This window comes from Crocodylus siamensis, chromosome 1 (genome assembly GCF_052110815.1).
Source record: "Crocodylus siamensis isolate JL-2025a chromosome 1, ASM5211081v1, whole genome shotgun sequence".
In the NCBI taxonomy this organism is placed as follows: domain Eukaryota; kingdom Metazoa; phylum Chordata; order Crocodylia; family Crocodylidae; genus Crocodylus; species Crocodylus siamensis.
This window is the reverse complement of record NC_143395.1, coordinates 308717398-308789486: the sequence shown is the minus strand read 5'-3', so window position 1 is coordinate 308789486 and position 72089 is coordinate 308717398. Positions and strand designations below refer to the sequence as shown.

The following is a 72089-nucleotide window of genomic DNA, read 5'->3' as shown; positions in this document are numbered from 1 at the left end:
GGAAGCAGCATGGAGTGAGGTTGCCAGTGAGGGGTTTTCATTCCCCCCTCCCTCCTGTCCCACTGGCACAGACCTGAGCTGCGGCCCATGTGGCACTCCCCCCTCGCTGCTGCATTGGCAGGCCCAGGTCTGGCCAAATGCTGGCTGGCATGGCCCCTGAAGCAGAGGGAACAGGAAGGAGGGTTTTTTCCCCACTCTGGCCCCTCTGTCCCTGGAGGACTGCTGCCAGGGTCTGCCAGCCCTGACTATTGCCTTTGCTGATTGCTTTCTGTGTGGTGCGAGCAGCAGGATAAGCTTCTTCCCTGCCCCCTCCACCAGATGCTGGAGGAAGTGGGGAAATAACCCCCTCCCTTTCCCCTTGCCTAAGGTGGTTGTTCCAGCCAGCCTCTGGCTGCACCTCCACCCCTGCCACTGGAGCAGTGAGAAGTGAGGGACCATGATGGGGGTGGCAGCTGCTGTCACGGTTTCCCAGGGAGTGCAAGCCTCTTCCCGCTGGGGAGCCATGCTGCAAGCAGGAGTGGGGCGGTCAGAGCTGCCACAGACTGAGTGGGGTGAGTGGTGACACCGGAGCCATAACCCCCCAACCTTCCCCCAGTGCCACCACCACTTCCCCTGCACAGTCTGTGGCACCTCTAACCACCCCACCCCACTCTGCTTCTGCCTGCAGTGCAGTCCTCCACTGAGAAGAGGCTTGTGCTCTCCGGGAAACCATGATAGCGGCTGCCACACCCATCAGGGTCCCTCCTCCCTCACCGTTCCAGGGGCAAGAGTGGGGCTGCAGCCAGAGGCCGGCCAACATTGCCCCCTTATGCAAGGGTGCAGGGAGGGGGTTATTTCCCCCACCCTCTGGCATCTGGCAGAAGGCACGTGGAAGGAGCTTATCCCCACACTTGCACTGTACAGAGAGCAGAGGCAGTGGTCAGGGCTGGCAGACCTCGGCTGCAGTCCCTGGGGCAGAGGGGGGGAATAACCCTCCTCCCTGCCCCCTCTGCCTCAGAGACCATGCCCGCTGGCCTCTGGCTACCCCCCACTGGTGCAACAGCAAGTGGGGAGTGCCCAGTGGACCCTGGCTAAGGTCCATGTTGATGGGACAAGGAGGGGAGAATTAAACCCCACCCCTGGCTGGTTCAATTGAAGCTACTGCCAGGGCTGGCTATGCCACTGGGACAGCAAGTAGAGAAATGCCTGGCAGGTCCACGCTGGTGGAACAAGGGAGGGAGCAGGGAATAAACCTCTTCCCTGCCTCCTTCGCCTTAGAGGGGCCAGGGGCTGCCCACGCCCCTGCCTCTGCTTTGGCTAAGTATCGGAGGGGCGAGGCCAGCCCTGCTCCATTGCAGCAGAGAGTGCAGCCCTGCCCAGGGCTGCAGAGCATGCTGGGATGCTGGAGGACTCTGGTTTAACTTAAACGAGGAAGGGGTCTAGGACACAAGTTCCATAAACCAGGATTGAGCTCAATCAGTTAAGTCTGATACTACATTCAACGAGGTTTATCTCAAACTGGTTTTGGCCATTTTTAAACTGGTTTATGTGCACTGAACTTACATTCTGTTACAGGTTTAAACCAGTTTCTGATCACTTAAACTGGTTTATGTGTAACTTCTGTCCCTAGCCTTTATGATCACAGGCAGAAACAAAAGGCTAGGTGAGACCTTAAAGTCTAGCTGGTTCAGAGAGACATAAACTTTCATAGGCAACAGCTTCCTTCCCCAGGTGCTACCTGTTGAAAGCTCATGCCACTAAGGCATGAGCCCTAGTTTCTGTATGACTTACCACCTCTCTTTTTATAATAGCACAATCCTGAGATGACAGTTTCCACTACAGCTGGGCTCCAGCATAAGTTAGGTGTTCTCCAAGGCATTCTAGGGCTCATGGGGCATCCCACATGGACCTTTTTTCTTCAGCACTTCCATCTGGGATCAGAAAAGAGGAAGCACAGGAACAACTTCAGAAGAATCACAAAACCTGGGGATTCCTCTAGGCAGGGGATTCCTCTTCTGGCCAGATGCACCAGCTTTCAGACTGTTACAGGCTGCCAGAGTAAACAAAACAGTCCCTGTGTATGGGAGATTGGGGGCAAAGTAGCAGATGAGAAGGTTTTTTTGGTTTTGTTCTTTTAAAACACAGGACCTGAAAGCAGCAGCAGCTGCTTTGGATGTAAACACAGTCCTTTTGAGCATGGAAACCACTTATTCAAATTGTTTGTTTGATTTGGCTGGTCCTAAGCAATGGAAAGAATATGTTTATATGAATTCTACACTTCATCTGAGCTAACAGTTCAGCAATCTCTTAATCCAAATGACACCAGGTCTGATCCTGCATGTTTATCATATGAAGGGTTTCTATTGAAATTCATTCAGAATCAGGGCAATTGTCTGTTTTTGCACTTCCTAAAATGGTAGTGCCCAATAGCAATTACCCAAAGCAAATGCATATATTTCTTCACCTGGCAGAGCTGGTTCTTAGGCATTAAAATAGATGTTAGGACCATGCAGTTTCATCCTGTCTCCTTGATGCATCATTCAGCTACATGCTGCAGACGCAAGAGACATGGATCTGAATCTGCTAATCATGCAGCAGCATGTGCATGTGCCTTGGCAATGTGCAGTTTGGAAAGTAGGTGTCACTTGCTCCTGCAAAGTAGGTATCACTTCCACATCAGAAGCTAGAAGAGCCCAAAACATGAAGTGGAAAATTTAGCACTATCTGATATGACTCTCCTGGCAATGGAAAATCAGGGTGACTCTTGGAACGAACATGTAAGATATTCTTTCTGATCTGTTTCGGTCAAATCTTTCAGAACTGCTTCAGTCAGAGGAAGTGGAGGGGACAACAAAACCAAATCTCTTTTCCTGTCATTTCTAACTTGCATTTAGGAGCTGAACAAAATACATTTAGTATTTTCTGGAATTTTTTTCATTTTGGGTTCAGGTTTTTAACTGAAACATGCTTTCTCTCTCTTTGTTAAAAGGAAGCAAAATATTCCTAAAATTTAAAAAAAATGTTGGTGCACTTCTCACCTGGTTTTCTCCTTTCTTCCTCACTTTTTTATATTAGAAGAAGGAAGGAAAAAGGTAAATAAAACTGTTTTATTTTAATTTTAAAATATTTTCCAATGTAATTTGGATGCACAGTTGCAAAATTTGGAATGAAGTGAAATACCTGTGTTGTTTGAAATGCTATTAAAAGTCCTATCAATTAAAATGTTAACCACCTTTCCCTAAGTCCCATTTCCTTATAGGCTGTAGAGATGAATGTGAATATTAAAGTGTATTCATATTTCTTGGTTACTCTGGTCAGTGGGAGTATTCATGGACTTAAAGGTAATCATGTGCTTAAGTACTCTGCTTACCAAGGCCACTGAGAGCTTGGTGGCTGTATGCATTGTAGTGGTGATTTTAAATCTGGAGGCAGGAAGTCGATTACATACAAAAGACAGAATTATATTGGCTACTTGAAAAAGCATAAGAGCAGGGTTTTTCCTTGAATTCTAAAGACATAGATTAGTGGCCATCTGCACAAGAAAAGAAAGAGCAAGAAAAATGATGGGGAAAAGTGAACATCATAAGTAGATGCCTTTCTTCCTACAAGTTATACTGAAACGCTTACAAAAAATTGCCTTTGCACCAAGGAGAAGTCCTGAATGATTTCCAAAAAGGGGTAGGATTGCAAATGTAAAACAGTAAAGGCGATATTTTCAAACGCAAAATTGTAATATCATTCTATGAGTGTTTGTGAGGGGAAAGAGCACAGCTTGAGAGAGGCTGGGGAATGGAGAGGAGAAAAAACTAGAGAGGAAGGTCTTTAGATTAATGGAGATGCTTTTCAAAAAATAAAAGCATACCTATTTCTTTAAGAGGAACACCTAGAGTCTCCCAGTGTTTCACAACCTTGGACAACAATGACATGGTCTGTAGGTGAATCTTTATTTTTGTCTTGCTGCTGCTGCTATTTTACATATCTAGAATGCCTCTAGGCTAATACAATACTGCAAAACCAATCCCATTCTCTTGTTGTACATGCCATCTACAGCTATGTATGCAAAATTCAGATTTATGGTAAACCGTGTAATACATCTCCAGTGAACATATTCCCCCCTGACACCTGTCATCTTGTGCTGAAATGTCTCTATGTCTGTTAAACAGGTTATTTGTTACTGTACCCTGCTCCCTACTTCCATTCCATCTCTCTGGTTTGTCCACTTGTTAGGTTAGGTCCTGTCTGACACCTAAAGTATGAGCTTTCTGGGATGTCTTCTTTGTTACTTGCCTGAGTCATCATTGAATCCATAAAGTCTCTGGTAACTTTGTCAAATACAGGACTGTTAGTTTGTGTGTGGAGAGAGCTGATCTTTCTTATGTGATGGATTGTGCAATGTTTGAAAGATTTCCCTTTTTGTGCAGAGCTACACATATTTCACTTAGAACTAGTCTTCTAAGTCCTTGCCTCATATACAGTTACCTCATTCATGGAAGTATTGTGCAAGCAGCCATCTAAAAGCTTGAAGGGAAAAATACGTTTATCACAGCTTAAATGTTACCTTTGCAAACAAATCTAGTTTATGCGTGTAGTAGTATTCCAGGATATGGCAATATTACTGCAGGCACAGGAACTCTCACTTATATAAGAACTTCTTAGTTCTCTACCACCTCCAGCAGATGTAGATAAAAGAATCATAGCCAGGTCATTTCTATGTCATAGGACCATCCAAACAGAGCACAAATTTGAGTGACCATAGCGTTGTTATGATTTCTGAACAGGGTCAGCTCAGGCCTCAGCCTTCTTAGCACAGTGGAGGGACAAGGTAATCCCTTCCACACTCTTCCTCCATGCAGTAGGTGGACCACTAGTGGTGGAATGAATTCTCCACTCACTGCTTATAAAAGCAGTCAGTAACTTCTGCAAAGACCTGTTGCTTCCTTATGCTAATACAGTCCTAGAAAAAAGATGTCAGGACAGGTGGTAAAATTAATAATAATGGAATCTAGCAAAGCATCTGCATGAAACTGTTGCACTAGCAGCATATGTCTTGGAAATAATGTACCCCAGGTACTTCTAGGACAAAAGAGCATGAAGGAACTTCCTGAATGTGGAGGCGAGAGACACTGAGTTTTTATGTCTCTCTGCAGTAGCCCAGAGATACAAAGATGGATTCAAAGAACTCATTCCTTGCTGTGGGCTACAGCTCTCTTGGAATTGTTTTCTCCAAAATGCCTTGTCACATAACATTGATCAGTCAGTAGTGACAAACTCATCTGGCTCTCCTGAGCTAGATCCAGACCACAGTGCTTCTCACAGGGTAGATCCAGACATAGGAGCTGCAGTGGGACAAGCAGTAGTGGTGGCTGCAGTGGTTGCTGCAGTTGTCACTCACTCCATACTGCCAACACATGTCTCCAGTAGGACCCTATGCCCTAGATTTTAGTAGTGAGCCTTGCTGCTGCTTGTCCCACTCCTGAATTCCCATACCCTCTACAAAGTCCATGGGCCAGTTAACATGGCTGTATGGACCATGGAAGCAAATTTGTTATTCCCAGGTAAGTTCTCAGTGATCTTTAATAAGAAAAACAAACATTTCCTAGGACCAGAAAGCAGCAGATCAGCTGCTTTTTCTACAGGAATCCATGCACAGTATACAGGAAAAGAAAATGAGGAACTAGGCTAAGATACTTAAAAGGTTGTTTTGACTGATTGTATCTTTGTTCACTAAAATATGGCTTGTTAATACCGCATATGGTTGTGGCATGTTAATACCACATAATGTTGCATGTGATACCTATTCACTTTAATATCAAGAGCTTGTTCCAGATCTTTGTGCTTTGATAGTCTCTGGGTCTTATTAGTACAAACTGTGACTACAGTAGGTAATAAGTACTCCTAATATAAATTTTCATTGCGCTCTCCCCACCCCCACACGCACTTTTTTTTCCTCTCTGTTCCACTGGTTGATGCCACCATGGTGTGTTAAATGCTGAACTCTTAATTAAGCATATGAGGGCATTACTGTTTTCAGAATTCAGCCCAGGGAAAGGATTTTTAATGCGGTGGGCAATTCTAAGCAGGGTGTTCTCTTGCAGCCCACCAGTACCCCACCACAATAGTTAGTACGATAGACAGACTTCTCAATTAACTGGAAACCACAAGAATGCATTAATATTAATAGACAAGAAGAAGAATTATATACAACATTATATACAATGGTGAGCATGAATGATGCATGCCCCCAGCGGCTGAGGGGGCATGGTGAGCTCCTGCAGGTAGCAGCAGTGCTGTCAGTGGCTGGAGCATGGCAGAGGCAAGTGGGGAATTGCTGCAGGCAGCTGCAGCATTGTCAGCGGTGGGGGGAGGTGGCAAGTGCTGACCAGTAGTCGGTGACCACCTGCAGATACCACTGGCAGTGTCAGCGGCAGCCAGCAATGATCGTGGACCACCCACAGATGTGTCAGTGGTGGGGTGGGGTGGGGTGGCAAGTGATGACAGCCCACAGTGCCAGCAGCGACTTTTCAGGGGGGGTGCACTGCCATGCTCAGGGGGTGCACGTGCACCCACATGCACCCCCTACGCATCACTAATAATGGTGAGCAAGAAAACAAGGAGAGAGATAGAGAATGGGGCTGTGCAAAATGGCACTGTTCCATTTTGCCTTGAATTTCAACACTTCGAATTTCATTTCTAGTTGAAACAGCTGTTCCGTTTCGTTCCATTGAAACAGAAAGGCTGTTTCGCCACTGTTTCGAGTTTTGCTAGGAATGGGAAGTCAGACCAGCTGGGCTGACTTCCCATCCCCAGTGCTAGATAGCCCAGCTGGGCTGGTTTCCCAGTCCCCGTGTTTCACTATGCCAGGGTAAGACAGCCCAGCGGGGCTGCTTCCCCAACCCCATGCTTGATTGTACCAGAGGTGGGAGGCAGCCCAGGAGGGCTGCTTCCCTGACTCCTGCACTTCATTGCGTTGGGGCCAGGGTACATTCCAGCTGGGCTGCTTCCTGGTGCCTGGCACTAGATCACACTGGGGGCGGGAGGCAACCCAGCAGGTCTGCTTCCCCAACCCCCATGCTTCATCACACCGGAGGCAGGAGGCAACCCAGTGGGGCTGCTTCCCCAACCCCCACACTTCATCGTGCTGGGGGTGGGAGGCAGCCCAGTAATGAAGCATGGGGGTTGGGGAAGCAGTCCAGCCAGGCTGCTCCCATCCCCAATGCAATCTAGTGTGGGGCACCAGGAAACAGCCCCACTAAGCTGCCTTCCACCCCCTGCCAGATCTTGCGTTGAGGATGGGAAGTCAGGCTAGCCGGACTGACTTCCCATCCCCAGCCTATGGTCAAAATGTTTTGACTTTCAAAATGTTTCAATCAGTCTCATTTTGTTTTGAAGCTATTTCAATGGCCTTTGTTTCTTTCCAATGTTGCTGTTTTGACCTCAAAATTGGTCAAAACAGTGTTGGAATGAAACAGCCAGATAAATTTTGCAGAGCCCTAATAGAGAACAGAATGCAGACCCCCAGTCTGAGTACTGGAAACAATGTTCCAACTTTACTTTAACACAGACAGCTTAGCTGCCAGGTACTGCAATTTCAGTGAGAACTGTATGAATTCCCCACCTTTCTCGGATATTTTCCCCTTTCCAAGGTACTCTTTTTCCTTTAATCAAGGGAATGGGTGATATGGCCCTCTGGCACCTGTCCTGGTTTGTGGCCTAATCCCAAAGTGATCACTGGGAAGCCTTGCTTTCCCCAGGTTACACACACAATTCAAATTCTTCCTCAGACACTAGACACTCACAAAACACCCTAAATCTCAATGTCTCAAATTAACTAGACCCCTTCTCGAGTCACAAACACCAAATAAATCTTCATGAACTCACACAAAACCCACTCAAACTCAATCTCACATGTATATACCAGAGTGGAGCTCAGGCCTTTTTAAACCTCAAAATCACCCCACATTCACAGTCTAATCATATATCTAGGGCACATGTCACTCAACAACCACTCATTCAACTGGTGCATTTGTCAATCGTCACATTGAAACAAACATCACTTTTCACTCCTTGGACCAATTGTTGTCCACTTTGCCTCAGGAGATAGTGGTCACTTTTTTGGCACCAAAATCCCTGTTACCAGGTCTTCACTGTGCATGCTTAATGCATGCAACTAGATGAGCCGCTTCTTAGAAGTAGAGAGTTTGCTGTTTCTCAAACCTTCCAAACCTTGACCTACTGCTCATGAGCAGGACTCAAACTTCTTATCATTACATCACTTGCAGGTAGGCCAGGGGTTGTAGTAGCACCGTGTACTCTACATCTACCTCAGGTAGTCCAGTCCTGGGTGTATACATATGTACACTTTTTGGGGTGTGACTTTTTTCCATCTTATATCAACTGTTTTTTACACTCCCGTGCTCTAAGCAAGCAACATTCACAATACTACATAAGGCCATGCCCGGAAATAAAAACTGGGACTGCTGTCTCTAGTACTTTACCTCACCCTAGAGAAAACATGACATGACCAAGAAAGAAGGAAAGGTACTACAGGAAAAGTAGCTGGTGTTATAGATACTAAAAGCAAGACTTTAAGATACAGATCCCAAGGCTAAATTCAATGGCATTTTTAGGTGACAAAGTAGGATCTCTAAGACTTGGGACTAAATTCTATTTCCCTTTATATACCCAAATGGCAGGTACACAGCCATCTAACTACAGTTTGACATTCTGTCTTGGGGATGGAAGTGACCATGGAGCATGCTCACTAGAGCTGTACTCTGTCTAGGTAGTTGAGTGATGAAAGAGAATTATTCTGGTATGCAGATAAGGCTGGGTGAATCCCAAAATTGTAGTCACAGAAAAGCCATGACTAGCATGTGTTAGAAGCCAGAAAAGGCTCTCCTGTCTTTCAGAACAATAATATAAGGGTTAGGGCACTCACACAAGGAATGGCAGACTTTGGTAATGCATCCTTCCTCTGTAAGACAAGGTTTGAACGTGCTTCTTTCAATATCACAAAATCATCATCCTTCTGATGTTCCTAGAGTTCCCTGGCTCCCTCTTCTCTGTAGATTCCATAGTGTCTATTTTAAAGTCTGCCTTTGACTTCCTTTCCACCTCTACCAGCTTGGCTGTGCTCTGAATGCCCCACATAGCAAATGTTTACTGTAGAAAACATGTTGTTTTTATTTGGCCTTTTCCCTCCTGAAGAAGTTTGCTTAATATTCCTGATCAGTTCATTTTCCCCTCTCCAGTAATTAGCAAATCATCTCCATCTTTTATCCTCTTTACACCCTCTATGTCCATGCACTTACCAATTCTTCAAAGGCAAAAGAAGCGACTAATACACATCTGTTAATCCTCTCCTCTTTTTCTCTCCCTCATACAAACTTCATCCCCATTCAGCAGCCCCTTTCTATTCACCCTGGTCTCAGATTCTGCAGTTTCTTCCCAACTATGCTTTCCTAATGAGTCAAATTGACTCTCTCCCAAATCTTAACCTTTCTCTTACTCTCTTACCCTCTCACCGTTTTTGTCTGTTATCTTCAGGTATTTTGTCTTACCTGGCTCATTTCCTTAGCTCACAACACTCTTATCTTTAAAATACAGCTTTCACCAGAAACAGTTCCTTTACAGTTGAGAAATCTGGGTCTCATCAAGTAATCCAGGTAATTTCTACTCAATTTGGTGGTAAAAATAAATATTTCACTATTTTGTACGGCTGGGAATAACCAATCCCACTAAAGGAGAATGACCACTATCCCTTTCTGAGCTCTGCTTCATAACACTGACTTTTAAAACTAAATTTTAATAGCAGAATCTTTATTACTAAAGATAAAACATGAGCCAAGAAGAAAACAACTTGCATTCCAGGTCCCCGTTGAATAACAGGGGCAATATTTTAAATAAAGCTTACAGGACTTGTCCAAAGTCCCACTTCCAAAAATGGAACTTACATAGAATACCATGAAATTTAAACTCCAAAGGATCTAAAACAGTTTTGAAGATGGGACTTGTGCTCCAAAGTCACTTCAATGCTTTTAAAAATTAGCCTTGATTCTTCAGTGTCAGTGCTTCCTGCAACACACTGAATGGCCTATTTCCACTGACTTTTAGTAGTTTGTATATTTTGAAGGGGAAAATATAATACTGGGATTTTGTTTTCTGGTAAATAGCTTATTTCCTGAAAAAATGCAGTTCAGATTGACCTCAAATTGTTTCTGCCATTTAGGATTGAATGCAGTGGATATGTTTAGTCAAATAAAGAATGAGGGGAAAAAAATTGAAATGCCAACATTTAGATTTTAAATGGCTGGATTCACAAGGACACAAAAGCACCATTCACAAAACAGCAACAAGGCAGTGATGATGCCTGGTTATACCCAAAAATCTAGTCTAGGATACTCTTCTAAGAGAGAAGTGAGCTCAGTTCATGGTCTCAATCTCTATCCAGCAGTCAGGAAGATGTTTCCAATATCTCAGATGAGCACCAATACCATTTGTCTGTGTAATATGGATTTCCTTTTACCCATTGGTTTTGGAGTGGATCCTATGTCCCCTTACAAATCTAGCCATTTCTTATATAAAATAGCAAGAAAGTAAATTAACTAATACATTTCAAGTCACACAAAACAATTCATATGACCCAATATCAATGTTTTTCACTTCATGGAAACTCAGAAAATATCATGTTTGGATCAACCCAAAATGTTTTCCCCCCTTCAACTGGGTCACTGAACTTAGCAGGGGAGATGGGGAATTATTAACCCGGCCCTAGTTCAGCTGTATGACACTGTTTCTTTGGCACCTGGCCTCTAGTTTAGTAAATTCCAACCAATCAGCATGAAGTTGCTTTTTTCTGAAGTTACATATTTCACTTAAACCATACTAAGGACACTTAAAATGCAATCGTCTGCAGGTTAAAGCTCATTAACTCGTGCTAAGTGCCCTCAGAGCATCTCAAAGTTACGTCACTTCAGACAAAGGTTAAATTTACCATGACACCTAACTTGTGTTAGAGTAACTTCAGTCTGCTCCATGGAGATAAAATGAGCCATTTGCAATCCTTCAGTATCCCAGGATGCACTATTCCCAAGCCATTCTCCCCCACTAGGCTTAGAGCCCAGGTGTTCTGGCTTCTGGCCACGCCTGTGCTTGCCAGCCGTCTAGTGGCAAGTCAGAGCTGTACAGACAAGAAACAGCAGTAATCCTTAACATGCAACTGTTCATAATGGACACCTATACCATGCTGCACATCTGCTCTGCTGCATGCTAATTAGCATGCGTTGGAGCAGACTTGATTAATTAGTATGCTCCAGCAGCCTCCGCATCATGTGTATTCAGCATCCCCATGCTTCAAAATGGAGGCAGGGGTGCTTTAACTAAAGCTTATTTAGTTAAAGAACCCTTGCCACCTTTTTGAAATGTGGGGCACTGAATACACATGACACTGCAGGCACTTTAATTAGAACATCTCTCAGAGCTGCTCTAATTAAAGCCCCCCCTCCCACTCCAGAGCATTTGTAAAGATGCCCAATATGTTCTAACTTTAACATTGCCTGTAAAGTTAAAGTTAAAGTTACAGTGGGGAGAATTATTTTGGGTGCATGACAGGCAGCCAGGGGCAGATAAATATTAATTTTCTTAATTTTGCGGAGGGCCCACAGGCTGGATAGAATGGCCTGGTAGGCCACATCCGGCCCCTGGGCCGCATTTTGCCCACCCCTGCTTTACAGTCTACAGATTGAGTATAGTCTAGGTGTAACATGTAACTTCGCCCTTATATTTAAACTTAAAGCACAGGTAACAATCACAGCAATGGACCAAAGTTTCTGCTAAGGTAAATTTAATAGATCCAGAGTCTGTTATTCTGAATGAAAGGAATGTGCTCTTAAAGAAAAATAAATTGATGAACAAAGTGATCTCACAAATGAGACACTTCCTCAGTCAATCTACCTTCACACCCACTGACTCCAAGGTAAATGCAGATTTTTGACAGAGGCTTGTCAGCACTTGTGCAGCTGACACTTTCAAGATTTGGATTGTAATGGTTGTAGCTGTGTTAATACTTCTTCACTGCTCCGTCCCATAGCAGCTACGAGAAAGACCGCCAATATTAAGCGTTCTTATCTCTGACTCTATGCTTAGTATAATCAGGAAGGATTTCCCAGGCAGACCAAACAAACTTGTATAGCTGTCGTGTGTGAAAGGGGAGTGAAAATCCCTTTATTAGCCTGGTGGAGTTATGTCAGTTTGGCTGACAGCTCACTTCTCAAGGCACGTGCAATGTACATGGGTTGTGTTTTCTCATCTTCACCCTGGCACATCTGCCACAAGCTTTTCTCCATATAAAATAACCTTTTTGATGCTCTGAGGGGATGGGGTGACTATTACTAGCAACAGATTTTTCAAGTTGAGTACCTGAAGGAGCACAGCTTGTTTTAATCGTTGCTAGGGTTACTCCAGAACTCTATAGCTTCCTTTCCTTTGCTTCATGTATCCTTTTCTTGGTACGTAAGTGTCAGCAGTTGTAAGCCAGGCAAAGAGGCATCTGGCAGTCATTGCTATCACAAAGGAGCGGGTTCTTGTTGAAGAAATTCTGCCAGCAGTATTATAGCCTCCCCTTCTAAATTCACATGCTCTTGGCACTTAAACCCTTGTCTGACTGACTTTTAAATGGGCATAGAATCAAGCCAACAGATGGGCATGATGGCAGACAACCAAGACACTGTGAATGTGCATTGTCTGGGTGTGTGAGAGCCAAATTGCCAGTTAGGAATATCCAAACGGCTGCTCACCAGAAAGTCACGTGACTACAGTACAAAGATATGCCATTACTTGTCTATTTTCACATAAGATAAAATGGTTAGGAAGAACAGCATTCACAGGCTAGAAGCCAGTTAAGATGGCACTAATGTTGACAGTACATATGAGTAAGTGAGGGTGAAAACCTAGGAAGGCTGAAGGAAAATAGATGGAAACTAGAATAAAGATGATGGGTGAAAATAGATAAAAGAATATATTCTATAACTACAAAGCTGTCACTGATCCCACCATAATTTCTTTTAAAGTTGATTAAAAAAGAGTTTTTTCCAGACTGAATTGGACAGGGACAACATCGGTAGTGGAAAATACTAGAACCTTTATTTTCAAAAGAAGCAGGTTTTAATAGTTAACCATTGGCAATCAGATAGACGGTATACATTTTCATTTACATTTATACATTTGCAGAATGTGCCTTCTTTGTGTGCAAAGGTATGGTAGATATTTGTGACAGATGAATGTAAATGGACTGTTCAGTTTGAGCAGGTTGGAAGATGCTAAAGTTGATTGTGTATTTTCAACCTGAAATCCATTTTGGACTCCTTAATTTGGTAAACAGGAATTGGATTAGGAAAGACCAGGGTATGTCACAAAATAAGGGTTTGCCATTAAAAAGGAAGCAAAAGTAGACATGATAATTAGACAGCCTCTCTTCAAGGAAGTCACACATTTAATATGTTTCTTTCTTGCATAAGAAGTTCTGAATAGGTACATTAGAAATCAGAGTACTGTATTAGGAGAGGGGGAAGGAACCTGATCACAAGGACTTGGTTCTTCACTGTGCACTATGCTTAAATATGTTTCTTCCTTCACTTATTCTGAAATCCATTTCCCATTCTGATTTTGAAAGAATTTGCAAAAATAAAGCAACTTCTTCCCAAGGTGACAGTCTGTAGAACAACTTAAGCCCTGGGATGTAGGGATGGAATCCCATGTGCTGCGCCTCTTCCTGTATATGAAGCTATTCTTCTTAAATGATCAAATGAAAGCTGCAGTAAGCCTCCACAATATACTGGCCATCTGGCCTCATAGATCCCTACCAATGTGAGTGACTCACCAAAAAGAGGGAGCTACAGGTTGCTTTTGAGTAGAGTGCACACTGCATAAGCTACTACTCCCTGCTCCAAAACAAACTAAATACTCACTGAAGGCAGATTCAGTTCTTATGATATTCATGCTTTAAATCTCATCTGGGAATCTACAGACTAATCACAGAGCAATTTAACCCCAGGGGTTGGGGTGGGGGGAGTATATTTGTGTGCATGCGCATGCATGTACATATGCATGTAGAAAAAGACAGAGACTCCTTTTATTTTTTTAATTCCCATCTCATCATTAACAAATGTGTCAGTTTTGTGTTCTACAGGGGGAAAATGTAAAATGGCAGGGGACAATGCTGCAAACTGCTCTACAATATCTCCCTTGTTTATTTGATTAGCCTTTGAGGCCTTATCTATGCCAACAGAAATCAGACCTGCAATTCTCCAATAGAGCAGCTTCACTGGTTATAGAGAAAGCATAAGTATGAGAATAAACAGCGTTTTCTACCACTAAGTCCAAAGCTGCCTGGGTTATCTTATTATCATGACCCTACGAAGAGTCCAGCCTAAGCTACTGGCTGGCCCTTTTGAAGGTTCACCATTACTGGCAGTTTCCAAATACCAGATACTAATTTGCCCGTGTAAACAAGGCTAGGAGAAAGCTTGAGAGAACAGTTTAATATAGTGGGTTTAATACTGTCCTCAGTTACAACCATGCAACTCTGTTAACTTCAGCGAGGTTGCATAAAAATAACTATGAGCAACATTTGGTCGACTGACTCCTAAAACCACAACCAGCATGTTGCAAACAATCACAAAGCCACCAGTATATTAGCAGTAAAAGCAGCACCTCCCCAGTGTATTAGGAAAGCAAAATTACTTACACGGGGTAAACAATGCACAAATAAAGTAGAAAAACAGGAAAAACAGATTAATGAAGCTTCTTTGAAGAGGTAAACAAAAACATTGGCTTCTTGCCAAGGAGGTATAAATTGAAATCAAGAGGGGATCCTAGAAAGCACAGCAAAGCAATTGATAAAGCCTCTTTAGGGCTGTAAATGAGGCAGACACAATCTGAATGATTGCTGCGTGACACATTATCAGCAAGTGAGCTGCCTTGGAGCCACACACAGCAGGGGAAGCTATATATGCAGCCTTGCCTTTTCTCTCTGTGAGAGGAGAACTGTAAGTGGCTGGTTTACTTTCCCAGTTTCCTTTGAGGAATGCAGTGAAATACCTCAAGGATTCCTTTCTTGCCCTTTCAATAGGTAGTGCACAATGGCAGAAAGAATCAGCCTAGGTTGAGTTTGATGTTTTGTGACAAACCCTACTACCACAGTTCATTTGAGAGCAAGCAGCTTGAACTGAAACAAACAGATGATGCATCCCATTAGCTCTGAGTCGCAGTGGCTGGACGGCCCAGGGCTTGTTTATATTGTGCTGCTCTAGCCACCAAAGTAAAGGCTACGGGGGTTTCTTGTATAGTGACGCATGCCCTTCTCTTTGGAGCTGGTTTTTATTCCACAAATGAAAGCTTTATGAAAAATGAGAAATATGAAGGGAGACGTAGAAAAGTTGCCCTTTTCTTCCCTCAAACTGCACAGATGACAGAACTACCCTGCAAATTAATGTAGTAAGACAGGAGTTCAAAAGGAGCTTTACAGAATGGTCTCAACCACATGCAATACAAAGCCCTAGTCAAATGAACTGAATATAGTTGGGCCAATAAAAGATATCACCGTAAGAAATCCTTGCCTCTTGCTTAATACACTGATGACCAGGGATCCTGGTTGTCTCTGATAAAAAAAATCCCCAATTTTCAGATTTAAAGAAATAACCCAGAAATCCATATTTTTCCATGATTAAAATGAAACACCACTACAGGAAACCCTCACATTCACGGTTTCCAACATTCACGGTGCAACGTGATGACACTTTGTTAAAGCGCCGGCGGCATCTCTGGGAGCTCTGTGCTTGCTGCCGCTGCTGGGATCCCACCACCGCACTCCCACCGCCACCAGTACAGCTGTGCCCCCCGCAAGCCACTGGGGCCACGCGCAAATGCAGACGATGTTCATGAATGCAGTACAGTATTCGCGGATTTCCCCGTTCACAAGGATCTCTAGAATGTATCCCCCATGAATGGCAAGGGTCTCCTGTGTATATATTGTGGTGTTTCATTTTAATCATGGAAAAGTATGGATTTGGGGTAATCTTTTATACCTGAAAATTGGAGATTTCTTTTAAATCAGAGAAAACCAGGATCCCTGCTGATGACCATATGCATGAATATACTGACAGAAGTGCAGCAATAAGCCATTCAGATTCTGAGGGATGATCCAAAATCTCTCATCATTGCCAAAACTTAAGGGTCTGTTTTACACCATTGTGTTCCTTCAAGTACACAGCATGGCTTTTTAGCCCTGAGAAACTTTTGTGTCAGGGAGGGAAAACCAATATATTAATTATGACATGACTGGTGAAGATTAGCATCCAAAATACATGACAATCTATACACTGACACCTGCCCAAATGGACCTGCCTTGACTTACTTGGATTTCAGGTGTGAGATCAAGTGTAATGAGGCACTTTGCAGAATATTCAGAAACAAAGAGTTTCTGTAACTGTGGAGAAGACAGGAACTGGCTAGTTTAACTGAATTTTCTTAACAGTGGAGAGATCTTCAACAACAGCCTTGTATTGGCAAGGCGCTGTTCTGTCAAGCTTTCTCTTAAGCCTTGTTTATGCTGAAGAAAAATAAATCACCATCCTCAAATGATAGAAGTACCAAGGCTAGTAGTCACTATTAGTGTTAATTGTTCTTTGGTGGAGGAGAGTTGAAGGCAAATTCAACAATAGATGCAATTTCTGTGGTTCCTGAACATTACCACTGATCTCCAGTCCTGTGGGATGGGTCATGAGGAATGAAGGCTGTGGGATGCTCTTTGCATAGTTCACAACAAAGATATTCATTCCACAATAAAAAATGCCTGAACATTTTCCCAAGTGAAAATGCCAATACCTTGTATTCCTTTGAAGTACAGCTGTTCTCAACTGCACCCGATTTCAACTGCCCAATTACAACATTTCTTGCGAGAGCAACTGAATTCCCACTTGTTCTTACATGTTTAAAATAGACAATGTGTGGGTTTGTTTGCCTTTCAAGATAAATGAAGTATAGATATTGTCCAGCTACTTCCTGAACCACATTAGAACAATGACCAGTAAATATTGATAGTTGAAGATGACCCAAGTATGGGATGTTTATGTTGGCTAATTAATCCAATCAGGCAGAGATAAATGGAGATTATTCCATATTTTTATTCTGAAATTCAAGGAAAGGTAGACTAGTTTCAGGATTTCCACTTTAGATAACTTAGATGAAATTTGAACCACTACATATTTAAGTTCCTTGGGGAACATTCACCCATCCGTGACTGAACTTAATAGCAGATTACTTTACTGATTCATTAGCTAAAAGTACTACTGCAGCTTTACCCAGCTTTACGTAGCGATTCCTCTACTGTTGCACAGACACATTGAACAGAACAGTTTGCTTCTTTCACTATACCAAAATAACATCTAAGAACAGTACAGCTTTGGGGGCTATGGGCAGCCTTGGCCCCTTAATGCGAAAGGTTCTCAGTGGGTGAGTTTAATATGAGATATTTTCTGTGGAGTAGACTAATTAGCTGCACAGATCTAAACATGCCAGGTTATTAGGCTGGAGTAAACTAATAAAATCTGCAGCAGAGGTTTTTACTCTACAGCACCACATATGCAGATGCTGATGCACCTGGCTGGGGCATGATGGTGCTTCAGTGCAGGGGCTGCCTGCCAGCTAGCCCCACGCTGGAACACCCTTGTGCCCCAGCCAGCCCCTCCACAGCATGTTGAGCCTGGCCAGAGCAGCCCCAGGCTGACAAGCTGACTCCCTGGGCCCCCTGCCAGCCAGGGTGCACAGACAGGCTGTGGTCCCAGGCGCTCAGTCATACAGTGCGCCCAGGAGCAATAAACTCCAATGCAATACACACTGTAGTTTATTGCTTTGAATTAATTGCACGTGTAGATGCAACCACTATACCTCATTTAGAAGGATGTTTCTACTAAGTGAAAGAATAGTTTTTCACAGTAAGTCACTGGCTGAAGTTAATTTTCTCTACTACTGCACAAAGATAATGTAGTACCCATTTACAAGCCTTTTAAACACCTAAGGATTAAAAAAAACAATACTTCATTTAGGTCAAAACCTTATTCATAGTAAATCAGCAAGAATCCCAGGGGCCCTCAGAAAAGCTAGGCTGATTTTCACCAGCTGACATGCTGGCCCTGTAGAATGATCATTTGGCAGCAGTGAATGATATTTCAAGTTTTTCTGATTTGCTGTCTGTTGATTTACAGCTGTTCGCTGTGAACGACTGTCAGAGATCAGTGACAAAAGAATGGCAAGAACCATAGCATTACAGGCTAAACTAACAAGAACTGGGCAGTATATTTGCCAACCACTAGTTCCTGCCTGTTTTCAGGATAGCAGTACTTGTATCTTGGAAGTTTGCTTTGTCCAACAAAATGATGAAACATCTGGAGAATTCAGTGAGAGAGGGCTTTCTCAAGCTTTTGTAAAATTCCTCCACTAAGACCAGTGGAAACTAGGGACAAGCTATCAGAAATCCCCACCGTGAATTTCGGTGTCGTCCATGCTATTCTTCTCCTGTGAACTGAAATTTCAGTTTTTTTCTGTTATTTGCTTATGCACTCTGTTGGGATTTTGTGATAGGAGTTGATGTTATATATAAACCTGATAAAAGGTTATTAAGAGTTTGCTTCATTTTGTTTTTTGTTATATTTGCTGCTGCTGAATTAAAAGTATAGTCATGTCACCCTTATTTGGCTAACAGTTTCTTGCTTATATAATCAAATGCTTCCAAGCGTTGTTGAACACAGAACTGTGCTTTACTTGGATGTAAGCAAGCTAACTGAATTTCATTCTCTTCAGTATCAACTTCTAAGCCAGGTTAATAGTCAGTTAGAGATTAATATGATAGAGACTTTAATTTCTTTTCAAATATTAGCTGCTCTGTCAAATAGGATTTTTTAGATCTTGTAGTGTGTTACATTACCATACCTTTAATGTATGCCTTAAAGGCATCCCAGATAACGTCTAGGAGTCTTTTCCATCATCATTCAATTCAAATATTGTCAAGAGAGCCAGTATAGCACTAGGGGGGAAATTATTTTAAAAAAGGAATTAGAAGGATTAGGAGAAAGTTTAACATAAAACTCTGATTTAATGTCAAACTCCATAAGTAAAAATATTCTCAATTTGGAGTGTATCAAATGTTATCCCTTGATGTGCATTCTTTTAAAACTGATATTGCTCTTAGGGATGGTTTTAATTACACTCTTTTATGAAAAACTAGATAACCAGATTGCCCGAATAAGGAGTGCAGGATGCCATCCAATGACAAGCTTGGCAAAGCAAGAACTGTAGGACTGGATGTTTGCTTCAGCAGCTGAATTGCCTAAGTTAACGGATGCACAAGGAAGTGGTAGTTCTAGTGGCTTTGAAGGCTTGGTTTAGATTTTGAAACAGGATTTTTATCTAATGTTTAAGATCATTTATTTTAAGTGAGGCAACTGGAGTCTCTGGAGTGAGGCTTCCAGTGGAATCACATAGTACCCTAGCAGGTGGGTTTCATTTCTCCAGTTTATCTGTAGTCCATATGGTTCACACTTGCACCAAAAGTGAGACTTATGCTACTAAGATAATTTTCCTTTGTCCAGAGTTCTTGATATTTGTATTATGGATTTTTTTTTAAAGGTGTGTGTTTCTTTACTTTACTCTTGCAATTACACCTACTCGTTGCTTTGAACACTTCAAACCTTTTAAAATGCATCTTTAAACTCAGTATGTTTCTATATTAAGATTAAAAATGCATTTTAAAATTTTTCAAACATTCAAAGCAATGAGTAGGTGTAATTATAGCAAAACAAACAAAGCAAAACAAACAAAGAAACAGGGATCCACATTTCAGAAATGACTAGTGATTTTGTTGACCTCCATTGTCCAGATAGTCCTGGATGCCTATGCTGATAATATCAGTCTGATTTTTTGAAAGCTAACTGCCATGAAGCATTGTTCACTCACCTGTAGCCTGAAGAAAGGAATGGGTATGGCCTTTGACAGCTCTGATACCTCCTCACTGAGCATTCCCAGAGAATGAAGTAGTTCATTTACTTTTTCTTTTCAAGGATGCAGCTTAGATGAGTTTTACATTCCACAGATACCTGACACTGTTAGAAAGATTATCAAGTAGGATCAGCTGTGAGTCTTATCATCTGGTACCCTGTGTCTCACCTGACTCTACCAGGGTAGCTAAATGGATGGTCCAGTATTTTCTGGTTTTCAAAGCACTGTTGAGCACTAGCTGGGCCAAAGCTGCATGCATTGAAAACTGAAGGTGATTCAGTTAGTAAGGAGGAAACAAAATTGAAGTTTTCACAGAATATCTTTTGGAGATTTTTGCCTGCTATTTCTGATCCGTATCCAAAATATAGGCTACACTGGCTGTGTCTACATGTGCCCTTACTTATGGTGCCGTTGTTACTGCACCATCATTTAGTACTTCCTTTAGGTTTATATACAGCATCAGGTCAGGTTTATATACATCAATTATTTTAGGAAGTACTAAATGATGGCATGGTAACAACCATTACTGTGCTGTTCCAGCCGTGCATGGTTATTTTTAGCTGCTATGTTGCCGTAGCAACATACTATAATGAGGGAGCATATCACTATGGCGACATAGCTGTGTCATCACAGTCTGTGCTTGCCAATGCTATGTCACCATATTGCATTGCTACAGAGACATAGCGTCATGTGTAGATGCACCCAATTAAATTCAAATTGCTGCTACATAGCCAGCAGTAGTGTCCAGGAATACTTTTTCCACTTGTGCTTTGATAAGACAGCATGACCATTTTTAACTGATCTTGCTACCATGATCCATGTCTTCCTCATCTCAAGACTGGGTTGCTGTAATATGCTATATGAAAAGCTATATTTTAAGCCAACTGCAAAACTTAAGAGGTGGGTCTTCTAGTGAGTGGTTGATCTCATCAAGAAGACGTGACACAAATACTCCAAAATCTACCCTGGCAGTCTACTGGTTTCCATGTAGAGCTTAAAGTCCTTTTCTTAATACCTACAAAATGCTAACTGTCTTGTGATTGCTTACTTGAAAAAAGCGTCTCTCTCCTCAAGGCCACAGTTGCAATAAGCAGAGAAGCTCAAGCTGGAGTCTCTTCTAAGAGTGAGAGTTATCAGTAGCATTCTATGTTCAGATTTTGGAAACAACCTTCACTTGTAATATGACATAGCCTACACTTGATAACTTTTAGGGCATACTCAAAGGTCCACTTATTTGTTAAGGACTAAAGCTTATGTTACATTTGCATGCCAAACTGGTACTTGCGTTAGGGCAATTTTTGGCACTTGCACACAGTTTGGAATCTATTTCTACCTGGGGCAGAACAGGATGACCCTGCATGCATACTTGCCAGAAATAAGATGGAGAAAAGGCCCCCTATCTTTTAGCTCAATTACCTAGATAATGATACAGTGCCCCACCCCTAAAGGGCATTATAAATTGACATTTCCCTCTTCCCAGGAAAAAGTAATCTAACCACCAGACCTGGAGATAAGCATTGCCAAGACCCCTCTGAAACCCTCTATTTGGAGCTAATCCACCAAAACTTGCATTTAATAATCAGTGCATAAATAACCTTTTGGGAGCGTGGCTCCTGGACACAATCCATGGCAGTATCCATCTCACTAAGCCACACGCTCTCTGGCTTTTTCAACCTCCTCCTGGCCTGTGCATCTACTCCTCTTGGCTGCCTAGCCTCAAAGATCCTTCTCCACCAAGGCTTTCCTGTGACTTGCAGGGTGTTATGCGATTCTCTTCCCCTCTGGCACCTATGCAGGCATAATGCAATCTATTGAACATGCTCAAAAGGGAAATACAGGGCTTGCACCAGTAAGTGGAATCCAAAACTTGTGTAACTAACTGCCAAAACCTGCAATTACTCAGCTGTGTAAGTACCACTTGGGCCAGTAAAAGTGAAATACGATTTAGCCCACAGGCTTTGAGAAATCAAAGGTTTCTAGGAATTGATGTCAAGAAAACTTTTGTTTTCTTGGGTAAAAGCTAGAGTGCTACTCTTGCTTTTAAAGCAGATAGCTTGATCTATTATTTTTGTAGTCTAGGCAAAGGCTCTCAGAAATTGGTGCTTATGTGGCTGGGAGTTTTGGGTCCCTGTCTGTCTCACAGATGTTTGCAGAGCATCTCACAAATTAAGGCCCTGATCTTGGTTGGTGCACTGTTGTACACAAGATGACTGAGAACACCTTACCACAAATCCTGGTTGTTTATGGGTCAAACAGCATCTTGCACAGGTTCAAGTCTTCCTGAACACTCACATACTCATAAAATGTGCCATTTGCAGTTTCACTTCTTGCCCTGGGACAAAGCAGGGACACCACTCCCTTCTGATCAACCTGCATAGCATAAAAGGAATTAAATTCCCTTAAAATGTGCCTGCATATCTCTGAAGAAGACAATGGAAGGTGAGCCAGCACTAACTGGAGTGCTCCTGAGGCATTTCTGTACTCCCAAGCCACTGAACACATGCCAGAAAATACAGACTAGCTCTGGATGTTTTACAGGCAATTTGGATGGCTATAGATCACGGGTTGGCAACTTTTACCACTGCGTACTGCTGGTTGTCACCCAGCTCTCGCTGTCGGCAGCAATCCTGAATCCCCTAGCAGTCAACAGATGCTGTGAAGGGAATCAATTGAAAGCAATCCTGGGGGTGCCTTCTCTGCTGCAGCAGAGAGAAAACACTGAACATGGCAGGCATGGAGGAAATTTGATAGTGTACACTGATTTCCCAAGCTGCTTCCGACTGGATCAAGCCTCTTCATGGGCCATTTCCGGCTCACAGCCCACAAATTATTGACCCCTGCTGTAGAGGACTACAAAAATGTAAAGTAGGTGATACCAGGCCCTATATCTGTTCTTAAAAAGATGTTCAGGAGCTCACATGCTCTACCACCTCCCAGGTGGCTCAGGCTCTTTGAGTATATGTAGACTGCTCAGGTACTCTAAAGTTAAAAGCTAAGGTCCAACTTATGCCTCTTATACCCCCGCCATAGGCCAAAGATGCCCCACTGAAGTATTAAAAAGTTGAAAGGAAAGTTGTATAATTCAAAAAATTGTGCCAAAGGTTAGTTACTAGAGATTTCGTTATCGTTGTGTGCATCTACATGTCACAATATGGCAACATTGATATGGTGCTGTGCTTAAGTATTTCCTTTTAGAAGTACAAAATCTTGACTCAGTAATTGCCCATACTGCACCATGCACCTGGCGCATGGTTGGATTATGCTGCTACATCACTGTAGTGGTGTGCTAAAAATAGGGGTATAAGCCACTGCGGTGATGTAGCTGCCAATCATGTATAGACCCACATGCTCACTACCTTGCCGTACCAGGCCATATAGCATAATGTGTAGACATGCCCATCATTATGCCATTAAATACACAGGAAGGGAATGACTGCACAAAAAGATTAATTCATAGGAACCGTGTTTCATGTTAAAGGAGCAAGAATAAAAGCAAGTTCATTTCACTAACGAACCAACCTTCCCTCCCTCCCTCCCAAAAAATCCTACAGAAAGCAGGCCTTTAAGACTTTATTCCTTTCATAAATAATGTATTTTATTGCATATGGCTATTAAGGAGAGCATCCATGATCAATACAGACTAAATACAATACACTACTCTAGTTCCATTTATTCTCGTCTCCAGCAGCATCACATTTATCCTTATATACAGCGTGTACATTGGAAGACACAGCAAGATAAGTTAAGTCTCTTGTCATATCACAATAGCAGGAAATATATTTAACATCTTGATATCCAGAAACAATACGTACCCAAAAAGAAAACACTGCTTAATAACTGTTAAGATTATATAGCAAAAAATATTTTAAATTTAAGGTAAGTCAGGCAAAATGTACAAAGACCCAATATACATTGTGAAGTTTTAGCAAACATAACATTTATACATTTTGGTTCCATTCTGTAAACTAAATTAAGAATGTAAATATTGCATATGCCTTTTGTGAAATATACAGAATAGAGGAAAATTGAGTACATTATCAAGTTTCTTTGTTTTGAAGTTGCTATGTGACTATAAACCATTTTTATAGTGGCATGATTTACACTTGGTAAAGAGAGGGCTACTTCAAAATAGAAGTTAAAATATTGTATTCAGCAGGTACCATGTTCAGTGCTATAGTTAGGTGCGGGGTTCGGACAGGAAATGTCAACAACCACTTTGTTTTCGTACCAAAATTGAAACAGTCATATCTTAGAACATTTTACAGTTTGGAATTATTTTAAGGTGAGAAGTTAGACATTTAAATTGATTTTAGACTAAATATTGTGCAGTTTGTATACTGCTGTGTTGTGAGACCCCAGAAAATTATACAGAAAGGAAATGTTACAGGGTGTGGAAGGAATTTGTTTACATTCATCTTTGTCTTGTAATACAATCCTCTGTTTTAAGAGTTCAGCACGTAAGCAGGAAGACTTTGCATTGCCATTAGTTATAGTTGTAAGACATTGATTCTAGTCTTCCTCAAAAATACGTATATAATGCATTGTGTTTATAGTGATGTATAAATTCTCCATCTCACACAAAGAATTTTCATAAAATCTCACACAACTCAAATAACTTAGTATAATACTTACATGACTATCAGAGCAGGCACTGGGGAGGTACCTTTAAAATTTTATATAGTATTCAATAAATTCATCAAAGGAGCAACAAGGTGACATAACATTCTGCTAGTCTGGTGCAACAGTTGTATGTGATAGCTGTGACACTGTCACATCATCACTGGTATTTTCAGAATACTGAAAATGTAAAAATGGGTACTCTTGTAAAGAACTCTGGATAAATGACAAACTCTTTTTCCCTACAATGACACCTTCAGTTGCAATGCCACTTTTCAAGTCAAATATTAGGACTTCCCAACAGCATGATAATATGGTTTTTAAATTAACATTTCAATCTGCCCAATACCCATTATCATCCTTGCATTCCTAGCATGCCTATGTCAATTTTTGGTTATGAGAAATGCAGCTAAGAACAAGGTTAGCTGACAAACATGAGCTTATAAATAGGAGAAAAGGCTTTTGCAATTCAAAGTACCTACATAAACACCTACATAGAGAGGATTAAACAAGTGTGTTAAAGATAAAGAGAGATACCCCCAATACAGTTAGATGATTTTAACTTATGTTGCTTCAGTTACACATTTTATAACTATTCTGAATCCTTCAAAGTCCAATCCACAAAGTTTTCTCTCATTTTAGACTTTTCAGTGCCCACATAGAGCTTTGTCTGCTAAGTAAACACTGCAGCTAGTGATGAGAACCAACCAGCAGCTGTATACTTTAAAAGTTCAATAAGGCTGATGACTGTTCTTGAGAGATACTCAGCATAGAGATAAAGGAGGTCCTGGTGTACACCAACAATACAAATCCGGCTTTACTTTGAACTGAGGTAGTACTGCGGTAGGCTTGAAATTATGCCAGTAAATACCAGATTTTACTGTTTTAGCAGGTGTTACAGAATCCCCTAGCATGCTGAAGAATAAATACAGTTCGTCTTTGCAGAAAAAGGAAATGAAGGCATTGGCCATGAGTTAAACAGGCCGGCAGAAAAGTTCCGAATTTTAAAGAACATCTTCAATGTCTGTCAAAACAGCAGCACAATGTAGATGCCAATGACAAGAAATGTGAGGCAGGTTGCTTTCCCTTCCTTGCAGATTTGTTGTCCAGAATAGTCCATAGCAGTTTGAAAGTTAAGTAACCACCCGGACCAACAAAAAAAATAAAACAAAAGTAAACCTTAAGCAGCTTCATATTTTAGAAAACAGGCCGAGCAGCTTCTTTGAATGTTGTATTCTGATTTTTTTTTTTGAGGTGATAAAAGTAACTCCTTCACTCTGAAAAGAAAAAATAAAAGAAAGTCAATGAACATGGCCACCAAAAATCAAATTGCTGTTTTTAATAAAGAGATTAATTTCGCCTTCAGATCGAGCTTTAATGAAAACAAAGTATAATTATTTTATAAGTAATTATGTTAACGACAATCACACATTATTACATAAAGAAAGAGAAAACAAAAGGAGCATTTTCCAACCAAATACTATATTATTTTCATGCAGTTGTCCAACTACAGGTATTTAAACCATTAAGCAGGTGAATTAGAGCTGGTCAGAACATGAGGAAAGAAACAATGCAAATGCCTCCTAACTTTTCTGACAAAAATATTTAAGTTTTCTGATCCTCACCAGTTTATACTATTAGCAAGGTGTTAGTCCTTGAATGAAAAAAGTACAGACAACAGCTTCCAAATAAACTCAAGATCTCCAATGCAAGCTATTTCCAGCTATTACACAGCTAGAATTTCTAGTGACTATCTTGTACAAAGGATAAGTCTCAAAAGAAACAAATGCATAATGGATAACTATCTGACTTGTTTCAGTTGCTAAGAAATCTACCATTCCCAAGGCATAAAATTTGGGAGAGAAAGATGGCAAAAAAATACCATATTCCGTCGTTTCTCTTATGCAGAATGAATGCCTGTTTGAGGCAACAGCTGCCCAAAAAGACCGAGCCAATGTCTACCTTCAAATACAGGATTTTAGTATGAAGCGAGGCATCTTAAAGAACCCAGCTTACCTATCTGATGTTTTCTTCTCTATAAAGAATTAATGGCAGTTGTGTACCACTGACATAAAAGGACACAGTCATATTGATTAACTCACAACTTTGAGATGGTTTGTTATTGTGGTCATTAAAAACCACATTTAGTTGGCATGTTGCTTTTTATACAGATATTTTTCAGCTTTCAATAAATTAATTATCTAGTACTATAGTATACACAGTAATAATCAGAAATCTGAGACCTTTTAAGTTCTACTTTTCAAATAAAACAAGGTACATACGGGTAAAAAGGTAGAATGAGGGTAAAACTGTGGTCAAGTACCTCTATGCTACCTATTTAGTTTTTGGTTTTTCTTTTTGTTGCTGCAAATATGAATTAAAACTCATAGGAATCTGAAGTTTAAAATGAGACAATTTTTTTAAAAGGAAAAATAAAGTTACTTGTTACATTCCAGAAGAAACAAAGGATAAAGGACATGGGCAACAGTGTCCTTTTTTTTTTTTTTTTTTTTGGTAGCATTTTGCTTACAGTTGGGATGTAACATGAATTTAAAGTCTATATACAAAGAAGATAACCAACAAGTTATAAATCCTGCATAGCAAAAATGTGATCATGGCATTAATAACTGATTTTTAGTTAGTTATATAGATGCATAACGATCCAAACACAAACATTTTTTCCCTCAGAACTCTACAGAAAAATTTTTTTTTTAAAAAAATGGAAGGTGGACGTGGTTGCCTCTGCGTTATCAAATTCCTCTGAAAACATATCACTATTAACGTTTATCCAAGGAAAGTTTAAGCCAATGGGAGTTGCAAGGTGCCCTGGTACTTTTCAAAGTCAGCCTACTTATTTAGGTGCATAAATAAGGACTTAAGAGCTAGATCCAATCAAGGACTTAAGGTATGGGCATGTGAGCAAGTTACCATTAGGTAAGGTAGGGAGGGATCTTACGGTGTATCAGCTACTCTGTGCTAAGTGCCTGAAAGCACAATCTTTCTTCATAGTAAAAGCAAGGTAGCTCACCCCACTTTCACTGCAGATTAAGCTGTCACTATACCACAGGATCATAACATGCATACAGATGGTTACCATGAAACAGCTGATCCATTAAGTTTGTACCTTACCTTATGACAGCAGGTTCATGTGCCCATACCCTTAAGCATCTAAGTCCCCAGCATGAATTCGATGGTAAGTGCACAGGGAAAGTTAAGTACAACAAAACAGTATCTAAACCAGCCAGCACACCGAGTATGAAATAGCTCAAAGTCAATACACACAGGGTGGAAACTATGTACCAGCCAGGCAGGTACACGACTATGTACGTGCATACCTAGGCGTAAATGTCAAGGGGAAGCCTTACTAAAATATGGGGATGTGAAAGACCCAGAGAAGACCCTACACCTCATCCATGTTTGGACTTGCTTCTCTCCAACTTCCTGGCACAAGGCTCTAACCACCACGCAACGCATCAGGCATTATCCAGTTTCCTCTCCTGCACTATTTATCTATACGTGGATCAAATGAAACATCATGCTGAAAGTAAACTTAGAACCACATTCACATCAAAATACACTATCTGATGCAGGTTTTGGTGCTTTTGTTTAAAAAGTTTACTTCAAACAGTGATACGACTCATTATGAATGACCTCCTTAATTACAGATCACAATTTCTAAAACTACAAAAGGAAAAACTCTTCTAGTTTTACTACTGGGCCTCAGAGTGTACAAGGCAATAAATACTTCCAATACTGGGAATGTGCAACAGGATCACCCACTGGCTGGGAGCAGGGCTCTGGGGGTCCCAGGCAATGCTGAGCCACTAGCTTGGGGGTCTCTGCAGGCCAGGGTGCGGGTTTAAACCCCTCTCTAGTCACATTCAGCCTGCTGGGGCCTGGCCAGACCCCCCCTCAGTTCAGCTTCCCTCCAGCCTGAAGGGAAAGGAAGGCTTGCAGTAGCACACCCTGGCTTCTAACCTGAGGTACTGCAGGCATGTGCCTGCATTTCCAGAATCAAAAGTGAATGTCTATTCACTTGCAAATCAATTCAAGCTATGCAGGTTAGACTAAACTACAAAAGTTACAATCTAGATTTCTTTATTCTTTACCCCTGCTTCACCTGCTATAAAAACCTTTATCTAACAAAAATAATGCTACAAAAATTGGTCGGATGTCAAAACAGGAATTTTTAAACGCATCTTATTTTCATGATTCTCAAATGGTAGAGAAAATACTGGTTTAATGTAGATTTGAGGTTCACATGCGACTGTTAAAGGGAAAGGAGTTGAGGCATATTTTTTATATTAACAACATAAATATCCATCTGCATGTTATACCTGAAAAATAATTGATATTCAATTTGTAAACACAGGCAACAAGCTGGTGAGTAGTTTAGAAATGCAATATCAATCTTTGAAATCTCCTTCTTTATGAACACTTCGTAAAATTGGTGTTCAAATGCCATTTTTTAATCCAAAAAGTACTTACAAAAAAATAGACCTGTTTGTTACTTGCACATTTCACTTTCTCTCTCAGGCAAAGAACGTAAGTTGTACTGAATGACTCAAAATTACTCCAGCTCCACTGCATGCATCCTGAATTCTCTTATCAAATAGCTTCCTGGAGAGGCAAGGTGAAACAGCCTACTATATTCATTAGCTCTGCTAGATCACATAGATGCTAACCTTTCACAAAGGTAGTTAAGGAATGCAAATATAAACTGCCAAGCTACATACCTTAAGGAGCAATGACTATACCCAAGTCAACTGATGAATCAGTTTAGATCAGGGGTGTTCAATCCCTGGCCTACACAGCCATGTAATCCATTCTATGGGCCTTCCCCTGGTTCTGGAAATTTGGCAGTGGATGAGTGGTGGCTATTAACACTGGCAGCACTACACCGCTGCCAAATTTCTGAGCCCCATGTGGCTGGATCAGCCCCATGCAAAAGGCCTGTGCCCTGCAGAAACAGCCCAGCCATGCCACAGACCAGATCTGACCTGTGGATGGACCAAGCACGTCTCATCTGATCCTGAAAAGTTTGGTCACCAATGGTTTAGAGACAACAGCTCATTATCTACACTAGTTTTCAGCTGTGAGATGTACAGGTTAAAACCAGTGAAGTGCCTTGGAAGGAAAAAAAAAGCATGTTGTTTAAATACTACGTTACTGTGCTCTCAAGGTACAGTATACTCTCAAATTGATGCTCACAAACCTTCAAAGTGATTTAAAGAAAGGTGAAATTTATTTTACAAACTACAGAACCTAATATCATGTTCCACAATGCAAATCCCACATCATCATGCACTATTTAAATTATGGGACTGTCATTATGTGCTTATCTAAAGAATAACTAGGGATCTCCTCAAATTGCAATTTCACAAATTTTGCAGAAACCGCAAAAAACAGCAGTTTCCGTGAATTTGGGCAGAACCACTAGAAAAAGAAAAACCAAACTTAAGAAAAATAAAATGCTGGCTCCCTAGTGAGAGCCAGCGAACGTTGCAGTCCAGCCTCATAGCCCGTTGGCATACAGGGGAGCACTCCCTCTGCTGCCAATTGGCTGAGTACTGCTTTTCATGCAGCCCTGCCCCTCTCCACCAATCAGCCATGAGGGGCAGGGCTGCACAAAGGGTAGCCCTCTCAGCCAACCAGCAGTGAGGGGTGGGACCACCAGAGCCCATCAGCTAATCAGCAGCAGGGGGAAGCCAGCTGTGAAAAGACCACAAAAATGGTGGCCAGCATCATGATCAGTCCATAAAATCACCTATCTGCTGCCTCAATTTAGGTCGGATCTCAAGAATAACCACACACAGTATTTATGGGTCATGTACTGAACTCTCTCAGCAGTTCCTCTCTATAGCTAAGGGCCTTCTAGTGTTCCCTTCCCCTTGTTCTCACACAAAAATCTAGCTACTGTGATTTGCTGATGAGTGAAGTATTTTCAGAAGATAGCAAGGTTCAGCTCCTTTTAAAAGATGCACTGAAGTCTGACCCTACACTTTGACAAAATGCTCTATTTAACAAGTCTGCCTATAAGGTTACATTACTAGGACCTTCTTCCTCCAACATTATTTTGTTACTGGGAGAGTATCCATGAATGGACAAACAAAAATAATCTTTCTGGTTTAAGGCTTAGTCTCCAACCCCACAAGTGCTCAGCACACACCAAAATACTTCAAACCTCAGCATGAGATGAAGTATTGAGCACTTACAAGCAAGCACTCATTTTCTCCTCCTCATGACATCCCATCTAGTCAGAGCTTTTGGGTCATCACATTGTTCTTGGGATATCAAAACCAAGGAGTACAATAAATACTAAAGTAATAGATAGCAGATACAGTCTTATAAAAGACATGATACTGTTTAGTAAATCTTAGCAATAGTGTTAAACCACAAAAAAGGAGAATAAAAACCACAAAAATATATACCAGGAGACAGTGCAAAATACAAGTGTTTCTCAGAGGTACCCCTCTACCGTGCCAGGTGCCACAAGGCCCTTTCCAAGTTCTAAGAGCATGGCATCTTTGCATGCTTCATGTATTGTGACTGACCAGGAATGATATTGAAGAAGGTGCAGGCAACAGTGCAGGCAGCTGCACAACCAGAAAATACACAAATCCATTTTAATTTCACATTTGCTGAACAAGCACAATACCACATAAACTAACTAGGGGAAGTACAGTCCAGGATAGGCAGAAGTACTTTGTTATCTTCAGCTGATGCAAATATGCTACAAACCCATTTCAAGTCCTTTAGCTTAAAACAGGCAGTGTCAGCAACTAATCTTTATTATAAATGGTGTAACTGAGCAAAGTACATCATATTTACATGTAAACTGATTGTGTTCCCCAAAACCAAACAAAACCAAACCCATATGTATATATATTATTGGGAATATACTGGGTAAGGTGAACTAATGGATAGTAGTCACTTTTGCTACGAATTCACAGATCAGAACTCATTTAATGCCAAAAGAATTAATTGGCTTCATTCAATTTGGAAATGCACAACTGTTTCCCTGGAAGAAAGTCTATATTAGGCTTCCGTATGGTTTTAATGTTACAGTACTTGGTTATACAGAAATCTAGATCAGAAGGAAATTTGTGTCCATCAGCCACAAATGTGTGCACAACAGAAGACATAATAGGAAAAAAATGTGGCTAACTATCACACTGGTGATGGTCTCACCTTGTTTGTGGGTAATCTTACCCTTCCTCTTACTGCTTTTCATGACACTGAAATCTCAGCGGCCCAATCAACCCCTTAAGATGCCCATTCACAAAAAGAGGAACAAAATGAAACAGAGGGTGGTACAAAAATTATAAGTTCACCACTGAATGTCTCTGAATGACTTAACCAAACAAGTCAGCCATAAAAAAACCCAAAGCAAAACATCAGTTTAAACTGTTGGCAACAGACTACAGAAACACCTTCCAACATTAACTGAATACAACTGAATACAAACCTGAATGAATTCTCAAGCATGAAAAGCTTCTCCCTCCAGTTCATATGCAATATAAAACACATAAATTGGCTGAAATAACAGGCATTTCCTGTATCAAAATTCTGTCCACAGACCACTGAGAACATACTAAAAGCTAGTTGGTCACTCATATTATAAGCTTTCCTTATTTTCAGTTAATAAATGTAATTAAAGCACTTAGAAACAGTGTCAGGAAAGTAAGCGATTGCCAGACATCCTGGTTGTCTCCAATTCAAAAATTGTTTTGTTTTGTTTTTTTTAATTAGAAAAGTAACCCCAAATCCACATTTTTCTGCGATTAAAATGACACATCACTATATATTTTTTTTGGATTTTAAGATTCTATATATAAAAATAAGAGAGAATTTTGGGTTACTTTTTCAAATCCAAAAATTGGTTTGGTTTGGGTTTTTTTGCCATAGTTCCACAGGGATGTTATATGGTTAAAAACAGGACACGAAGTGGCCTTAATCTTCACGCATATAAGGAGAAATGGCCCAGATTCTATTAGCATATGGTCCATACTATGAGAAAAACAAAAAACAAAAAAACCTGAAAATCCTACCAGACCTCAATTAAAAGTATTTAAATTAAAGGACAAGGAAAGTAAGTATAGTAAGAAAGACCTCACAGTCCATATAGGGGACTTTCTTCCAATATTAGGGAAGAAAGGCTCTGTTGGCTGCTGTCTCCATTGTACCCAACCTAAGGAAGAAGCAGAATTCCAGAAGTATAAACCAGAAAACTGAAGAGCAAAGCCTAGTTATACTAAATTCCGACCTAATTTACATGCCACAATTACCAAATTCTATGGATTAAATAAGGAAAAAAATTGACCAAATATTTTGTTTTATTGAATTACCTGATCATTATTTAGCATAATTCAATACGGCCATTTTCTTCTTAACAAAAGAAAGTAATTGTTGTATTTTATTTCCCATTTCCAAATAAGAATTAATTTTGCTTGCACAGTGTGGATTCCTGTTCATTTTATTTTCTGAAACTACTATACATTTTAAATTAAAGAAGCAAAAAACCACAAAAAATAATCTAAACAGATAAACCTAAGAATGAGAATAACTTGGGAAAGGATATTAATAAAATAATAACTGGGGGTAGGTTTCACCATCACCACAGTACAGACAGCTCAGTTCCCCACCACTATGCATGTAGCACCTGATACAACACTATAAGTCATTACTAGGGATCCTGGCTTTCTCTGGCAAAAAAAAAAAAAAAGCCCCAATTTTCAAATTAAAAAAACAACAACCCCAAATCCACATTTTTCCATGGTTAAAATGAAATGCCACTATATTAAAATAAAAAGCTACTTTCACAGGCATTTAATTTGATATTAAAACAAAACAGTGAAATAACAAGTTTTGTTGTTACAAGCAAATACAAAGAAATACCATCCTAAAGCTCATCTGTGCGTCCTTGAAAAGCTATTTTAATGCTGTTTGTAAGAGTAACTACTCTAATAGTGACACAGTGGACACATCTACATGAGATGTTAAATGTGCAGTAGACTAACTCTACTGCGCGTTAGGGCGTCATGGCAAAAGCTATGCTATTGCACTAATGCACAGCAGAATTAGTCTACTGTGTGTTAGCGTAATTAAAAAGGTGTCCGTCGGCACTACTGCACAGTAGCACCAGTTTACTGTTCATTCAGTAAGTACCTGTTATTACAGGTACTGAACTTAATGTGCAATACCTATGGCTTATGTGCCCAGTAAATGTGCAAGTACATCCCTAAAGACCATATTTCCCTTGATGCAGTACACTTAAGGTTCGTTCCCTGTATTTTGTCATATTTCTCTAGACCATGTCATCTCACATACATACAGTTAAGCTATGTGTTTATAATACATGACTTCTGTGACAAAACCTGAAATCAGTAATGCTACCTTCAGTTTTTAAGCATCTCCTACATACCTTGCTGGAACAGACCTTTATATTTAATAGTAAAACAAAAACAAAACAAAACAAGCCACTAGCATCCAAAAACTTTAAAGCTTTTCCCTCCACTAAAACCTCATATCCTTTGTAAGTCTACCCTACTCACTGGAGGCACACTCCTTTCCAAGTTCTAAGAAGTCTGACTCAAGCTTCAAACATTATATTTAAATATTAAAAATTAATAGTTTAAAAATGTTTTAAAACAGCCCAAATGATTTCATCATAAAATTTTTTAAAAATTCTCACGTATAACTTTGTTATTAAGCAGATCATGATGAATTTTCTGTCAACTCAAATGACAAAGCCATGAGCTTACTTTCTCACCTTTTCAAATAGCCATTATCATTATAGTTAATATTTAATCTGTATATATCCATTATATAGCAATTTTAAATTTGATCAGAAACATTTGTGCAAGACTGAAACTTGACGTGAAAGGTGTGGGTCTCTCTCTTTAATAAAACAAGTTATTTTAAAACCTGTATATTGTAAAAATAGATAAGACACAAAACAACTACTTTTCTCAGGTATTACTATATCTGTTTGGGTTCTCTCTCCCCAGCAAGAAAGCCTCCCTCTGACATCAGAGAAAATGTTGTTTATATAAAGAAAACCAAGTTTGGATCCACAGTTTAAAGTAAAAAGAACAAAACCACTACTTTTCTTTCACTGATAAAATCTTGTCCAAGAACACCAACAAAAAAGCTCACCTATCTCTTTCTTACCTAACATAAGAGGTGTTCATCCATTTCAATTATCTACCCTGAAATGTGGGCCAGCAAAAGGTCCATCAGGCAGAGACCTATTTAAATTGACACTGAATATTGCAATCATGTGGGAAAGGGTCTCTCACTGGCAATTGTTTGGGGTTTTTTAGTTCTAAATCAGGAGATGAAAGGAAATGGACAGCAGTGCCCTACCTGTAAAATTACTTTGGTAAACAACACAAACCCCCATTAGTCTGAATTGTCAACATGTTGTTGAAAGTGTTAAGTGCAAAGAAATTATATAAAGTATTGTATGCTTCCATGAGACAATTTTACCCTTATTCCTTCTTGTTAAATACATATTAAAATACAAAGCTGTCAATCAACTATTTTATCAATATTTTCACTCATTTTGGACAATTAAACTAAGTCAGATTCATTCTTTATTTCTCATTATCGAGTAAAAGCACAGCAGTTTACACCTCTAACCTGAAGCAATTACTAAGTTTCACCTTCTTCCCAAAAGTATTTTATTGGATTTTTTAAAATTAATTACCATCAGGTTATAAAAACACCTCTTCCCAAATAAACATCCTATATTCTCACCCTACCTAGTTTGCCAATACCATTACGTAGCATGTTAATCTAGACAGACTGACTGCATTAGAGAATGTTTTTAAATAATGCACCACGTGGAATTTTCCTGCCATTACTTAATCAAAGAAGGAAACCTCAGACTATTTAGATTTTATTCTATCCCATTAAACAAATTTTCACAGACATGGTTTTGCAACCATTACCTGAATGTCTTAATGATCTGCCTGTAGATCCACTTTAGATTGTCAGTATCTTGACACAGATTAGGAAATTAACACTGCATGAAAACAGAACATGGTAAATTTCCTATTTTGTACTCATCACCATAGTACTTAATCAAGTAAATATTTGTACAGCACTACTTGAGAAAGTTGTTCAGAAGGGAAAGTTGGCTATTATGTACTACCATTTCTAAAAAAACTTCTGTGGTTTCTGGTATCAGTAAATTTGCTATTTTGGCATTACACTAAAACCCCTGTGCCTCCATTTCTGACCCCTTCAAACAAAAACAAGCTGCTCAACAATGTCTAATCCATGCGTCGTGTAATCCTGCTTAATACTCTCAAACTCTGGGTAATATTTGGGTAGTTTTTAAATTTAGCAAGAACATCCTGGCCTACATCAAAAGATGCCCCCTCCAGCTTTGGGAAGCTGAAATGTTCCCCCTAGGAATGTTTCTGACATGCAAACAAGACAAAACAACTCCTTCTATCACCCTTCCCCTCTCCACAAAAAAACCCCAAACCAAAGCAAAACAAACCAAAATATGCAAGAGAACGTAATAAAGGACTAATTAAAAAGCTGTCCCAAAACATGACTACAACAGGGGAGACTGTAGCTCAAAAGACTCAGAGTTTACAGTCACTGAATACAGCACCAATATATACTAAAAAAAACCCATTCTGACTTTTAAATGCACCTTTTGGACATGTGTAACTGAACCGTCATGGGTCATGCATAAACATTGTCAGGGCAAGGAAGCTGAAAGATGTGTCCAACAGCTGCTGAAGAATTCCACACAGAAAATCGCTTTCAATGGAAAAGAAACCCACTGCAGGTAACTGAAAAAAGACGTTGCTACTGCACATTTATGTATGTTATGTGAATGTTTTAATGACAACCACATAGCCATTTGATTCAGAGTGGTCTATCAATCTGTTGGCTAAACAGAAAATCCCTTTGCCTGTGACACAGTTCACTTTCTTCAGTTATAACTTATCTTATAGCTACTTGCTACAACATCCTCCAAACTAAGACTACATTACACTTCAAAACAATTCTTAGTCTACCATCTCAACTGTCCTTCCAGAGATCATTCAGCCCTTTTCTGAAGGACAAGTATGTTCCCTATTTTGTTTAGGCTGAGGCAGTCTCCAATCATTAGCCTATTGTCAACATTGATCCTGGGATAGATTACCAGTGTGTATTGCTTGTAATGGCAGGTGTATGGCCCTGGGGCTACCATCTGCCAGGAAGGAAGTGTTCTCCTCTAGGATGCTGAAGAGACTGAAAAACAAATGTAAACAAAATGCTGGCTTACTCTTAATGTAATAACTTGATTCCACAGTTTACTATTTTGCAAAATAGATATTATAATAGGGCTTTTTATTTGTTCAAACTCTTTCTGTGTATTGTTCATTGAGAAAAATACACATATAAACTATTTATACTGGAATTTAACCCAGACAAATAAGCCAAGTTTTTAAAAAAGTATCAATAGTTTTTTGAAAATTTGTATCAAATATATTTATTTGCATCTGGAAAACACCTCTCAATTGAAATTATAAGCTGCTTCCTTACAAGAATGGATGTTCTCATTTCTTTATGCAAACACTGCAGATTTTGTTCATAGTGCAGGGCTCATTCTATTGTGTTAGAAAAATTTTTAAAACTACTTTTGGACTTAACACACGATATAAGTATGGGGAAAAAACAAAAACAGGATCAGGATTAGTACTGCACCGTTTATCCTTGGTTGTATTTCTTTAACAAACAACAGTCTGACTGGAAATTTTTTTATTTTAAACTTCAGCAGTTTAATTTTAGCAGCAGATTTTTATCTATAGTAGTAACAGGAAATACATTTGAATGCAACATAAATAAATATGTAATTTAACAAGTTAGCCTCAATATATTAAGTTTGATCATAAACGTTGACTGGGAAATATCCATTAATATACTATGCATCAGTACACAGTGTGTGATGTCCTGCTGTTATGTTTCAGCAAAACCTAAAATATATCATAAAAATGGATATATTTTCTACAGGCTATCAGCTAAGTAATCAATGAACTACATCTATATTTTTACGTAGAATCCATCAGCAAGTGCAGTCAATTCTACAGCTTTCAAAGAAATCTGAATCAGGCCCCGTAGAGCCTAATCCTGCAAATTTTGCCTATAAAATAAATATCACTTAAATCAAGAGAAATTTTGCCTTAAAGCAAGAAACTAAGAAATTCTGCCTCAAGGGTCAAACCATCTCTGTAAGACTTGTCATAGCAAGACTACTACACAAACAAATTCTGCTTTACATAGGTGTATTCTGCCATTATTGACTCACAAACATACCACTGACAAGAAAATAGCAACAATAAATCCTATATTGACTAAGGAAGTGATCACTATGTGAAGTATGTGAAACTTGATCAAGGGAGGAGCAGTTTCAGAACCTCACATTTGACCAATATACAACTTAGTGAAGCTAGTAGTAGGTGGCACTGACTTCAGTGGGTATGTAATCAAATCCAGAAAGTGTTCAAGCAACTGTGATAAATTAAAGAATTACAGGGAAACATCTAACCATTCATAATTAAAATCAATTTATATAGAGATCATACCAAATACACCATTCTATAGTTGTTTTAGATAGCTTATTTTGTTCACCTTATACATTTATTATTTTAGACATACACACTTCAAGACCAAGTTTTAAAAAATACGCAAATTTCCAAACACAAAATAGATATTGTCAGGGACACAAATAAGGTACCTGTATGAAGGATGTGGGCATAACTATGCATTACACTACGTGAAATTAAGAAATAAATATCTAGATAGATAGATAGGAATTGTTTACCAGATAGTAACAACATTTTAAATGATGTTCCCACTTCTGAGAAGATTCAGTTTAAACTGAAATACCTATATTGTATATACAGTATCTTAACTGCCTAATGGGGGGAAAGATCCAGTATTTAAACTGACTACAGTGTAATTTTTCTGTGCATCTATGCCACATTTTAACCTAAACCACTTCAGCAACCTCAACCACTTCAAGGTAATTAGTGCTATTAAAAAATAATAGTAAATTGAGTCCAAAGTAACTCACATTCTTTGCTCCTTATTAGAAAAAGCCCACAAAACATGCCCTAATGCTCTTCCTGTTCAAACATTCTTTTATGCAGTTTACTTGCAACACAAGTAAAGGTTAAGCTCAGTAGGTATCTTGAAAGAAATCAAGTAATCAGAAGCAATCATCAACATAAGAATTTCCTCTGCCTTGAGCAATGACTGTACTGGTTCACTTTAGAACAAACCAACCATTCAGCTTACTCCATAACAATTTATCTTAAATGATTCAAAGTAACCATGACAATCTTTAAATGAATACTGCAGTTAAACATATTTTAAACTGTAAAGAGAAATACATATCCAATACATGTTACAGAGTTTTGGTATTTAATCTGCTTTTAAAATTCTGACATTCATATAATCAAAATAATTTGAAATGAAATGTTGAAAGTGGAAAAGGTTTCATTTAATGCTGCACACAGTTTTAGACTGCAGTTTGGGCTTGGTGGGTTATATTGCCAGATTTCATACTCAACCATTTTGTTTTGACCTCCACCAGAATGCAGTCTAAGAGAAAAGAAGTGCATTTTCATAAAGTTCCTTCGGGGCATCTGAGATTTTTTAAGTGAAGAGATTTATTATCCTAGCCATATCAGATATAAAAGGTTAACCAGTTTTTTAGTCTATTAACTGAAGCATTCATTCTACCCTACAAAACTAGGTCAGTAAGAGGAAAATCCTACATTTAGTACTACATTAGTGTAAAAAACAGGCTTTTCCCTAAGCTTTAAAGCCATATGTGTTTGTAAAATTATATTAAAATATTTCAATTAAAATGCATTTTTTGAAATACACAATTAAATATTCCGTAAGTTTGTAACCAAAATGCCATGGCAATCTGCATATCAGAAGCAAAAAGTGAGAGAAAACAAGGGTAGTTTACCATTCAAACTGAACAAAAGCAGGGAGAAAAAAAATAGAGTTTCAGTTTTCACAATCTAAGATATGTTACAGCAGCACAGGGAATTTTTTCCCCTAAGATAAGATCTTTGTACTGCTTATGTATAAATCACAAATCCTTACAAATATTATGAGCTAAATCACCACGATTTTTACCTACCAAAGACCACCACCTAATTGCCTTCAAAGAGAGAGGCATCATCTTGGAAGACTTTTTAAAAATAAATCAAGACAAGAGAAAAGTAAGAGAGGGAAAAATAAAAAACAGTTTTATGTAGCTGTTGTTTAGTTACACATGAAAAACAAAAAAGCCAAAAGATAAGGAGTCTAATGCTAACATCTTTAATCAAGAAAAATTTCCAAGTCAAAATACAAGTAAATCTACCATTGAACTTAAAGAAAAATTTGAGTAATGAGTGAAAGATTAAAAAAAAAAAAAAAAAAAAACCAAGAAGAAATTCTGATCCCACTAAAATCATTGGAGAACCAAAATCATCACCCAAAAGGTTATCACCCAGAGCTGGTATAATTCATCATTAAGTCTATTACAATAAATAGCTTGCACCAAAAAAGTAAATGGACTGTCTACATAGATGGGGGGGGGAGGGGTAAACTGAAGTATGTAAGAACACACACTTTCGTTCATACAAAAAGTAGACAACAGAGGTGCTATTTCATAGTTTGAGAACTGAACGTTAAACTAATTATCAGCATGCAACAAAAGAAATTCCAACTGGCTAATAAAGGCATTACTTTATTTACATTTCAGAAGGCAGCAACTACTTAGATTTTCAAATGCTCACACATTTCCAGAGCATAGACCTAAATAAAGTGATAGATTTTGAATGGCCTTATTTTTCTGTTTTGACAACTCTTTTGGTTCTTCTAACTTGCTCCTGTCATAACAGGATTTATAGGGATAGAGAATTCCAAAAGTACCCAGTTCCCCAAAACTAAAAAATACTGATGAAAGTCAATGTACCTTAAAAAAAATTAAAGTCAGGTGATTATTTCCCTTTGTTAAAACAAAACTACTTGGACAATAGTTACCTGCATGATGGCATTTAGACCTAAAGATAGAAACATGGGAAGTATTTGAATTAATTCTGGTTTACATTAATTTTACATAAACTAAAACATGAGTTACCTGATAAATCAAGTAGAATCAACATACTTCTCTACAACATACCTATTAAAAAGAGATCTTTAGATCAATTCTTAATAAAAATGTATACATTCCACTATTTTAAAATAGCTACAAGCTTCTCCTTGGCTTTGAAAAAGACAAGGCTAGTTTCCCTCATAATGGCTTTAGCAATCCAATAGTACAAACAGCAAAGTAAACAGTACTGATTACATCAGATACATGTTACGTCATGGGCAAACCCATACATAGTAACACCAACTGATTTTATTAAACATTTTGTCCCAGATCAAACTGAACTACCACTTTACTAAAACAGCAAACAAATAAAAATAGTTCCTGGTACGTCCAGAAATGTATATTTTCCCTCTATTGTGTACATGTGTTGCATCATAAAAATGTCAAAGTCCTGTACGGCAGACTAGGCTCTTTGGGTAAATCTGAGGTCTCTTATTAGGCCAACTCAAATAGTCGGAAAAAATTCTTCTTTGCAAGATTTCGGGCACAAATACTGGTGTAAAGAAGAATTTCTTCCAACTATTGAGCTGGCCTAGTAAAAGACATCAGATTTACCCAAAGAACCTGATCTGCCTATGTCCTTAGACCAACACAGCTACAACCTATACCCATGAAAGTCCTGTAACAAACTTTACATTTCTTCAAGCCCTGTATATACTGCAACTAGTGATCATGAAAAAGCAGCAATAGCAGTAGCAGTATCAGTAGCAACAGCAGCTCTGTAAACAACCCTTTGTGTGGATATGTAATCAAAACTAAAATAGAAGCTCAGGAGTTGTAACTGCTAATGGCTTGGCTCAACAGCATACTACTTATGCCTTACACTGATAATATATTCACACTTTCTTAATCTTCTAGTTATAGTTCAAGACAGATGTGTATTGCATAAAGCCTTCTCCTCCAGCTATGACCAAGAATACTTCTGACAGTTGGCTGGGCAACCTGTTTCCTACCTATACACTCTGAAATTGGGGATAGTACTTCCTGAGCGGGTTCAGTGCAACTATATGCAACAGATCCAAGCATTCCTCAGGGGAACACAGTGATCAGCCTTGCCTCCTACACGCAGCTCAACTTGCAAGGGATTTACACAGAACATTTATGATTCTGGTTTTCACTGCGCATTCAAAACCTTATCGGGGCACAGGGAAAGGAAACCTATACACAGAAGGAAATATTAACATTAGCAAGTATCTTTCTTCACACATTCTATTAACTACCAGAATTCAACTCTTCCAAGCACACACTGGCAATTCATGTTGCTATATTTAATCCCATTATCTTTTTCTTAACTTTATTACAGGGTCAATGTAATGAGTACCTCCTGCTTATCTGATTGAAAGACTAGTTTATTTCTACTCTAGCCTAGGTGGCAGAAGTACTTTACTCCAGTCCAGGTTTTTCCTGTTACTGGACTTCCTCCCCCTTCTCCCTCCTTCTTCTCCCCACCCTTAGCCTCAGGGTCAGCAGTTTGGAGGATATTGTGGAAGTGCTTCTTTCCCAACATGGGTTTGTTTTGCAGTTGGGACTGAAGATGGTTCAAGCAAAATTCAATTATTGTGAAACTCGATTTATAACAAATGCAGAGGACAGGAGAGCTCAATTTTAGTGGAACATAATTCCAGTGTTTCACTATGGTCTGTATATGCCAAAGTTTACATAACAACATAAGGCAATGTAACCAAAAATTGTCGTTAGTCACATTCATTTAGGCCAAACCAAGCAAATCAAGAAACCTACTTCAGCAAAACTACAACCAACCAACAACTCATGATCTCTCCGTAACTCTCCAATCAGACTCAGTGTTCATTTCTGTTTGACCTTTCAGTCATCTATCCATCCGAGCTTAACTTCAAATTTCTCTCTGCAAAGGGTAGATTCTCTCAATGCCTCTTACTTCCTGTATTTCTTTTCTTCCAAATCAACTAGCTAGTAGTAAACAAAAGAAAAAGAAGTCTGCAAGTGGCTCTTAGACATGGCCCTTTTTGCTCAGAACTGATGGCCTCTATCAGACATATATACAAAAACAAAACCTAGATGCAATTTAGCTGTACTTCTAAGTCACACACCAAGTCTGTTTGTTAAATGCATCACCACAGATGACATCCATACATATGAATAGGTCAAAATGCCCTAGCTATAGAATGGCAAGAATGAGGAGGGTTCAAATAATGCTTTTAATCCTGGGCTGACCGTCTGTTCTCTGCCCTCCTCAAGTGTACTATACAATTTCCCACTTGTGCTTAAAAAAAACCAAGAGGTTTACTGAAAAACTAGCACCTCAACAAAGAACAGCTACAAGGGAAATTTCCTCTCAAATTAAACTTGAGGTTATCTGGGCTGGTTTTCACCTGCAAACTTTGGGCATCTCTGCAGCCCACTTGAAGAGCAAGCCAACCAACCGTTCACTGCTACTGCCACTGAACTGCAAGCTGGGATGCAGTTACTTGCCACTTTAGGTCAGGCCTTTAAAACAAATGTACCAAACTACGGGCAACAGGGATGCATAGAGTGCCCACCAAGTGACTCCGCCTGTATGTTTGGCCAAGACTGATTCCAGGACTTTGGCAGCGGGTAAAATATTTCAGAATCAAAGCCGTTATAGGAACCCTTTCTAGGGGGGTGATGGCAAAACACAGCATAGGTAACTGAAGAGCAGGGAGTCAGCTCTCAGTTCACTCTCCTTCAGGTTGGAAACCTTCAGAAGGAAACTGCACCGCTGTGGTTTACTTTCAGTGGGTGTTAACAGCAGATCATTTGGGGAAAAGAACATGAAGCCAGTCCCGCAGCAGGATGGGGACAGCAATATTAGTTCCTGCTGCTGTACCAAGAGACTCAATACCTTAATGCAACAGGATGTCAAATTAGCCAGGAGGAAATACTCAAGCTTTATGTGAGGAAACAGCTTAAAAATAAAAGCGGGGATATCTAGGGGAGGGGGAAAGTTGATAGCTGTGTCTTTATTTGAGGAAGTTCAGGAGGGGCGGGGACAAGCAGCTATGAGGAAGGAGGAGAGGGAGAAAGGGGCAGGGACTCACCTTTCACAGCACTGGCTCCTTTGAGGTTGTGCGAGAGGAAGTCAATGCTGGCGTAGGTGCTGGGCTCCCCGCCCCCCAAGCCAGCGCTCAGGGCAAGGCAGGCCCGGGGCCGGCTCTGGTCACAGGCAGCCAGCAGAGGCCCATCCAGCACATCGATGGCAATATAGTTGAGGCCGTTCTGGAAGCCTGCGGAGGTCTGGCGGCACATAGGGCTTGTGCCCTGCTCCTCCTGCAGCCCCTCGCTTTTCCTGAGCGACACATTCTCCACTGATGCCGAGTTGTGCCTCTTGGGGGTGTGCGCAAAGGAGGGGGACACAGGGGTCACAGTGGTGGTGGACGAGAAGGTCTCAGAGCTGTGGCGCCGCCGGCCTTGAGGGTCAGCACGGATGACTTTGGCACCACGGTCAGGGTCCGGGGGTGGGCTGGCCAGAAGGAAAGCCTCCACCCCAGCCAGCGTGAGGCGCTTTACACCTGCTGTTGGGCTGGCAACTGTCCGGGCGCTCTCAGGCTTGTGCGCTATGGGCTGTGGTGGTGTGGTGGCTGTGCCAAAAGCCATCTCTGTGTAGTCTGCACCATCCGACGGGCTGCACAGGCATGAGACCCCCACGGCTGCTGGCAGGTAGCGCCCACCTGGCTGGCTGCTGCTGCTGCTGCTCCCCGAGCCTGGAGACAGTGCCTCATCAGGTGATGCAGCACCCGAGCGCCCTGAATCCAAGTTCATATAGTCAGAGAGAGGTGAGCGCTGCCGGCCAGGCCCCGAGCCCAGTGAGGAAGCGGGGCTGTCAGCAGGTAGAGAGCAGCCACCAAAGTCTATGTTGATATACTCGCCAGGGCTTTTGGGCTCAGGCGGCAGCGGCGGTCGCTCCTGGATGTTGGGTGGCAGCAGCGCCCGCACTGGTTCCAGTGACAGGCGGCTGGGCCGGGCCACTCGCGGGCCTCGCAAGCTCTCGGGCCGGCTGTGGTGCAGGCCTGACGGCGTGGCGGGGCCCACTGGGGCACCTCCTCCCGTCACTGCTGCCTCCAGTCGCCCTGGGGAGCTCATCAGCACATACTGATCATTGTCCTGCACTCCCCCACAAGAGCTGCATGAGTAGCCTGGCTTGGCCAGAGGTTCGCTTGCCCCTGGGGAAAAGAAGAGGTCAGGCAGGGTGAGAGCTGGGGTGGTGGGCCCTGATGGCAGCGGTGGTGGCTCACGGGGGGACATGTTGATGTAGTCGCCTGTACCCAGCTGCCCATCAGCACTCTCCACTGACAGCTTGGAGCCACACCACATGCGCATGTACCCACTATCGTCTGGGGAGCTCTCTCCCGGGGAGCTGGTCTTGTAAGAGGAAGAGGAGCCACCACCACCCCCTAGCCCAGTCCGGGGCTGCAAGATCTGCTTGGGAGCAGACACACTAGTGGGGCTCATGGGCATGTAGTCATGGCTGCCCCGTGCCAAGGCAGCCGCCACCCCAGGGGTCATGGGCATATAGCCATCGTCGCCTCCTCTCCCAGCTGCTGGCCCCACATGGGTGCCACCACCAGAGCCAATCTCGATGTCCCCATAATCTTCAGGGTAAGGGGTGTAGGTCACTTTGGGTGACACCCCTGCTGGACCAGAAGGGAAGAGGCGGCTGGCGCTACCAGCAAAGGCAGCCCGCATGAGGGTGTACTCGTCCAGGGAGGCAGAGGAGACATGAGGTGGGGCAGCCCGCTGACGACATGGCGTGGTCAGCGAGTAGGTCCGTTTGCGATGGGCCTTGTCAGCGCTGAGCTCTGGGCAGGGCCGGCAGCCAAGCCGGCCAGGCTGTGGCCGCTCCATGGCCATGTAGCCATAGAGCTCTACAGTGCCACTGGCTTCACGTACTGGGGGGGTCTCAGCAATGGACTCAGGCGTGTTGCTACAGTTGCTGGCGGTGGAAGAGGAGGAAAAAGGCCGCATATCACCGCCAGGGCTGGAGCCATACTCATCAAAGGACATGAAGCCCGGGTCACTGGGGGAGCCTGCCACAGAGGTGCTGCCGCTGGATGGGCGCAGCGGATGGGGTGGCTCTGAGCCCAGCCCACTGCTGGACGACAGGCTGACAGGGCTAGCGGCAGAGGGTGGCGAATGAGACACAGGCATGGACATGGACCGGCTGCTTGGCACTGGCACCAGCCTAGCCGCCTGCCTGCCGCTGCCACAGTTGCCACCCCCCGCCCCCAGCGTATGCGACCGGCTCAGGGGTGTCCGCACCGGCCCAGGGCTCATGGGGCTGCCAGCCAGTGAGCCTAGGCGGCAGCCGTCTCCCTCACTGGCTGTACGCACCCGGCACGGCATGGCCTTGGCGCTGCCAGCTGCCAGGCTGTCAGTGCGGGAGCGACGCAGGAGACCAGTCTGACTGGGTGGCAGGTTGACCAGGTGGTGGTGGTGGTGGCGGCGGCCACCAGGCACGGTGATGGGGTGAGTAGCCGAGGCACCACCGCCGCCACCCGATGATGAGGATGAGGATGACGACTGGCTCTTGCTGCGGGGCCGGAACTCAGACAGCTCCTTGAGTGCTTTCATGGCCTCCAGGATGGTCTCGTGGATGTTCTGTGCCACCACCGAGTCGTCCGCCTGCATCCACAGCTCGCCTGGCCCCGTGGCAGCTGAGCGGCCTACTTCCATGAAGAAGAAGCTGTCGGAGTGGCCGCAGCGGCGGATGTTCATCAGCTGCAGCGTGACGGCTGGCAGCTCACAGTTGAGGCGCACAAAGCCGATGGTGCGGGCAGACAGGCAGAGCCGGTGCACGCCCGTCAGGTTCTTGCTCTGCCCCAAACCCTTAGGTTTCAGCGTCACCTGCCAGACCTCCCGATAGGCAGCAGTGGCTGGCATCACCAGCCCGTAGTTGAGATCCTCGGCGGCGGGCGCGAAGGGTGAGGGGAGGCGGTGGTGTGGGGAGCTCTGGCAGGCAGCTTTGCCCTCACTCAGGAGGTCAGTCAGCGCCCGGTACCAGCCCTCCTGCTCCTGCTCGTTCTCGGCAGCCACTGCGAAGTACTCGTCCTTGGTGTAGAGGGCGATGAGGTACTTGTGCTTGGCATCCGCCCGCTTGTTGATGTTGAGGCAGGAGTCCAGCGCGATGACCCGCTTGGGCGCCGCCGACTTGCTCTTCCACTTCTTCTCGCTCTCGTAGTACTCGAGGCGGGCACCCGCCGCCTCGTCCCCGCCGCCGCCGCCGCCCGCGCGCAGCACGAAGAAGCGCTTGTGGCCGTGCTTCTGCTTGCGCAGGTAGCCGCATTTCCGCACGCCCTGCTGGTGGTTGTTGTTGTTGTTGTGGTTGTGGTTGTGGCCAGCGCCCGGCGGGGAGCAGCCGGCGGGCGGCAGCAGCCCCGGCCCCGCGGGGCTCGCCATCCCCAGCCCCGCCACAACCTGCCGCTGCCGCTGCTCCAGGCTCCTCCGGCTGCTGGGAGAGCCGTGCGGCGCCTGCCCTCAGCTCCGCTCCGCGCCGGGTACCGGTGCTGCTGCTGCCCGCGGTCCTGCCGCCTGGCTCTGCTTCTGCTGTTGCTGCCGCCTGCCTCGGTCCCCGTCCCCCAGTAAGTAACACATCGCGCGGCGAGTGCCTGAACTAAAGAGCAAAACAACACGTGACCCCGCAGGATCGCCCAGGAGCCGCACGCACCGGCACAGGGCCGAAGGCGGGGGGGCAAGGCCGCCCCTGTTGCCAGCGCCGCTCGGCATTGGTCCCCGCGCCGGTAGACGGGCGGCGCCGAGCGCCAATTGCCCACTGGGGCGGGCCCCGCGCGCCGGGCCAACCGAGCTGCTATTGGGCCAGGGCCGCCTCCCTCCCGCCCCGGGGCACCCTCCCCCGCCCCGCCCCGCGGGGTCTTTTCCCGCCTACGCCTTCTCTCCACGCACGCTGGAAATTGTACGGGCCCTGGTCCCCCGCCCCCCGCTCTGCACGCACACACACACGTGTACACAGCTCTGCGCGGCCGCACACACGCACACACACAGACTCACGCACAGCTCTGCGCTCCCACATACAGCTTTGCACACTCTCCCGGGGAAGAAGGAGCCCACGCGCGATGGCGGAGCCGTGGGGCACCACAGCCGCCGGGGGCAGCCCCCCCCTCCCCCGGCCTGCGGGCATCCGTGCGCCTCTGCTGGAGGGGGAGGGGGCCGCGGGGCAAAGCTGAAAGCGGCTTAAGTGGGTCCTTTATTCCGGCTCCGTTCGCGGAGGTCGTCTCCACGCAATTAAAGATCGCGGGTGTTGATGCCGACGTGCTCGAGAGCTCCCCGCGTGCGTTTACTAACGCCAATACCTCGCCCTGGCTGGGGAGCTGGGGCTGGCCCCAGACAGCCCCTAGTGCGTAACCTTGACCGTGAGGCGGGCTGCAACCCTCCACTCCCGCGTCTGACACGCAAGGGCCGGGTTTCCCCTCGTTAGCAACCAGGATTGCGCCCCCCTCCCCCCCCAAGAAAAGCACAGTGCGCAGCGGGTCTGAGCGCGGGACAAAGACGCGGGGCGGCAGAGATCGCCCCTCTCTGCGCAGCCATCTGGTGTGCCTCCCCGCTGGGGGACAGCCAGAGCAGCGCGCGCACACTACCCCGGGCAAGCCCCGGTGGTTCCGGCCGCTTCCCGCGGCCACAAAGTGAGTGACCTGCCTGGTGCTCCGCTGCCCCCCCGGGCACAAGAGCTTCCGTCTGCTTGGCAGATCCCCCACCCCACGCGCGTGTGTCACCGCGCCACCGGCCCCCTCGCAGCCTGCCTGATCCCTCTGCTCGCGCCCACCCGGCCGCCCACGCCTGCCTCTGCTGCCTGCGCACCCCCGCGCCGCAGCTTGTCGCACACACGCAATAATACCCTGATATATAGATTCACGTCCACACACACACGCGTGCCGGAGCTGCCCAAGCCTCAGCCCACTCCCACCCCGCAGACCCCCTCACAGCATCCGGGGAGGAGGAAGCTCAGTCCGCTGGGGGGGGGGGTGAGCCCATGAAATTAAAAAGTCTGCTGCGTGGATTATTATTATTTTTTAATCCTCATAAATGGCATCTCGAGTTATGAATGGCAGCTGGAGTAGCGGCGGACACGATTGTGCAGCCCTTCGGCTCGCCGCCTCTCCTCTCCTCAGGCGGGTTGTTCCCAGTTCTCCGCCTCGCATCATTTCTTGCTCCCTAGGGAGGGAGACAAAAAAAAAAGAGAGAGCCCAGACTTTGTGCGCCCCCCTCCCGCTTCCCTGCCCCCTTTGCTCGCCCTCCTCCCGGCCCCTGCACTGAGGGAGCCGTGGGTGCTGCAGTTTCTCATTAATCAGGGGCTTGGCCCCCACACTCGTGCGGAGAGGAAACGCCACCTAGAGAGCGATGAGGGGGAGGGGCTCCTCGTGCGTAATTAAATTAATTAATTTCCCTCAGTGTTTTTGCGCGAGGTGTGAATAAAGGGCAGCGCTCGTGTTTCCTTTAGAAACAAACGCGCCCGCGCTGGGGGACTGAGGCGTGTCGACGCAATTCAGTAATGAGGGGCGAGGGGCCCTCCCAGCCCCCTACCGCCAGGGTCACTCTCCACAACTGTGCTGCGGCGGGGTTTGCTGCGCAGCCTCCTTGCCTGGTGACGAAGGTGCGCACGCGATTCCCTTGTTGTTTTCCTCTCTTTTCTGTTCCCCTCCTCCCCCCCAACCCCTGCAAACACTTCGTCCCCAGTCGTTTGCCCCTCTCCAAGAAGTCGATGTTTCCCTGTTGTTCTTTTTTTCCTCCCTGCATGCGCAGATGGGCTCCCAGCCCGAGCCCCGCTTTGGTAAAGCCCCTGCTCGGTAAACAGCTTTCAATGAAAGGAGGTCCCAGCTTGTTTACTAGGAATTAGTCATCTCTGGCTGGGCTTGAAACGCACAGAGCAAACAACTGCCTCCGGGATCAATGTGCCCCTTGGTTTGCCTCAAAAACTGGTCGGGGGGGTTTACCATCGTTTGCTACTAGTAAGCGAGTGAAGAGGAAGGGGCAGAGCTGGTCCAGACAAGGGTGGCAGGGGGGACAGTCCTATCTCCACTGTGTGGTGGGAAGTCTGGGACCAAACAAGCTAGAGGGGAGGCTATGGGTGAAGGAAATCCTCTCTTTCTGATGCTGCAGCATCCAGCTGCAGAGAGGGGAAGTACTGAGTGTGTGTGTGGAAGTGGGGGGTGAAGGAAAAAGGCTGTTTTTAATCACAGCCCCAGCTCCCTCCCCACAACTTGCAGGCTCTTGTAGATGCCTGGGAGGAGGAAGGGGGCTGGGTTGGGTTAGGGGGAGTCACACAAACATACTTGCTTTGAATGTTTGCTGTCTCTGATTGTCAGGGCACAGGCATTTATCAGAGCTGAAGTCATGTGTTTTGAATGTAAGGTAGAAGAAAAATATATGTGTATATATAGTTTCCATAGCACAAGGCAAGAGGGCGGCACAAGCAGCAAAAACAACCCAGCATGTTCCCCTGCATCAGACCCCACTGCACACGTACACACACCAGGGTACAGCACACACACCAGGGTACAGCACTGAGCTTCTCCAAATACACAGGCTGGAGCTGAGCCTCTCTCCTGCTTGAAATTCTCCTTGGTTTGCCCATAATAACTCATTCAGAAATAAACAGCTTTACCTGGAAATATAAAGGCTCCATTACAATTACCAGCAAGTTGAAGCCAAGGTAGCTTTTTATCAAGAACCAGCCCCTCTCCCCTGATAGCTGAAATATTTAAGTAATTACCTAATTTTTAACTTAATGCCAGATTAAATGGGAAGTAGTTGCCGAGAATCTGAGGTACTGACTTTAATGGAAGCTTGAAAGTCTCTGCCACTGCCTCACCATATAGCCTTAGGCAAGGCACTCACCTGTAACACTGATGTGCCTCAGTTACTCACTCCAGAAAATAAAAATAACCCTCATCCTTTTAAATTTACTGGAGCTCTGTCATACTAGGGAAGTTAAAGCTGTTTTCGAAGAGAAGTCAAAGATATCATAGAGAAATAGGGCTGGAAAAGCGCTCCAGAAGTCATCTAGCCTAACCCTGTGCTAAGGGGTGGGGGAACCTACTTAAAGGGATCTTTTAAAATGTGTATGTTGTATATCATTCCTTAAGGAAGAAAAATTAGGAATGGTGGGTGCTCCAGATTCAAGCACTGTGGGACAGAGTGTGAATTTTTTACTCAGTTTGGTAAGGCATTTCTCAATGAAAATAACTCGGGTGAGTAACTCCTTGCCAACAGAAATAAAGAGTTAATAACCTGGGCCTGTAAAAATATTTCTCTGGCAAATTCATTCAAAGTTTAGAACATTTTTTCCAGAAAGTTGTGAAATATTTCTTGTTTGGGGGATCTCAGGCAAATCTCTTTTTGAGTTGAATTTTTGTGAGTTCTTCATTGGCCTACTACGTGCATGTTTTTATATGTTATTCACTGATTCATAGTTAATAATGGAAGTTTTAATGTATTAATTCCTGCAGTAGAATCAGAGTTTAACATGCAATACAGGTGTGACAAAACAAAAGAGACTGAAATTCAGAATTAAAGTTGACACCTTTCCTGAATGCCACGGTAAGAAAATAAGTAGAAGAAATGAATAGACATTGTCTTCTCTAACTTCTAATTTCTTAGAACTGATTGATTTGTGATACACACTTAGCAATAATTAGTATTTCTCTACTTACTTTGTTTTTTGCTTTACACTTCATACATTTTACTGCAATCATCAATATAGAGGTTGTATAATTTCACCAGTTATGCCACTCTAATTATATCAGTTGAATTAAACCACTATATTTTTACTGGTATGTCCCATGTGACTGTTGCAAGAGTAGAGTTTCATTGCTTAGCTTAAACTGTTTCCAAAGCAACATAAGCTAAATTCTTATGCTTAAGAATATCCATATATGGAGTTACATCATTATACTGCTTTGGTATAGGGAGTGGGCACACAAAAATGACCATGAAGCAAAGTGGGGGCGGGATCTTTCACATATGAACTGCCCCATGCCTACCTGTGAGCACACTATTACTCTACAGTTTGTGAAATCTAATCCATCACAGTTTAGCCCTCACTGAAATAAGGCTAAACTGCCACAGGATTAGCTCTCATTTACCACAGGATAAGTGTGTGCAATAGGGAGTATCTGTGAAGCAAATCCTATTCCTTGTGGTGACTTGTTTGCATGCTCGTGCTCTTACATTTATGCCATTCATTGTATCAGTTTAACGTTCTCATGTAAACAAAATGTAAATGTTACGTGCCTTTTGGCACTCCCCTCAGGCCAGAAGCTGGGGAAAAATGGTAAAAGTTTTCCATAAAAAGATTACCTGAACATTATTTTTGCTATTTTTCGTTGCAATTTCAAAATTCCCAAATAGTTCTTCCTCAAATCTCATTTTTTTTCTATCAACCAATAGTTAAGTATTAGATATTGTTTACTTTCATTGTGGTAGCATCTAGGAGTCCAGTCATGGACCAGGACTCTGTACAAACACTATAAAAAGATCTCTACCCCTATTGCAATCTAAATGTAAGGCAAGAGACAATAAAAATGGGTCCATCTGGACTCACAGGGCAACACAAGTAAACTATGAGTCAGTATTGGGCTGCACAATAAGCAGTTGCTTCATTGTGGGTGAAGAACTTTTAAGTGCCACACCTATGCCTGTGATCCTAACTTGTATTTACCTTTATAAAAGAAAAATAATACGTATGCAAAGCAGCTCAAAGTAATTCACTGATAAAGAAAAGAAAATGTGCTCTTCCTTTCTTATCTCCTTCTCTTTGACATGTCAGCTGTGACCTATCCATTCATCCCATGGTTTTGCCTAGATTATGGCCAAATATTCCATAGGCACACCACACATGTATAGTATTATCAATAAAGTAATCCTAGCGTCAACAGAATTTATACTAGCAAAAATGCTTTTGCCAGTATAGTTTATTGTACTCTGCCCATCCCCTATTTTCTCCAAACAATATAGGCTATACTATCTAAGGCACCATTTTGTCAATATATTGCATCAATGCTAGGGGCTTTTGCCTGCACAGTTATGTCTATCATAAATTATATTTTATCACACCTCTGACTGGCAAAGTAATGCTACCAAAAGTTTATAGCATTGACCTAGCCTAAGAAAAATGGCTTAGTTCAGCTAACAATCTATGAAGACAGATCTTCAAGCCAGCATGAAGTCTCTTTGACTGCAGTGGCCTTCTTTGTGTGGAAAGAGATTTCAGTACAGCCAATACCAGTTTGGAGCCTTATGGCACGATGCGGCATAGTTCCCTTAGTCTGTTGGCTGTTGTACCAAGTTGGTGTGCCAGAAATAAGGATGTGACAAGTTCTATTTTATTTAATTGTTTAGACTGTATATCAGTTATTGTCCCCGCTATAGCTCTGGGTGACAAATAATAAAAAATATATAATCAATATCTTGTTTTTCAGGCAAACTCTTTCTGAAGTGAATGGTGAACTCTGTCTAGGAAGGGTATTTACATGAAGCATAATGAAATATTCTCCCATGTACTCATTCAGAGAACATGATGTTAGTCCTATATAAATATCCCTTTCTAAGCACATGTGGCTTCTTTTAGTTGTTTGAGAGCTTGATTTTGCTGGCCCACAGTATGCAGAACTTGACTTCAATTGGAGTTTGGCCAACAATTCAACTAGGACCTAAGTATACGTAACTACATTTAAATATTAGCTAAAGGTCAAACCTTGGCTATTCCAAATACTTTTGTGAAGCTAAGTACACGTACATGTTGGATTTCAATCAGATAAATGTCACATCCTTTGAAAACATTTTTTTTTTTTACTGTCCTCACAGTCAGTCCCTTTTTCTATAGTCAAGAATAAGAAACAACACTTGAAAGGGATGAGCCCAGTGTTTAGCTTGGCTGGTGCCCCCAGCTTATTGCTGGGGTCATGAAGGTGATGGTAGTCAGGATATGAGAAAAGGGGTGGGGAATAATTATGTGACATTCCACATACTGTGAAATGTCACATACTGTTTCACATACTGTGACATTCTCTCACACTATGCAAAACACAGTTGTATGTTCCAATCAAAGAATAAACTATTTTTATTTGCTGTCCTTGAACTTCCATATCACTGTGTAGTCAATTGCAACTCTTTATAAGAACTTTATTTCCACTTTTTTGAGACGGTGAGATTCAAGCTTTTAAATCTCTATCTTGTGCGTGTGCATGTGTGTACACATACTATCTCATTCATTTGAGCATAGTTTTCTCTTGCCAACTTCTTTCTTTATTCTGTTTCTGACCATTTCAGATGTATATGATCCTAACTCATTGTACTTCACCAGTACTGGACTGCATATTATTTCTTTGGGCAGGCCATTTTAAACAATGACACTTTCCAGCTAGTTCACTAATTCTCCACTGCTGCAAAAATCAGCTACTGTCAATATATTGTAAGCCACAGTAGTGAGACCTGCTCTAAATGCATTTTTTTTTCCTCTTACTTAACATTATTGGTTGGTAACTCTTTTTTCCTATTCCAGGGTTAAAATTTACAACATGATTTTTTACTTTAAGCAGAAAGACCCTGAACTTACAGGGCCTTCACATACATTTTTTTTGCCTGAGGAAAGATTACTTGGCTAAGTAAAAGTCTGCAAAACCATCTTTGTAGACTCCTACAGCACCCTCTTGGATAAACAAATGCTGTGATTTCACAACACTCTTGCTTAGCACTTCCAACAGTTGATATGGGCTTGAAATTCCATTTTTAATTGATTACATTTAAGTGTATAAAAATAATTTCAGTAGTGCAACATTTGCCTTGAACTTACTATAACAAAGAGAATCCATGCTGGAAAATGGAAAGAAAACAGAGAAATCAAGAGCATGCATTATTTCCCTCTTGTTGCTGAATAGCCATTTAGATAGTGCCCCGTGTTTGTGTGTTATCAACCATAATACTATTTTTTAACTAGAAAGTTCATACTACCCTGGAGATCTTCAAAAGTAGACTGGACGCACACCTTGCTGAGGCTATTTGGCCCCCGCAGTCTTTCCTGCACAGAGCAGGGGGCTGGACCTGATGATCTCACGAGGTTCCTTCCAGCCCTAAAGTTCTGTGAATCTGTGAAATCCATGATCCATAGGCAGATTAGTGCTGTTGAGTATTTTTGAAGAAAATAATAAAAATATAGTCTCAAGCTTTAGAAGTATACAGCTTTGGTGCAGCAAGTGGTATATTTGTATCAAGAAAAGTATGTTTTGAGAATAGTTTTCTTGATGTGAACCTGCTCAAAATTGGTGCCATACATACATAACTTCTCAAAATTATCACACATACATATATACATATTCATCCATTGCCTGAGTCTAAACTCATGCAGGTCAATGGAAAGACTCTTGAACCCAAACAAGACCCTCAATGCAAGCTGTTGATTTTTTTTAAGTGAATAAATGTTGTGTGTATGGTGTTCGCTGACTGGGACAAACTGTAGAATCTAAAATTTGTATTTTATATACTTGATTCCATATGGGTTTAGTCTCCTGGGTAAATAACTCATGTTATAACGCTTTGTGGATGATTTTTGCTTGCTCTCAAAAATACAGACGTAAAATGAAATTGACCTAAGGAAATTCACAAGCGCTAAGATCAAAGCGTGCAAACACGCCAGGCAGCCCAAGGACAATAGCGAGATTGTCGTCAACCCCAGCAATGTATGTGAGCCTGTGTGTGTATCTTAACAACTATATAGCCCAAGGTGTGTTGTATGCTGTGCTAAGGCAGGACCTGTTCCACTCCAGCCTCCAGGGCTGCTGTGAAAATTACACACTGGAGCCTAAGATACGTCAGTTCATCGTAAACACCAGGATTTTCTTCCTGGAACATTTTTCTTTTCTTTTTTGAACAAACGTCCTCTGTAATTTAATATGCGCACGTCTTGCATGACCGCATTGATGCAGTGTATGCGGTGCTGCTGCTGCTGCTACTGCTGCTAATAGGCTTCAAACTCGCTGTGTTGGTTGGCTCAGCCCAGAATAGTATTTTCCTGCCTCGGTGTCGCTGCAAGGAATTAAATGTGCTTCTATAGTAACCTGCAGCCAGACTGACTCGGGGCCAAGGGGGGGCTGTTAGTGTAAACAGGGACAGCAACACCTGTGCCGTGGAAAGTGCGAATGAGGGGGCTGGTTTTCAGTGCCTCCTTTGCATCTGATCACGATCTGTCCCCCTTCTGCCCACAGTAACGTGGAGGAGGCAAGGAGCAGAACATGTGTCGCCTTGACTCTTGACAGATGATCTGGAGTGTGTGACTGAACTGGGCTGTAGCAGGAAGCCTTTAGCTGCTCAGAAGGTGTTCACGTGGAGTTCCCAGACCTGCCTTATTTTGTAGCTATGTTCCAGGGCTGTTTTCCCAGTTTAACCTAAAGATAACAGAGGAAATGTGATCCACCCTTGTGAATGCTGCCACCAGCTGGCAACGACTCTTTCAAAAGCGGATCGTGCTTTTTATTTTGCAGGATTCTTTCCAACTAGTGAAAGCCTGACTTGGTGTTAGAAAGTCAACATAGTAAATTAGACTTGGAAATAAAAGGGGAGTGTGGAGAGTAAGGAAAGAAATGCAGTGCCCCGACTTATCCCTTATTTGTGAGAAGTCCGTTACCAAAACACCAAGTAGGTTAAAAATTATTGCTTTCAAAAGCACTAATCTACTTTTTAGGGATTTTCTGTCTGGTCACATGAGTACATACAAATACTGATGTTCAGGGATTTAATCTTCAAGGAAAAATACTATAAACAAACATTATGTTTCTAATAACATGTTTAATGAAACCATGGAACAAAATGTTTTTCAAGAACACCAAGTTCAAGTTTATGGCATGCTTTTAGGGCATGTTAATGAAGGTCAACAAGAACATTTAAATATCAAATAATAATTTAAAGCATTACATAATTTTCACAAGAGGTAAATATTGTAGTCACAGACCTTGGAACTTAGTATTGGTATCCCTTGTGATCTGAGCAGTAAGCCAGTATTCAGGGTACTCCAGGTTATTCCTGTTTGGAGGAAAAAATGAAGATGAAGTCCAATAATTCTCTGATGCAATCTTGGTTATTTTCAAATAATGTAAAAAGTCCTTCCCCACCCAAACACTGTTTCAAACCACCCAAGGCAGTTTCTTTGCTCACAGATCTAAGTCCTTTTTCAGCAATCTCTCCGGTTAAAAGGCTCCCTCTTTTGCTTTTTCTGGTCCATGTTACCAATTCTTTTCTTGCTTTTTGCCTCTTGGGTGCTTCACCTAAAGCAAACAATATCAAGGTTCCTGTCCTTGCATTTTGCCCCAGCAGAGCTTCTCTGCCCAAAATGTTCTGCACGTGACGTGTTTTAGGTAGTGCCTGGTATTGTGACAACTATCTACTCTAAAAGGAGCCTAACTGCTTCTTAGGATTATCCTGAATGCAAATCAGCCATAATACTCATCAGCTTCACTGAGGTTTCATTCAAACTCCATCATAATAATATCAGACTTTAAACATTACTGGTATCCATTTTTATTTTGAATAATGTGTTTAATAGTTAAATAATCTCTCAGAAATCAGCTGTTGCATCTATACATTCATTCTGGAAAAATTAATCCACTTCTTCCTTCACTATGTACACACCTCTCATGCTGCCCCAAAATGTATCAGACTATCTTCTATCAACATTTCCTTTCCTTTTAAATCCTTCTTTAAAACCTTCCTCTGCCAACATAACTACAAACCACTGCTTCTGTCATCGATTAGAAAAGCAGCAAACCAAGGCCCCTGCTTTTCTCCTACATTCTATTTATTTCATTGTAATTTCATCCTCACAACAAGCTCCACCTGGTTTTGTTGGTTTCTGGTATCTTCTTCAACCTGTAAATTATAATTTATCTGGAGCAGGGACTGGCCTAGTATATTTTTCTGTACAGTTGCTAGCAAATTGAGATCCTGAGGCTTGACAGAGGTTCTTAGACTCTGTCTAAATAATACATAAATAATAATATATTATTATTATATTATACATACATAATAATATATTATTAAAGTCACTTTGCCTAGTATTACAATAAGGCATGCTCATCTCATCCATAAAACTTAAAGTTTTGTTTTGACTAAAACAAAAAAGATTTAGCCCTTGTTTTCTTTATGCACACATAACTTCCATTTATCTCACTGAGGGTCTTGGTTACACAAAATGGATTGGGCTGTGGTGCACTGACACCACAGACAGTAGATTACAATAAGTAATTATAATTAATAATATTCCATGCTTCATTGTGTGGCTAGAAAACAGCAGACCTACAACAAATACAAACTATTGCTAAATGCAAAGAAACCCAAACAAACAAAAAAAATAAAGTTGAGTTTCTTCTAATCTCTTTCAGACATGAAAATCCAGGGTATAACTCACTAAACTGATGTACAATGGGTGTGTATATACGTGCAAATACTGCAGGGTAGGTTTACTCTAAAGTATGTTACTCCAGTAAACCTGCCCTGGGCAGGCATCTACACATGTGGAGATTTGGAAGCAGATGTGCTGCTCCTGGCAGCAGTCAGTGCCTGCCCTGCACCAGCCCCCTGCAGCAGCCAGAGGGAATTCTAGACTCCCCCGGGGTACTAGTCCAGGAACTGGCAGGGAGCACAGGGCTCGGAGACAGCTGTCTCGTGATGGGGCTGGGAGATTGCTCTCTATCCCCAGGAACTACCTGCTGTGGGGCAGGCTCTAGTGGCAGATCCTAGGCAGGGACAACATGCCCCTGCCCTGGCAGCAGGAAGCTCCTGGCCCCAGCTCCCTGACTGGGGGCAGGAGACTTGGAAACAGCTGCAGGGGAAGGGCAGGTCCCAGTCCCCTGTCTTGATCCATCAATGGGGCAGCTAGCAGCAATCCCCTGGCTGGGTGGGGAAACCCTGCCCATCTGGGGCTCACTGTTACCTGCCCAATGGTGGATTGAGACAGGGGCCTGGGAGCTGCCCCTTCTCTGAAGCTGTTTCCAAACCCTGTGCCTTGATTGCCTGATTGGGGCACAGGGCTGGGACCTGCCCCTGACCAGGACAGTTCCCAGCCAGCCCTGACCTGCACAGGGAAGTCTGCACCTGCAGCCTGGAGCTGGCTGGGGACTGCCTGAAGCAGCCAGGGCCTGACTGGGAACTGTCCTGGTCAGAGGCAGGTCCCAGTCAGTGCCAGGTTGGGCAGGTATTCTCCCCTTGCAGGGAGCTCCTAGCCCCTGCTCTGTGATTGTAGGGCAGGGGCTGGGTAGCTTGTTCCTAGCCTCCACTCTGCAATCGCAGAGCTGGAGCTGGGAGCTCCCTGCTGCTGTGGCAGGGGGACATTGTCCTCACTGGGGCTCTGATGGTAGAGCCCACCCTGGCAGCAGGCAGCTCTGGGGGGCAGGGAGCTATCTCCCACCCCCTGCTGCCCGGCTTACCAGGAGCAAATTTGCTCCTAGTTGGCTCTCTAGACATGCCATACTGTGCAGTAATTACTTGGCAGTTAATTTGCCACTTGCATTTGCTGGTAGCAAATTAACTGCCAAGTAGAGGAAATTACCACACAGTAAGGGTCAGCACATGTAAATGGTGATGCTTACTATGTAGTAATTATCTGTACTGCTCAGTAAAGAGTCTCATGTAGATATGCTTACCAGATAAGTGTATAATTCCTTTAACTGTGTAACAGTGCTAATTCCAATTTGTTACATATTACTTACATTATAACAACATTATTTATCAGTTAAATGCATAAATTTGTTCAAGAACTCCCAGCTTAGCTGTCTATTTTGTAACTTAGTCATATGTTTTAAGTGCATAATTGATGACACTGACAAGGATCCTTCAGTTGTAGCCCTTAAGGTACTAGGGTCCTGTCAATTTCAAAGCTTCATCTAGTAGAGGCATAATGCACTCTAAAAAGCAAGGTAAGGAGCCTTCATGAATTGTCAAAGTTTAGCAGCCTGTTTTTGGAGTAACTGACCATTGTTTACACTGAGTTGGAGTGAATGCATACTTGAGATTAGACATAACCTTTTCACAGTTTAGAATCTATGCTCTTAAAGAGTGTATACAATTATCAAGTCAAAGTGTAAGTACCATTTTGATGGTGTTGCTTGGAACATAAACTATTGATAAAACTCAATAGTGTGAATAGTAGACAATAATATCAAAATCTTATAGTGTCTCATATTCCAACTTTCTTTCTATAAATAATTGTGTACAGTAATAACAGTAATAATGCTGTTATGTAAATGCAGCAAACTATATTTATTTACAAGTTTTATGTAAAGTACATCATTTGAATTGGTAATAAAATATTATATTGTTTAAATTACAACAAATATTTGTCATCTTTTATATTACTATGAATAATGGGTTTAAATAATATAAACTCAATTTAGAACATAGCTGAAGGTACACTGAGGAAAGAATGTGACATTAACCTTAGTGAGAGAGAGGGAGACAATTTATGACATTCTTTTCTAGCATGGAAATTGGTAAAGTCTTACTATTGGTGGGATTTTCTGAGTGGTTTGTTGATGGTTTTATAGGCTACAATGCAGGTTAAGGCCAACCTGAAACATAATTGCAGCATATACCTCAGGCTCAAACAGAGTAATTGCCCAGTAATACAGGCTGTGGTAAGTCAAGAAGTCCTCCTGCCTAACTTTTTTTTTTCAGGATTACTTAGGAAAGAGGTGTCTTCATAGAGTCTTGCTGTATAGAGGCACTACACAAGGACTGTTACAAAAGCTGGTACAATCAGTGAACCAACAGAATAGAAGACAGAAAAACAGATTATTACCAAACACTATTATTGTTTCACTGCAATATGTGAGCAGCAATTTATACATCTAAATAATAATAATAATAATGTACAGTAATACAATTAAGAATCAGCACAAAGTGATTTCTACAAAAAATATGATTCCCTGTATAGTCTACTGTATTCTTACAGATGTAGACTATAATGTTACTTAAATTTAATAAAATCATGATGTGAACATTACATTTTCATTATTAAAGGAGATGATCAAGAAATCAAATGAAAGAAAGGCGTGCACCTTCATTTAAACTGCTGATCATGCAAGGAGCATGCAACATTATTACCAAAAAAGAAAGGGCTAGTCATGGAAAATCAACACATTTTTAACTGAATCTATTATATTTAATGGTGTAACTGGAGGATGTCTCTGGGTGCTCCAGCTCATCCCCAGGTATTATATCTACCTGGCATTACTCTCCTGTTCACCTCCCTCACTTCTTCAGAATTTACTTTTAAAAGGCAGGTCTGATATATTCAGAATATAAGATTTGCAGTACTTTTCCAAAATCATTTCAGTGACTGGGAGATGGCCATTAGACCACTCTTTAATCAATTTAGATTGTGTTATAAAAAGAGGATTTGCACGGATCTAGAATAGTTTAGAAAGGCAGATCAGGGTGGCACCTTGAAGTCAGCTAATGTTACAGAAATGAGAATTAATATTGCTTCTTGATGGTGCAAAATTAGGCTATAAACTTATGAGGATATAGTGGCAGATTTCTTAGCACATTTGTGTATCTAAGTCCTACTGTCTTATTTCAGAGGTTGCTGAGAGCAGTAGTCTCTAATTAGGGTAGGTGATAGACATTAGGGCTGCGCAAAATTTCACCGGCAGTTTTGTTTCAACGCTGTTTCAACTTGTTTCGAGGTCAAAACTCATGTCACGTCTATGTGTTAGGCCACAGCGAGGTCAAAACTGCAGGCATGCTAGCCCCTGCTGAGGCCACAAAGCCTGCCAAGTTTCAAGGAGATAGGTACAAGGGTTTGGGGGAAACTGTACCCCAAGATGCAGACAAGCAAAACTCATGACGTGTGACGCTGTGTGTGTTAAGGCGCAGCAGGGTGAAAGCTGCAGGCCTGCTAGCCCCTGCTGAGGCCACAAAGCCTGCCAGCTGTCAAGGGGATAGGAGCAGGGGGCTTCTGGATTCTGGGGCCCTGCACCGCTAGCTGCTAACAGGCAAAACTGGTGTCATGGGTGCTTGTGCAATTGTGTCTGTCTTGGGGCACAGAGGGAGTGGGGAAGTGTGGAAACTACTGCAGGCCTGGCTGTTAGGCCCTGCTGTGGCCACAGAGTCTGCCAGCTGTTAAGGAGATAGGTGCAGGGGGCTTCTGGAGCCCTGTACCTCTAGCTACAAATTTGCCAACAGAGTTAATTAACTAATTTCAATAGAGAGTAGTAGTTAGCTTTGTTAGTGTGAAGTCAGACAGAAGGCAGGGAAGTGTAGCACCTTATAAACTAATTTGTTCAGAAAGGCATGACCTTTCATAGACTTCAGCTTTCGTAGGGTATTCTTAAAATGCCACAGTTATTTACAGCCTACAAAAGCTCAAGCCTCTCTGAATGAGTTAATCTGTAAGGTGCCGCACAAGCCTCTCTGAATGAGTTAATCTGTAAGGTTCCTGTCTATCTCCAGTAAAGTAGTTTCTATTCTTTTACATATCTGCAAAGGAATATACTTCTTTTTTCACCCCCAGAAGTGAGCAGTTAAATAACCCCCAGGTCCTGACCTCCAGAAATGATATGGAGCCCCACTCTATCATTGTTCTAGCATGGGACCTTATTGTGGTCATTGTCCAGTCTTACCAGAAACAATTCAGTATTTCCTAGCATATACTTTCTTTGAAAATACTCTCCTACTGTCTGTCTGCGGGATATCCAAAAGCATTTAGATTTTTCATCACGTAGATTTATTCCAGTTTGTGAAATTATTTTTATAAATAAGAGTACTTGAAGAATTGAACTCTTTGCTGTGTGTGTTATAGTTCTATGGATTTTAAAGCAAGGAGAGACCATTGTGTGCATCCAGTCTCACATCCTGCATAACACAGGCTATAAATTGTGGTTGACCTAGAGCACATCTTTTAGAAAGATATCTATATCTTGATAAATAAAGACTTCAGATAACTGAGCTTCTACCACATTTTTGGTAAGCTATGTCCTGGCTAATTTGCTAACTGAAAAGACCCTATAGCCAATTTAATGGCATTTTCCCTGTTTGACTCTGGGATAACTTCTGTGCACTGCATCTGCTTAATTCCAAAATTTAAGGAAATGTTCTAGGCATCAGTGGCAAAATCCTATTGATTTTGCCAAAAATCAGAAATCTGGAAAATACATTTGCACTTTATTCATCGTTTGCTCTCACTGCTAATCGCTGCCTAACAGCTGTGGGGCAGATGCTCAGCCAGCAAGGGAGCCAAAAGAAGAATAGAGAGAAGGAAGGTTAATACCCTTCCCTATTACTCTCTCCTTGCAGGCTGCCTTCCCACAGCTGGCAGGGTGAAAAGAGAGAGAGAAAGAGAGGGCACAGATTTGTTTATCCATCCAGTCCAGGAAGACAGTGGAAGGGAATCTGAAGACAGGGATAAAAAGGGGAGAAACACAAAGCCATTAGCCTTGGGATGAGAAAAGAGGATACGCAAGACTCCTAAAATGGGAAAGAAAGGATGTGGAGGGGGAGAGGATGAGGGTGAAATGGTACAGCATTCCAACAACAAGTTCATCACTGCTATGCACAGAGATAACACCATCTTACGGCTCGTGCCTATTCATATTCTCGTATCACAACATTAGCAGTTAGCCATGCTATCCTGGCTCTTACCAGTTTGTTTCTATTAGGAAGAGATACTGAATCAAGTATTTCTTTAGTACAGTCAGTATAGCCAATCCCAATGGTTTAAAAATCCTGAATTGGACCCTTCCAAACCATGAATGTAGTGATAAACATATGTTACTTTGTAATATTTGCCATCTGCTTTTTTGATTTTTGAATTCCCTCTGCTTCCTCTCACCAATTCTCACAACTGTGCAAAATGACATGATTTTGGCACATGGTAAAGAAATTTGTGCTCCCACACTATTTACCCTAAATACCAAGCCAATCCCATTCTCTATCCCACCCTATATTTTTCTGTCCCCCAAGCTCCCCTATGCCCCTCCTGCATCTCTGGGGTTCTTCACTCCCCTGGTGTTCCAGCAGCAGGAACATCAATGTATCTTTCTATCTTCCTCAGACCACAAAGCACAGCAGTTGCAGTGGTTCTCATCATTCTCTCAGCCCTATCCCAGTCTGGGAAGCAGAAGGGATCAGAGAAAAACAGAGGAGCTATCCCTGTTGCTTGTGAGCAGGGATCCTGGTTTGCTTTGATTAAAAAAAAAAAAAAATCTACAATCTTCAGGTTAAAAAAGTAATTCAAAATCTATATTATATATGACCACTTATATATATAACAAGATTTCATTCAAGCCCCCCCCCCAATTTTTAAGCATAAAGACACTGATACCTGAAATGAGTCAGCACTTTAATTAGAGTGGCTCTGGAAGCCTCTCTAATTAAAGCATGCCCCCCCACACCAGCCTCCTACACACACACAGACTTGGAGCATGTGTAAAAGTGCTCTAAATGCACACTAACCAGTGTTGTGCAGTAATGCTAGCACACATCTTTTAAGTGACACTAATGCACAGTAAACTCATTCTACTGCACATTAGCATAGCAGCACAGCTTTTGCCACAATGTGCTAAATGCAGGCAGAATTGCACAACTTGTGTAGATGCAGGCAGAATTGCACAACTACCAGGCACAATACCCAAGAACATCAAAATACCCTAACTTGCCACAGGTAAAGGAAAGGGACAAGGGCACTTTCAGTGTCCAATCACTGCAAGAAAAGGAAATAGTTTGTTAAAGTACACATTTGAGATTTCCAATGCATAAGGATAAACAGCACAATCAGTCAGTACCCGAGCTGTTCTGTGTGCAACCAGTCATCATCAGGGAAATGCTTCAACCAATACCAAAGCTGTCTTTTTTGGGTGATGCCTTCCACTGTCTCTAGTTATCTTTCTTATTGCATTAAAAAACGTGTTCCTTCTATTTTTTGTCTGATAGCAGGGTGGCTAGTATGCCCATCAGCTTCAACAAGGTCTGTGGCTTCCTGTAGATGAAAATTTGCCTAATGGTAGCCATTATTACCTTCCAGCATAACAATTTTCCAAAGATCACATTAGCTCCCTTTGTCATTGCCTGTTACTAGGACTTCATGTTCAGTGGGTTATCTATCATGAAATTACTACGATCATGCTTTTTCTGTCACTTATTTCCAGGTTACAGTTCCCAATCCTGCATTGTTACCTATGTACTTTGTTCCTGAGATATATGATTCTGGCTATGTATAAACACGTTTGCTTATGCCCGCTCTACAAAGGAATCCAGGCAACTCTTATGTGACCTGCCCTTTTTGTTATTTACCTCTTCACCAGTCTGTGTGTCATTTACACATTTTATCAGCAAAGAATGTATATTTTTTCTTAGATCATAAAGAAACTAAATAGCACTCAGCCAAAAATAGATCCTAGTGAGACCCCATAATAATATTTTATGATATTTTCAAATACAGTATCAAATCTATCAATTAGGACAGTTTTTAATCCATTTAATATCTGCTATATTGATTTAGTTTGGTGCTAATAGCTTAATCAGAATGCCATTTGGTACTAAATTAAAGGGCTTACAGATTTAGAAAAGTTATGATGTCAACACAATTACCTTTATAAACAAAGTTGTAATATCATAAACATGATAGTTTGTTTGACATGTCCTATTTTGCACAAAATCACATTGACTGCACTAATCATGTTACCATCGGCCATTCCACTATGTTGCCTGAAATCAAGGTCAGTTTGACCCATCTACACTCACCTTGCCATCCTGTTTACCTTTTCAAAATACTGGCCCAACATTAGCATTCTCCAGTTCGTTTGAATGTCCCATCTATTTGAAGGCTTATTGAAAATCAGCAAAAATTGTTCAGAGGATTCCTTTTAAAGCTCTTGAGTACAAGTTACCTGGTCCTACCTATTAACAATGTTCAGTATATGCTCTTTAACTTTTTTAGCTACTCCTGGGGTAGATAATATTGCGTTATGACACCACCTGCTTTCTTTTCAAATGTAAAACACAAATATTGATTTAACATTTCTTCCTTTTCTGTATCATTATTGACAATTGTACTATGATTCACTAATGGACTTACACCATTATTAAAATCCTTTTGTTCTTGATTTAAATAATAATAATCTTTTTATTGTGCCTAACCCATTTGGCCATACATTTTTTCATTAATACCTTTAGCTTCTTTTGTTAGTTATTTGTATTACTTAACATAGATATTATAATATTCTTAGATATAAAATAATTGCTTGTTTTCTTCTTTTACTTTTCATGGTATACAACATGGCATTTTAATCAAATAAATCCTAATAAATCCTTTATAAAACCAAATAAATCCTTATCCTAATAAAATACAATAGATTAGTTGGGACTGTATTGTTCACACACATTAAATTAACCAGGTCATGACTGAGTGCATCTAGCCAACCACTACTTTTAGTTCAGTAGTCTTTAGAGGCAGAATGTGGTCTAATATAGAATTCCCCCATTTCAGGTAAGGTGCTTTGTGTAATAAAGAATTATAATCTGTAGTTTTTAGAAATTTAAGGACATTTTAGTACTTCAGTTCATTTTTTCCACATTAGAGAATTCATAATAACATAGTATTTATTTGTCTTTTATTAGTTGGTTATGGTCACAAAAGTTATGTAACATTCTATGTCTTTCCTCATTGGAAGAATAGGGCCTTTGTAATCCAGGGGGGAGCTTTGAAAAAGCAACTGAACTTCTGAATCTCTCAGGAGCCAGAATTTTATAAGGCCATTAAACTGTCTTAATGATTTTGCAAGGTTGGACTATGAATATGTCATAGCAATTATTAAACACAATGTATGAAAGAATCTGAACTGTTTAATGAAAATGACTTTATATGCAAATAATTATTGTTCTTTAAAATTAGAGCATGACAAACACCAAAATGTAAATGATCTAAGAATGCACATAAAAAAACTCTTCTCAAATTTATGCAGTTATGACTTAAATAAAAAACAGAACTATCAATAAGATACAATATATATATAATAAAGTTATGTTTCCATGAGCTTTGCTTTATTTATTTTAACAATAGGTTCCCACACACACACACAAAAAGTAAAATATTTAAAGTGTATATTCCTTCTTAAAAAGTTAAAATACAAGTCATGTATTTCCTTGTACAACAAAACCCCAGTGAGATGGATGGGCTATAAATGACCTATGTTAAGGCAAATAGCTTTAAGGCAAGGCACAATTGCCTTTTCTATTTTACCCGTGAATCTCTCTGGCAATTTCAGAAAAGCTTAGTGGGTTCAAACAGATGAGTATATACTAAGGTCAGGATATAGGTTGGAATAAAGGACAGACTTTCCAGTCTGTAAAGGTCACCCTGCACTAGACTAGCATTTCAAAATGGCTTTCAAGTAACCAAAGGTGACTGGTGGAGAATTCTCTTTGTATGTGGGAACACTTTGCTAGTGATAAAATGGCAGAAAGTCTTCCAGAGCAAGAAGATGCCTGGTGGTTAGACTGTTCCTACTGGAAGAAGGGGACCCCTGTTCTTAGGATTGCTTCTGTTTTCATTAAACAGCTATCTAACGTGTCATGCATAAACAGACCTCAGAATACATACTTGAACCCGGGTCTCTTTTCGAAGTAGAAAACACTCATCACTAAGCAAATGGTCATCACTAAGCAATGATTTTCCCACGCCTACTCAAAAAATGCTCAAAAAACATAGCTCAAAATAAAGCCTTACTCTTGGACATTAAAAATTAAGTTAAAGAAAAAACATACGCGTCATACCTCCTTCCCTCTCTCCGCCTACTCACTCAACCCCTGGGTGGGGCAGCAATGCTGGGTGGGACAGCGTGTGGGTGTGTCAGGGTTGGGGACTACAAGTCCAAGCAGACCCAGGGGCTGGCACAGTTGCCACAGCCACTATCACATAGTGGCAAACAGGTGAAGCAACAAGAGCCTACAGCTCTCTGCACTGCTACCGCCCTGTGCTTCCTGGGCTACCACAGGGCAACTCACTCCACCCTGTTGCATGGGGTGACCCCTCCTAGTCCTTCACCCTTCTCTCCCTGCACCCATCCTCCGTGAAGCCAACGCATAGATAAAAATGGCACTGCAACCATGCAGGCCAGGAGGATGGCAGTGGTGGCGGGGTCCAGTACCACGGAGCATGCTGCAGCAGGTTGAGCTACTCCAAGACCATCTGAATGTGGCTTGCCAAGGGCTGCATGGAGCTAGGTCGGTGGAGCTGCTTCTACCCACTGTTCCCTGCCATACCAGCAGAGGCCAGAGCCAGAGCCACTGCCTGTGCTGTGGGCTGGATGGAATTAATTGGTGGGGCAGATACAGTCCACAGGCCGTATTTTGCCCACCCCAACTCTATTGTGCAAAAAACATAAATCACTCAAACATTACTCAAAAAGCATATACCAGGACAAAAAATATTTTTTGAAATAAAAAATATGTTATAGTAGATGTTTCATTTTTAGTATATGATTTATTTTTTAGCTGTAATTTGTTAAAATTATGTCTGCACTATTCATTTCATGTGTGTGAGCCTGAACAGCTCACCAAAACTCATTAAATGGCCCTCCAGCCAAAATAATTGCCCACCCCTACAATAGAGCCACACTCCTTTCTTGCACTTCTTTTAGCCCCGTGAGTCTTGCATTTTTGGTTTCTTAGTGTCTCAGCTTTAACAGAGGGAGTGGAGGGTACTCCCAACCAGACTATTCAGTAGCTTGCTGTTTAGGATACTGCTTTAGAAAGTAGGTGATTCTGATTCGAGTCTCCTAAGGACAGACTGAAGTGGATGAGAACCCTGGTTTAACACTGCACATGAAATCAACAGTACAATATCCACCCTGATTCCTTTATGGAAGATCCACAGTAAAATCATAAATTGCCTTGTGAATAATTTCAGTGATTCATTCCCAAGCAAATCTCTTATTTTCCCATGCAAACATTCCATAAAGGTACTCCTAAACATGAGCCAGACATAAACCAATTTCACTCTGATTATGTTTGTGTCATAAATAAGGCTCTGTATCCACTCAGTTCAAATCAGCCTTCTTAGCAGGCTTGTGCTTGTTAAATCCTGTCTCTGACCTCAGGCAGCCTGCTCTAAATGCTTGACTCTAACGTGTGAAAAAAGAAGCTTGGAAAATAACACTGAACTGAGCTAAGGCGAAATCTATTTGGCTACATTACATCTATTACTTGTGATCTGTCTTTGTAAATAATACTTATTTATATATATTTTACAGCCTTCAATTTTACATGTGAAAAAATCCTGAAAATATTATTTTTTTAATTTAAGGAAGCTTACTTGGAACAAGGAAAACTTAAGTGACCTTTAAATACAAAAAAGTGGTTCCAGATCACATCATCTATTTTACAATGTAAATGCTGTTCTTGCTCCAGCAGCACATACGTAATTGCTAGCTTAAGTAGCACTCTCTACCTATCCAATCACTCCCCTACATATCTTTCTTAATTGGTTCTTCCTTTCCAGATATAGGCTTACAGATCCTGATTGGGCAGGTCTTATACATAATGATCCAGATAAGACCATTTAGAATATATCACTGAATGATAAGTCAGTGTTCAGATACTTTATGATTTTTTTTGTGGACCTTATCCTGCAGCCATTGAGATCTCTAATTCTTGTGCTACCTGAGTTCAGAAAACAGCAGGTTTAAGCACTGTACAACCATAAACATAATGGGTGTTTATACACTTGCTCTGGGAGGGGGGCAGGGTGCTTTAACTAGAGCAGCTGCAAGAACTGCTCTAATTAAAGTGCCCAGAGTGTCATGTGTATCAGCATCCCCACACTGAAAAATGGCAGTGGAGGCATTTTAAACTAAAGCTTGTCAGACGAGCTTCAGTTAAAGTGTCCCCGGTGCCATTTTTCAGCACGGGAACACTGATACACATGACAGTGGAGTCTGTTGGTGCACGGTACTTACCACACTCCAGCAGACTCAATAAATCAAATCTGCTATGATGAACTGTAATTGCAGCACATTGGAGCAGCCTCGCTGCATGTGTGTATGCACCCTGTCAAAGTAAACTGACTTTAATTTTCTACTCCAAGGGGAAAACAAATTATGCAAAGTATCCAGTGGTCATCAATGACTAGGAGTTGATAATTATAGTGAAGACCCAGGAGAATTAAATTGTAGTGGTAAATTATCCCATAGGTGAATTAACCATTGTTTAATATATGTGTATTGTAGCAGGGCACTAGGGTGCCTGCTACTGAAGATAGGAAGTGGCTTAGCTGCCAATTAGTAAGGCAGCAGGTGTTAGCTGTCGGAACTGAGTAAGTCAGCTGATCGCCAGGGGGCAAGGCTTGGCCTTCATAAGGCGGGATCAGGAGCTCTGTGGTGGAGAGTTGAGCAGTAGAGCTTATGCTGGCAGTTTGACTGCTGCAATGATGCGAGGGGAGGGAGAGAACCCCTGAGAAAGGTATTGGAGAGAGCCAACATAGTTTGTGGAGTTGTGATTATTACACTGGAGGACCGGGTGAGGCTGTAGGGGTGGAGGAGGCCTCAGCAGGAGCTCCCCAGTAAGGTGGGAGAGTTCCTGGCATCAAGGAAGGTGCTGTTAGTGGGGGGTCCTGACCCCAGCCCTAGCGTGGGCAGTACCAGAACAGGCCCCAATTGGAAGCCCCAATTGGGAAGAGCCCCAGTGGGGCGTAGGCCCAATTTGGGCATAGGCAGGCCTGAGTGCAGGCGGGGAGCGCACGAGGCGCAAGCGAGGGCCCCAGTGGGGGCATAGAAGGCCCGAGTGCGGGCAGCGAGCGCAAGAGGCGTGAACGAGGGCCCCAGTGGGGGCAAAGAAGGCCCGAGTGCGGGCGACGAACATAAGGAGCATGAGCAAGGGCCCCAGGGCGGGCAGCGAGCTCGGAAGGCACGACCGCAGGCCCGAGTGTGGGCATAGCGACCGCGGGGAGCGCGGGACGCAGGTCAGGGCGCGAGTGGCCACGAAATATAAGGGAGGCAGGCCCGAGTGGGGCGTTGCCTGAGAGATCCGAAACATCGTGAGGGGAGTAAGCCATTGGGAGGCCCAGGCTGGGCGAGAAGAGGCACAATCAGAGAGAGAGCCGCCCCGGGGGGGGCGTGTGTATTGAGTTGGCCCCGGGAGAAGACCAGCACCGGGACTCAGAGGAAATCCCGGTGTAGTAAGACCGGCCCCGTGCCAAGAAGGGTAGGAAGACAGCCTCCTTCACTGAACTAACAAGATCAAAGACGTGGCGGAAGAGACGGAGGATGTGAAAGACCCAGACTTGGCACGGTAGACAAGGACACTAGGGGAGGTCACGGCACCCCTAGGGGCAGTCCTGCCACAGTATATACAGATATATAGATAGATATAGATATATGCACATTTACACACATACATATGAAGGTAAAAATATGTACGTAGCTATGACTTTTTATTTCTGAAATAAATAAATATCTCTGTAAATTTCTCCCCACTAAAGCTGACAAAAACCAGCTAATATTTTCTAAAGATTTTTACCTGCTTATTTTCTAATGCTGGAGAAGTACAACTGGTGCAGGGCAGTGTGTGGGATAGAGCCATGAGCAGCTTGCCTGAGGGGCCCGGGAAGGCGGAGGTGGCTCCCACTGCTATGCACACCCCAAGAGGGGATGGGGGGTGTGCGCCCCTGGATCTGCATGCAGGGTGAAGGCAGGCTCCCATTGTGGGCTGGGGCCGGGGGGGGGTGGCTCCCATGACTACACACACCCTAGGAGGGCATGGGGGGCATGTGGCCATGGATCTGCATGCAGGGCAAAGGTGGACTTCCACTGTGGTCTGGGGCTGGGGCTGTTCCAGGGTCTTCCCAGTGGGGAGGCTGGTCCTGGGCTTCACTTGGAGTGGACAGCAGTGGCACTGCCAGGGGGAGACTATGGTGAATTTTGGGATGGCTGCAGCCCCCCACCATAGTGCTGCCACTGCCCCCCCTGAATGCAGCCTGGCCCAGTGCAGTAACAGCCCACCCAGCCCCATGCACAGATCAAAGATGCGCGCCGTGCAGTTAGGCTCCGGAGCAGTGAGAGACATGAGGGTGAAGCCCGCTGCGCCCCTGAAGCCCCCCAGACACCCCCTCAGCAGCCACAGAGCCCCCTACCAACCCCCAGCACAGCCGGAGGTAAGCGGGCTCGTGGTGGGAAGGGGTTAACTCCTTGCTCCCTTGGAGGAGGCTGCTGCCTGGAGCCGGGCCGGGTCAAGCCCCCGCCCACGCCCCTACTTGGCCCAGCCCCCCAGGGAGTGAGAAGAGAAGGAG

General features: G+C 42.3%; 1 protein-coding gene across 2 annotated transcripts; it reads right to left on the bottom strand.

Moving 5' to 3' along the window:
- Positions 1 to 23682: 23682 nt before the first annotated feature.
- Positions 23683 to 47626, bottom strand: IRS2 (insulin receptor substrate 2). Of its 2 annotated transcripts, XR_016438518.1 has the most exons (4): positions 43852 to 47626; positions 36815 to 36903; positions 35601 to 35674; positions 23683 to 25922 (listed from the first exon to the last, which is right to left on the bottom strand). XR_016438518.1 is itself a non-coding variant. In XM_090022335.1 (2 exons), exons 1-2 carry the CDS (start codon positions 47204 to 47206, stop codon positions 25918 to 25920), a joined length of 3360 nt encoding a protein of 1119 aa, XP_089878461.1. In that variant the 5' UTR covers positions 47207 to 47625; the 3' UTR covers positions 23683 to 25917. The 2 variants fall into 2 exon arrangements, 1 of the variants encoding a protein (XP_089878461.1); XM_090022335.1 differs by lacking the exons at positions 35601 to 35674; positions 36815 to 36903 and having other exon boundaries at positions 43852 to 47625.
- Positions 47627 to 72089: the final 24463 nt, after the last annotated feature.

Bases quoted from the DNA above. Each gene is read 5' to 3' on its own strand.
- IRS2 (XM_090022335.1), bottom strand. From the start codon at position 47,206: ATGGCGAGCCCCGCGGGGCCGGGGCTGCTGCCGCCCGCCGGCTGCTCC.